We start from the raw sequence: 60,948 nt of genomic DNA on the forward strand, positions 1-60,948 counted from the left end.
CGCAGGACACTCACTCAGCAGTCGTGGTGCACAGGCTTAGCTGCTCTGCAGCGTGTGAGATCTTCCTGGGTCAGGGACTGAACCAGTGTCCCTTGCATTGCAAGGCAGATTCTTAACCACTGGACCATCAGGGAGGCCCTTTAAAAAAAAATAGGCAAGCTTGTGATAAGCTGCTCTCTTGGGGAGGCTGCTTGCCTCTTTTTGTTTATTTGGCTGCTGTGGGTCTTAGTTGTGGCATGCGGGATCTAGTTCCCTGACCAGGGATCAAACCCAGGCCCCCTGCATTGGGAGTGCAGAGACACAACCACTGGATCACAAGGGAAGTTCCTACTCTTCACCCTACTTCTTTCAGTTCAGTTCAGTTCAGTTCAGTCGCTCAGTCGTGTCCGACTCTCCGCGACCCCATGAATCACAGCACGCCAGGCCTCCCTGTCCATCACCAACTCCCGGAGTACACTCAAACTCATGTCCACAGAGTCGGTGATGCCATCCAGCCATCTCATTCTCCGTCGTCCCCTTCTCCTCCCGCCCCCAACCTTTCCCAGCATCAGAGTCTGTTCCAGTGAGTCAACTCGTCTCATGAGGTGGCCAAAGTATTGGAGTTTCAGCTTTAGCATCAGTCCCTCCAATGAACATCCAGGATTGATCTCCTTTAGAATGGACTGGTTGGATCTCCTTGCAGTATAAGGGACTCTCAAGAGTCTTCTCCAACACCACAGTTCAAAAGCATCGATTCTTCGGCGATCAGCTTTCTTCACAGTCCAACTCTCACATCCATACATGACCACGGGAAAAACCATTGCCTTGACTAGACGGACCTTGGTTGGCAAAGTAATGTCTCTGCTTTTTAATATACTATCAAGGTTGGTCATAACTTTCCTTCCAAGGAGCAAGCGTCTTTTAATTTCATGGCTGCAATCAGCATCTGCAGTGATTTTGGAGCCCAAAAAAACAAAGTCTGACACTGTTTCCATTGTTTTTCCATCTATTTCCCATGAAGTGATGGGACCAGATGCCATGATCTTTGTTTTCTGAATGTTGAGCTTCAAGCCAACCTTTTCACTCTCCTCTTTCACTTTCATCAAGAGGCTTTTGAGTTCCTCTTCACTTTCTGCCCTAGCATACACTTTTCCAAAGCATGTATAAGCAACTGATTCAATTTCGAAGTCATCTTTAAGTTTCACAATATCCACTGTTGTTAGTTTTATAGTTATCTGAACAATGTTTCAAAAGCATTTGAAACAACAAAAAGACAGGAATTCTGTAAAGACTGAAATAGCAATGCATCGCTTCTCTCGGCCTTTTGGCTAAGATCAAGTGTAGAAATAGCAATGCAAACTAGCAAATTTAACATCAGTAAAATCTTTTTTTTTTTTCCAGCCTTCAGTCCATCTGAGAAGCCTTATACTCCTGAGTAGCTGCCTACTATTTAAGATACATATTTCTGACCTCATTTTTCCTAAATGAGGCATATGTAGAGAAGTGAAGTTCTTCCATAACCCTCTCACTTGGCTGGGAAATTTGTCACTCACTGGGTATCAGAATGAAAGAGACTCTTTCTTATCTTCCCTTTGGCCAGAAGACCTCTCTTCCTGCAGGATTTTTCAGTTCCCTTCCTTTGAGGGCTGCTGGCCTTTTAACTTCTCTTCATCCAGGCTCCACTTAGGAGTGATTGCTTAATTCACGGAAGTCACCCTTATCACAAAAAATCTCCTGGGATCTGCTGGTTCTGGGCACCAGTAGGCTCCACAGGGTCAAGATACAGGTCTTACCTGTTCTCTGGGGTTTCCTTGTGGCTCAGATCGTAAAGAATCTGCCTGCAATGTGGGAGACCCAGGTTCGATCCCTGGGTTGGGAATATCCCTTGGAGAAAGAAATGGCAATCCACTCCAGTATTCTTGCCTAAAGAATTACATGAACAGAGGAGCCTGGCAGGTTACAGTCCATGGGGTCTCAAAGAGTTGGACATGATTGATTGACTCTTAGGAAAAATGAGGTCAGAAATATATACCTCTTTTAAACAGTAGGCAGTTGCTCTGGAGTATAAGGCTTCCTAGCTGGACTGAAGGCTGGGGAAAATAAAAAAATTATTCTGCTGTTAAATTTGCTAGTTTGCATTGCTATTTCAATCTTTATAGAATTCTTGTCTTTTTGTTGTTTCAAATGCTTTCAAAACATTGTTCAGATAACTATAGAACTAGAAACAGTGGTTAGGAGCGGTTTAGGAGGGATTGCTTAATTCACAGAAAACATCTCCTGGGATCTGCTGGTGTGGGCACCAGTAGGCTCCATACGGTCAAGATAGAGGCCTCTACCTGTTCTCTGGGCTTCACTTGTGCTTCAGATGGTAAAGAATCTGCCTGCAATGCAGAAGACCCAGGTTCAATCCCTGGGTCGGGAAGATGGCTTGGAGAAGGAAATGGCAACCCACTCCAGTACTCTTGCCTGGGAAATCCCATGGACAGAGAAGCCTGGTTGGCTACAATCCATGGGTCACAAAGAGTCGGACACGACTGAAGTGACTCCACACCTGCTCTGTGTGAGGTAACACTTTGGGTGCAGTGCAAACACACACTGAAAGACTCAGCTAGGTTGTAGGGGCAATGAGATGGGAGATGGGCTAACGGCAGTGTACCCAACTTGCTTGGGTGCAGGGGTGGGGAGAGGTCTGGATTGGCCAGGTTTGCCAAAGTTAAGTTTGGTAAGACGGAGATGGAAGGTAGAGGGAAGTTGAGAGGGGTTAGAAAACGCTGGGGGTGTTAACAGAAAGAAGAAAAGATAAGCCGTGTAGACAGCTTCACTCAAGACCAGGCTCCACTGCAAAGCATTCACTCAAATATCATTTAGGTGCCCCTGTGTCAGGTACGGATTTGGTCACCGGTGTTACAGTGATGAAGGTGACAATAGCCCTTAGGTAAGTGTGAGTGAGGCGTGTGAAAGGAACAGAAGTGAGGGCCAGTGTGGCTGAAGCACGGGAACCAAGGAGCAGCAAAGTAGAGGCCATGGCCAGCTGGTCGGCAGGGCCCGAATCTTGCAGAGCCCTGCAGGCCGTGATAAGGGATTTGGGTTTAATTCCGAGCGCAGCAAAATGACGTTTCATTCATTCTGCAACAACCTTAGGAACTAGGCGGCCTTCTCCCAGTTTTACTGACGAGGACGATCAGGGTGGGGTTGGGTAGTTTGTTCACGGTCAGTTGCAGGCGAAAAGGGGCTACAACACCTGCCGGATCTCCCTGCCCCGGGCCCGCCCGAAACGTCCCTGCAAGGCCAAGTAGGAACGGCCCGGCGTGGCCCAGGGTCCGGGCAGGCGCGCGCCTCGGCGACAACGCGCATGCGCCTCAGCCTACGGAAGCCGGGAGGGAGGGGGGCGGGGCCGACGCTGGCGGGCGCGGGGGAAATGGCGGCGACGGCGGCAGCGGCGAACGGGACTGGAGGGAGCAGCGGGATGGAGGTGGATGCTGCAGGTAACGGGCCGTGCGGGGGCGGCTTCTGGAGACCTCCTGGCGGGCCCGTCGAGGCCTTCTTAGAGTCCCGGGAGCAGTCGGGGATGGCGAGTCGGCAGCGAGCTCCCTGGGTTAACTTACGGGAGGGATGGATGGCCCGACTCTGCCGTCTCCCGTTCCCGACTCCCGGGAGGAACGTGGGGCCTGGACTCTCACCCGCTCTTTCCCCTCCTTAGTCGTCCCCAGCGTGATGGCCTCCGGAGTGACTGGCAGCGTTTCAGTCGCTCTTCATCCCCTCGTCATTCTCAACATCTCAGACCATTGGATTCGCATGCGCTCGCAGGAGGGGCGGCCTATGCAGGGTGAGTGTTCGGCGTCATTCTCCAGCCACCTCCCCCCAGATTAGTGGTCCTTTCTCCTTCCTTTGCTGAAGCCAATTCCTTCTCCGCAAATCATCATTTCTCTAGTACTTGGTTCACGTGACCTCAGACCCTCAGGGTGTTATTAGAGGAGTTTGAGGATTCCTTTAAAGTGTTGGTCGCTGTCTTGTCCGACTCTTTGTGACACCATGGACTGTAGCCCGCCAGGCTCCTCTGTCCTTGGAATTCTCCAGGCAAGAATGCTGGAGTGGGTTGCCATTCCCTTCTCCAGGGGAATCTTCCTTACCCAGGGATCGAACCCAGGTCTCCTGCATTGCAGGCGGATTCTTTACCATTTGAGCCACCAGGGAAGTCCTTGAGGATTCCTCAGCCTCATCTCTTATGTGTTCTTTTCTCCTCCAGTGATTGGGGCTCTGATCGGGAAGCAGGAGGGCCGAAATATTGAGGTGATGAACTCCTTTGAACTGCTGTCCCACACCGTGGAAGAGAAGATTATCATTGACAAGGAATATTATTACACCAAGGAGGAGCAGTGTGAGAGGGGAACAGACGTGGGAGAGAAGAGTGGGAGTGGGGAAAAAAAGAATGGGGAAGATGGAGAGGGTTGGGGAAAAAATAAACAGAGAAATAGCACCAGAGTAGAGGAAAAATGGAGAGTAGCTGAAGAGACCTTAGAAATAAAACACATATGGGTTGTTCCCGCAAAGAAAGCAAGGAGTGGGAAAAGACAGAAGAGATTAGTTGTTTTACGCGGAGCCAGGATGGGAAGGGGAGAAGCTGGTAAAAATACATCAGGAGTTTCAAATTAAAGAAGGATGATTTAAAGATAAACTGTGTGTCCTGGCCCCTTTCTCTCTAGTTAAACAGGTGTTCAAGGAGCTGGAGTTTCTGGGTTGGTATACCACAGGGGGGCCGCCTGACCCCTCCGACATTCACGTCCATAAGCAGGTATACACGTTCACGCAGGTACATATTGGGGTGGAGATGAGAGGATGAGGGGAAGGAAGATGGGCCCTGACGTGTGTGCATCCTCCCTTCCAGGTGTGCGAGATCATTGAGAGCCCTCTGTTTCTGAAGTTGAATCCTATGACCAAGCACACAGACGTGAGTACAGTGACCCTGTGCCCACTTTGCCCTGCCTGTCTCTCTGCCCCTGCTTTTACTGTATGACATCTCTTGTTGAATCTCATTTTTGCAGTTTACCATCTGTGAGACTTGAATGATTTAACCCTTAAACTGCAATGTGAAAGGGCCAAGTCCAGTTTTGGTGCTTAGTATAGGTTCAGATGTCTGATGTTAAGAGCTGTTCTCTCATCACTTCTTCACAGCTTCCTGTCAGCGTTTTTGAGTCAGTCATAGATATAATCAATGGAGAGGTAGGTAGTGCCCTACCCTTCACCCACACAGCCTGCCCCTGGGGTTTCCTGCTTTTGACTTTGTGTGCCCGTAGGCCACCATGCTGTTTGCTGAGCTGACCTACACTCTGGCTACAGAGGAAGCTGAACGCATTGGCGTGGACCACGTGGCCCGAATGACAGCAACAGGCAGTGGAGAGAACTCCACTGGTAAGGGTGGCTGCAGGGGCTTCCTTAGAAGTGGGGGGGAAGGTGTGGCCACACACCTTCTCAACCTCGGCCTGACCACCCCTCCAGTGGCTGAACACCTCATCGCACAGCACAGCGCCATCAAGATGCTGCACAGCCGCGTCAAGCTCATCTTGGAGTACGTCAAGGCCTCTGAGGCAGGTAGGACAGGCACCTCCCCGGTTCCTGAAGCACTTTTGCTCTCCCTCCTGGGGAGGGACAGCATCCACATTAATGCAGCTTCTTATGCCTTCAGGAGAGGTCCCCTTTAACCATGAGATCCTGCGCGAGGCCTATGCTCTGTGTCACTGCCTCCCAGTGCTCAGCACAGACAAGTTCAAGACAGACTTTTACGATGTAAGTTTACAGCCCAGGATGGGGAGGCGGGGCTCACGTGGTCTTCTGCGTGCGGACCAGCTCCTGTTCCTGTGCACGCACGTGGCAGGGGACCCAGAGCTCCTGGGGACTGTTTTTTTCTGTGCCCTCCAGCAATGCAATGACGTGGGGCTCATGGCCTACCTTGGCACCATCACCAAGACGTGCAACACCATGAACCAGTTCGTGAACAAGTTCAATGTCCTCTACGACCGGCAAGGCATCGGCAGGCGGATGCGGGGGCTCTTTTTCTGATGTACAGGGGTCAGACAGCCATCAAGGGGAGGGGGGCTACATACACTCCCTTGAGAGAAACCTGTCACTAATAAAGGGGAGCAGCCCCCCAGCACCCCGTCTGGTGGCTCTGTTCTCTCCTGTGGGCGCTGCGGATAGCTGAGGGGGAGGGGCTTGTTACTGCAGCATCCAGCGCTCAGGATGAAATACCTGCCGGATGCTCAGGAGGCAGGAGTACTGGTACTTTGAGACTAACTGGAGGTGGGCGTGAGAGGAGACCAGTGTAGTCCGGTATATCAGTGCTTTGGCAGGCAGAGCAGGAAGGCCCCTCAGATTTATTGAATGGCTGCAATAAGGTAAGCATAAAAGGAAAAGACAAGAATCCAGAAAACTCAAAATCCTGTTCTAACAGAAGCAGCAAATGGACACACACTTTATTAGGAAAAATAATGAGTAAAACAAGTGCAGCTTGGGCAGAAAAGGGGACCTTCCTTTCCCCTTAAGAGCACTGTCAGACCATCGAAGGAAACGGGGTAGGACAATATGCAGAGCAGATCCAGTGTCCGAGCAACTGGACTCACACAAAAGTGATCCGTGTCCGGGCAGTGTTGACCTGCCAGACGTTGAGCTCCTCATACTCGTCCAGGGCCGCCTGGAACTGAGCAGGTGTGAAGCCACGAGAGATGCAGCGCTGCTCTGCCTCAGAAAACCGGACACTTCGGCCCTCTGAGACCAACTCACGGACAGTGGCAAATATCACATCTGCTGGTCTCTGGGTCCTGGACGGACAAGCGTGATGTATGGTCAGGGTTAGAACTTTGAGGCCAGCACCACAGACCCAGGGGTGCAGAAGCCGCAGGATGAGTTTCCTGCTCAGGACCGTCAAGGTGCCTCCGGCCACCCCCTGCTAAGCCACTCACCTAGCTGTCTGCCCTTTGTCACCCAGCAGTGAGTCCTTGGACATCTCCATCAGCCGTATGGCTTCATTCACGTCTTCCTTCTCCACGGTGTCCACCATTCGCAGACGTGCCTAAGGGGAAGGCAGGGAGAGGTGGGCACGGAAGGAGGTGGGTGGAACAAAGTCAGGGAGGGCCCCCCCACCCTGCTCCAGCTTTAAGGCTGGGCACCTGAGTGTTCCTACTCACAAAGGAGTAGTGGCCCCTCCCCGCCCACCAGGCATCCGCAGTGTGGGGCCGGCACTGTCAGACCGAGACAAGTGCAATGCCCGGGGCAGCGTCCAGCAATTGCCCAAGTCTCCGCCTCTCAACACTGGCCAGTCCCGGTGTTCAGCTGTCCTGTGAGGGAGACCAGACCCTTCTGAATTCCACTGGGCTCCCCACCATGAGAGATGGAGCTTGGGGCGCTCAGCCAAGAAGGCAACTGGCAGAGGGGTAGTGTCCCTGGGGCTCGGGAAGTGCTGGCTCAGCAGTAGGTCAGGTGATCACACTACCTGCACGAACAGCACTTTGGAGCCCCCAGGACGATGGTCCAAGGCATAAGGACAGAAATGAAGGTTCCCGACACCGGAGCAAGGTTAACCTGCCCACCCCTCAGCAAGATCTGAGAAGCAGGGAGAAGCCTCTCTCCTGGGGCGCTGGGTATGCCCTGCTGGGGCAGCAAGTACCCACAGTGCGGTAGCACACAGAGGACCACTATCTGCACTGTCAGCACTTTAGCCCCGGCAGGGCCTGAGCAGGAGGGAGGCAGCAGCGTGACAACAGGCGGGCAGGCTGCTCGGCAGAGCCCAAATGGACCATCCTCCAGCACACAGACTGGCACTCACCAGAGCGGTGGACAGTCTCAGGATAGCCAGCAGAGTCCGGGCCGAGGTGTAGGTGGCGTCCTTATTGGCCCAAGCCTCTCGCCTCATCTCCACGTACGCCGCTGTGATGTAGTCGGCCAGAGACTCTGGCACCGCGGGCTGCTTCTCCCGGCACATAGCTATGTACCGCCTGTGGGAAAGCACAAGAGGTGGACAGCGTTTTTGTTCTGCATTAAGAATTGGAAAATGGAGTAAAGAAACTGGAGGGGAGGGCACTTTAAAGTAGGAAACAACAATTATTGGATGATTACGCTTAAATATGCTGCATTTGGAGAAATCCATCAACATTTCAAGTTATCCCCAACTAAAAAAACAAAAATGGCCTTTGCAAGATTGAGACAAATCCATCTGTCTTAAGAGATGGTTTTGTTAGTTCATGAGAACAGCTCAAAAGGAAAAACAACATTAGGAATCCCTGGGAGTCCCTGGACAGACTCCTCGGAGAGAGCAGTGCTGTCAGGTACCCAAGCAGCAAAAGCCAGCTTTGCCAAAATCTGCACCTGGGTTAGTAACCCTGAGACAGGTAGGGGGTGGAGGCGAGTGAAGGCAGTTTCTCTGCCGTGGTCTCCTATGGCCAGCCCAGGGGAACCAAGACTCTCTGTTCTCAGACCCAGGACACCAGGAGGAGGGGGAGCGGTGAAGGCTTTTCAAGAGAAGCACAGAGGCCGAGTTGCCCGGGGGAGTGCGCCAGCCCTGCCGGCACTCCTACCTCATCAGTTTCATGTCCAAAGGCTCAAACTGGGCAGGGGGCTGCCGGCTGTGCTGGTGCACGTAGGTGATGTGCTGGGCCAACCTGGGTGGGGAGGCAACAGGAGTGCTCTACCTTGGTGCCCCCTCAGCGCTCCACCCCACAGACTGGTCAGTCAAGCGTCGTCGGCACTTCAACTCTGACCCCCTCCAAGAACTGTGGAGAACCCCTGCTGTATAAGGGGAAGGTTCTGGCGTTTCCCTAAGAAGACAATAACGGGTTTTCCAGTTTCTCTCCCTACCCGCTACAGGGGGTGTCTCCCCAAGTGCAGAGCTGCGGTCACCTCAGGTCATTGTCTCGGTCAGGCCGGTCCTGGATCAGCCAGAGGAGATCAAATCGGGAAAGCAATGCCGCAGGAAGCTGTATATTTTGTTCCAGACTGCGGCGAGGGTTGTAGCGTCCGTAGGCAGGGTTGGCGGCAGCCAGGATGGAGCAGCGGGCATTGAGCGTCGTGAGAATGCCCGCCTTGGCAATGGAGATGGTTTGCTGCTCCATGACCTCATGGATGGCCGTGCGGTCAGCCTCCGCCATCTTGTCAAACTCGTCAATGCAGCACACTCCCTGGTCCGCCAGCACCAGGGCTCCGCCCTCTAAGGTCAGCTCGCCACTCACTGAGTCTCTTAGCACAGCTGCTGTGAGGCCTACCCCAGAGGAGCCGCGGCCTGTCGTGTACTGGCCTGCAGAGAAGGGTCAAGAAGACAGACACGCACAGGCGTGTTTAGGGAAATGGAGAACAAGGGAGTGACAGCAGGGCAGAGGGAACGGGGCCAGTGAGGCGAGGCCTGTGCTGAACTGCTCTACTGACCCAGCCGGGCCGTCCCGAGGCAGTGGCAAGTCTGGGGGTGATGACACCACACCCATCTCCATTCCCTGACCCTCCCACATGGAAGCCTGGCAGTCCTCCTCCTGTCCTAAGTTTGCCTCTCCCAGGATCTGATACTCACTGCGGGGGGCCAGGCGGTCAATGTAAGACAGGAGCTGAGACTTGGCCACACCAGGGTCCCCCATCAGGCAGATGTTGATGTTGCCTGGAGGAAGGGAAGGAAGCCCCTGAGTGACTGTTCCCTCGATGCAGGTTGTCTGCACACAGAGAAAAGGACTATTGAGGTCTGTCTGCCCTGTTTCTAATCCCACCCTGTGCCCATGAATCAATGCCGGCTTTTATTCTGTGGCCGACGGGACCCTGGTCCAGCATCCTTTCTTCCCGGACGCCTCCACTCACCCCTGATTTTCATGCCTCGAGGAGACTGGTCCACCCCGCCCACCAGCAGGAGCAGCAGTGCCTTCTTCACGTCTTCGTGCCCATAGATCTCTGGGGCAATGGAGGCCGCCAGCTTCTCATAGAAATCCTCCTCTGTGGGAAAGCAAAGACTCAAGAGTGTTTTCCAGGGGAAAGAACTGCTTGGATACTCACATTTATCTTCCCGCCGACCACTCACCTGCGATTTGCCTCAGCTCCTCCCTGCTCAGCTCTCCAGCCCCAGACTCATCCTCCTCACTCTTATTCATCTTCACAATCCGATGAGCTTCCAGGTAAGTTTCCGAGAGTAAACCCTTGGAGGAAAATGCCAGGGCGTGAATGAAATTCTCTACCTGCCCAGCCACACGATTCCCTCTGGAGTTCCTGACAAACCCTTTGGTTCTGTTCTGCCTGGTGTTCTGCTATTGACACTTTTTTCCTGTGGGGCTGGTAAAAGGGAGGGGATAAGGAGGACGGGGACCACCACTTCCTCCTCTTAAACTCCCTTTCTCACCTGGACCATCTGTCGGAACCCAGTGCGCAGGATTGGCAGGAAGATGCCGGTAACGCTGACGTGGTCCCCAGGCTGGGCGATCCTTGTGTTCTCTCCTTCTACCAGCACTGTGATGCTGCGAGGGATGTTTCCCACAGGCACTTGGTCGCTCTAGGGAAGAAAGGCGCTTGAGGCCAGAGGACTAACCTCCCCTCCAGCGCACACCACTCTGCCACTCCCTGGCCTGCTTGGCCCCACACACACTGACAGAGGGAAGCTGAGCTCTCCTTTACCACATCCCAACTCAGTCACAAAGTTCCAGAGAAGCCTACCTCCTACTCCCTGCAACTTCTCTGCATCAGCTCCTCTCTCCGTTCTCCTTTCTTCCCTCTACTTCACAAGTGACTACCAGAGTTGAGTGAACTCCCAACCTCAAACATCCCTGGGCCCTGGACCTCATACCCCAAACTCACATGTTCCTGCATCTTCATCTCCTGGAATTTGATGAATTTGGAGCCACGAGTCTGGAGGTACAGTCGGCCTCCTGAGCGGTTTGTCTGGCACTCCTGGCTCGGGCACATGATCAGAGGCATGAAAGTAGGAGACTGAATCTAGAGGGAAAAGGAAGCACCAAAGGAAGTCATAAGGAAAGGAGCCCCTCAGTCACTGGAATCACGTCTCTCCTTCGACAGAGACCACGAAACGTTTGAGAATGTCTTAAGCCGTGCCAGGTACACGTCGACAGACACAAAGAAAACAGACTGGATGGAAAGACCACGTGGTAGTATAAAGAAACCAAAAAGCGACCATACAGGTGTGTTTTACAGTAAACAGAAAAAACACCAGATGAACATCAGGAGACAAAATTCATCCTCACAGAATTAAGCGTGTTCCCGTTCTCTGCTCCATACATACCGGCTGGTAGGTTTCTGCCCCGCACTGGTCGCAAGTGTAAGTGGCCACGACCATCCTTGGTTTGACTTCAGAGACACGAGTGACAATTCCACGCACTGTTACTAGTTTCCCCACAGAGTCAGCCCGTACCTCCCGGATCACACGAGGCTTGTTACTGCTCGGTCCTTGAAAATACAGCTCACTAAGGGAGAAAGTGGTCATTAGCAAGGGTCTGGGGACCTGAACCCCGCGCCTGTCCCCACCGTGGCCACTCACAATCTGCGCATGAGCTCAGGAGGGTACTGGTTTTGAGGGCTTCGGGCTGCCCCCGGGTCGCGGCTCCGCTGCTCCATCATTAGCCGGTGCTCAATGTAAACATCAAGGACATCTTTATTTACTACCTAAAGGAAAATAAAGAAAAACAGGAAAAGTGAGCAGCAGGATGGTGAAAGGATAGAACGTAAAAGTGTTCGGCAGAAACCACTGACCCCTTTGGGTCAGCTCGGAAGCATCAGCACTCAGGTTTTTCGACACAAACCTAAGTTGTGTGCCCTGCATTTTTCTCACCTCCCTCTCCTTATATTGAGGCAGCAGCTCTTGAATAGCATCAGCAAAGAGCCTGGCATACCGCTTGGTGTTCTCACAAATTGAGTCCACCAGCTCAGGGTCATCCTCAGCAACATCATCTAGGTCTACGTACATGGCCACTTGCTCCCGATGAGCCAGTCGAACCTGGGGTGAGAAAGAGAAAGCAGCAGAACCAAGTTTACCTCACCAGTGTTCACAAGCAAAAACCGGTCACTACGAGCTCAGCACACAGGACCCAGGCTCCACAGGGGAGAAAGGTGTGTATCACTACGTTCGCAATAATTAAGGTGTTTTCAGGGATTGAGGGAGCTGAAACTGAGTCCTGTTGAGTCTCACATCGTTTTCTCCCAGGTGGCACAGTGGCAAAGAATTTGCCTGCCAGTACAGGAAACACAAGAGACATGGGTTTAATCCCTGGGTCAGGAAGATTCCCTGGGGAAGGAAATGGCAACCCGCTCCAGCATTCTTGCCTGGAAAATTCCATGGACAGAGGAGCCTGGTAGGCTACAGTCACGGGGTTGCAAAGAATCAGACTGAGCACAGACACAGCACAGTGATACACAAGTATAGTTATGGTGCTAAATTCATCACTTCCAGAAAAACATACCTGCTAAAATAAGCCAGGCCTTAGAGCTCAAGTCACCACCCCATTCTCTCTACCTAACCATAGACTCACCAACTGGTTCCCATACTTGAACTGCTTCTTGCCAGATTCTTCATCCTGGTAAAACTCTTGTAAGAACTTCTTCACTTTTTCTGTAAGAAAAGAAAATAAAGATGGAATTTTCTTCATATACCTTACTGCAAACCCCTGATAGAGATCTAAAAGCCTTACTTTTATTTAAAGTGAAATCTCCAAACAAATTAAATGAACATTCAAATAGGCCTACGTAATTCTCCCAAACAAAGCAAAACTCCTTCTCGCAAGTCTGTTTTGACCTAAGGAAGAATAAGTGGCCCCTAGCAGTTTAGAGTATTACCCAATAAGCTTCCTCCCAGGGGAATTCCACTCTGCCTTAATTAGAAATCTCAGCACTCATTTCTAAGGGCCTCACATACCCGGCAACACACTGGAGTCTCACGGTTCTCAGCTTTCCTTCTACGTGCTTTATCCCCCCTTTCTTTCGGTCCCTTAAATTGTTGCTCTCCCGGGAATCTCCGCCACCAGGCCCGTCCTCCGCCCCACCCCCTCTCCCGCCACTGCTTCCGCTCTTAGTAAACAAAGAAGCACATGGGCCCAGATGCCGCCGCCGCCTCACAGCCCGGGATTCCTCCGCCCGAGGCGGGAGCCCGTCCGGCGATTGGCCGGCCCGTCGAGGGCCACCCTGCCCCACCCCACCACTTCATCCCTCGGCCGCCGCAGAAACCCCTCCAATTCCAGGCACGCCCCCACCCTCGGTCGCTCTCTCCGATGCCACCGCGCGGAAGGACACTGTTTACACACGACACTCCCTCCAGCAGCTTCGCGCAACTTCCGCCCGCCTCCACTTCCGCTAGGAGGTGGACCTAACGCGGCCCAATCCCCGCGCGCAGCGGCCCGGGACCGCCCGCCCCACCCCACCCCGGGCTTCGGCGCGTCGCGGGGCGCTGGGAGTGCCTAAGCGCGCGGAGAAAAGCGGGACTGGGGGGTGTTGGGTAGATAGACCCCTGAGGGCCTGCTCTCTCCTAGACGCGACCCTTCCCTCTGGAGCCTCCAGCTCGGGTGTCCGCACCGCCCCGCCACGACTCTCTCTCTTTTCCTGGACACGATCACCACCTCTCCCCCGGCCTCGGCGGCCCGTGCGCATCCCAGGCACCGTGCGCCTCTACTCCGCCACCTCCTTATCCTGACTCCAGCCTCGCGCGCCGAGAGCCCGGTTCCCCGGGACTCCAGCCCACACCAACAGGTGTCGCCCAGGAAGCTTCCCGCGCAGAACGCCCCTCCTACACTCGCAGACCCTCACCTTTCTCGAGCACGTAGTCCTTAAGTGCCATTGCCGCCGAGAACCGTACGGCAGCAATTGGCGGGCTCCGAGCTCTCGCTCTCCGGCCAGCAAAAAAACGTCCGCGCGGCGGACTGCGGCCGACCAACCGAAATTGGCGCGAAACGTCGCCCCCCACGTGACCAGCGCCGCCGCTTGCGGGCCAATCGGGGAGGATGCCCTTCGCCCCTCCCGCTTGCCGCGGGCCCCAACCTCGGCCAATCAACGGGCGAACCTGGGCTGAGTGACGGGGAAGAGACGCGGGTGTGTGGAGGGAAGGGCTGGGCGAGGCGGGGCGCGCGCCGGGTTTCCCGCGGTCGGAGGAGAATCGCTCTTAAAGGGCCAGCCTACTCGCGTCCTTTTGTTCCGGGGCCGCAGGGCGGGGCAGGCCCAACGTTTGCTGTCTCCTAGTCTATTCTCCAGAACGGCCATGATTTCCCAATTCTTCATTCTGTCCTCCAAGGGGGACCCGCTCATCTACAAGGACTGTATCCTTGGCCAGCAGGGCGGCGGGAGAAGGGCTGAGTGGGACTAGGGCCCCAGTGCCAGCGAGTGTCGCCAGCTCCTTAGCTTTCCTCCCACTCGGTCAGTCCGCGGAGACAGCGGCGGCCGGGATGTGGCCGAGCTCTTCTACCGGAAGCTGACGGGACTGCCTGGAGACGAGTCTCCGGTTGTCATGGTAACCATTGGCGGGAGTGGGGGTGGGGTGGTGGGTGTGCAGTTGGTGGTCTGGGGTTGGGAGGCGCCTCCTCCCGGGACTGTCTCTAAGAGCTCATGGCGGGGTGGAAGTGGGTTCATGCCTCTAAATAATATTAATGGTGGCTTACTGATCGCTAACCTCACCAGGCACAGCTCTTCACATGTCTCAATCCTCAGCCACTTTGGAGTAGGTACTATTACTAACTTCATTTACACATTCGGAAGCTGGGCCTTGGGGAGGATTTCGTATGTGGTCTAAAGTCACGCTGCTAGTAAGTAGGGAAATCAGGATACCAGCCTCAGTCTCATGGCCAGGAATTCACTGCAGCTCTCTTCCTAACGTTTTTCTCCATGCCTCTGCTTCAGCACCACGATGACCGTCACTTTATTCACATCAGACACAGCGGTCTCTACTTGGTGGCCACTACTTCAGAAAACATTTCTCCCTTCAGCCTCCTGGAGCTGCTCTCCCGGTGAGGAGGGCAGGGCTGGGCACCCGGGTGCAGGGGTCGGGAGTCAGAGAGGAGGAGTTATGCACCCTCTGTCTGGGTTTTTGCAGGCTGGCCACTCTCCTGGGTGATTACTGTGGCTCCCTAGGGGAGGCAACCATCTCTCGCAACGTGGCTTTGGTCTACGAACTTCTGGATGAGGTGCTGGTGAGGTTCCTCCCTGTCCCTGGTTCCCTGAAGATACAGCATTCATTTTCACTCCTTCCCCGACTACCCAAAAAGTGTCTTTTCTCTGCCCTTAGGACTATGGCTACATACAGACCACATCCACAGAGGTGCTGAGGAACTTCATCCAGACAGAGGCTGTAGTCAGCAAACCCTTCAGCCTCTTTGATCTCAGCAGTGTTGGCTTGGTCAGTCCGGGGACAGAGGAGGCCAGGATTGAGGAGGGTTAGTGGGAAGCATCAGCCATGAGGATTGATTGATTTGGGTGCTTTCAGTTTGGGGCCGAGACACAACAGAGCAAAGTGGCCCCCAGCAGTGCAGCCAGCCGGCCTGTCCTGTCCAGCCGCTCTGACCAGGTGAGGGAGGGGCTGTTGGGTTCACTTCCTCTGGTTGAGTCCCCAGAGTCCAAGATCCTGGCATAGCTATCCCCCTTCTCTAGACATCGAGGATCCCTTTTCTTAGCTCTGTGCCCCCATCCTGGGGCCCCAGCCTCCACTGTTCTGTCCTTTCTGCCTGTCCACATTAGAAGACAGACTAACCAATCTCCAACCACCAGACTTCCTCTCTTTCCTTAGAGCCAAAAGAATGAAGTGTTTTTGGACGTGGTCGAGAGATTATCCGTACTGATAGCCTCTAACGTAAGTTTGGGCCCCCAACCCTGCGGCTGAGGATGGTGGCACCTGGGAATCGCTGGGCATTGACCTCCTGCTGCTCTTAGGGCTCGCTGCTCAAGGTGGACGTACAGGGTGAGATTCGGCTCAAGAGCTTTCTGCCCAGCGGCTCAGGTGAGCAGCATGCAGGCTGGACCGGGTTGGAGTGTGGGAATGGCTCCTTGGTGGCGGGTATGGTAATATGGTGGCTTCTTCTGATACTTTTTTGTCTGACAGAGATGCGCATTGGCTTGACTGAGGAGTTTTGTGTGGGGAAGTCTGAACTGAGAGGTGAGGAGAAAGCGGGTCTTTTTCTTCTAGGTAGAGGTCACTGTCCTAGGTTTCACCTGGGAAAGTTAGACAGATCCCCACCCCCTCCCAAAATACAGGTCAGCAAAGGGGTTCTTTCTCTCTTTCCAGGCTATGGGCCAGGAATTCGGGTGGATGAGGTCTCCTTTCACAGTTCGGTGTATCTGGATGAGTTTGAATCTCATCGGATTCTCCGTCTACAGCCCCCTCAGGGTGAGGTCAGGACAGGGCTGGCCTAGCATATGCCATCCACTGAGGGGGAGGGAGGCTGTTCAGGTGTTAGGAGACCAAACTCACCTCCGCTCCTCTCTGGTCTTAGCTGACTGTGATGAGGTACCAACTCTCAGATGACCTCCCTTCCCCACTCCCCTTCCGGCTCTTTCCCTCTGTGCAGTGGGACCGAGGCTCAGGCAGGTGAGACCATTTTCCCGTTCTAGAACTTCTTTGGACCCCAAGCCAATGTATGTATGCACATGTGTGTGTATGTATGTATTTATGTTTGTATGTATATATGTAATTCCCAGGTTGATTTTTGGAGGAATAGTGGTGGTGGTGGTGACATTGGCTCCAGGTTAGAATAGGCACCCTCCCCCACAAGTGGACCCAGCTCCATGCATGTAATGGCTCGTGGAGTTGGGTGGATCTCAGCTCTTCTCTTTCCTTTTTGGGGCAAAAGCCTCAGCCACACATGGGGGCCTGCCAGTGGGATAGGGCCTGAGTAACAGTATTGTACCCTCTCACGCAGGCTCCAGGTTTATCTGAAGTTACGTTGTGACCTGCCCCCAAAGAGGTGAGTGGGGGTAGCCCAGCCTAGTCCAGCTATGAAGAGTAGGAGACAAGGCCCAGATATCTGCTCTTTCTACCCCCAGGTGCGGCTGGCAGCCTCAGAATCCAGGGGAGAGTGTCTGGAGTTTGGGAAGGGGGTGGGGGTACTTGTGCACAAGTCCGGTGGTGACGTTCATGAAGATGGGACGCGGCCTTCCTGGGACTGACTGCTCCCTTCTCCCTTGCAGCCAGGCTCTCAACGTCAGGCTGCATCTTCCCCTGCCTCGAGGGGTGGTCAGGTGAGTGCGTGTGCACTGTGGGCCCGAGGGCAGTCGCACTAGCTTCTCTGGACAACAGATAGTGCTGGGGTGGGAGCTGTGGGGCAGGGGCTGAGCCCAACCCTTTCCTCTCCCGACTCCAGCCTGTCTCAGGAGCTGAGCAGCCCAGAGCAGAAGGCAGAACTGGGGGAGGGAGCCCTTCGCTGGGACCTGCCTCGGGTGCAAGGAGGCTCTCAGCTCTCCGGCCTCTTCCAGGTACCAGCTGCTGATTCTCGAAGGCCCTGCCCCCGCCTCCACCTCCAGCCCTGACCCATGCTTCCTCACGCAGGCGGTCAGTGTGGTCAGCTTCCTGGCCCCTTGGCTCTCTTGCCCTCCCTCCTCTCGGGGCCTTCAGCACCCTCCCTGCCTCTGCCCCTCACAGATGGACGTCCCGGGCCTCCCTGGGCCTCCCGGCCAAGGCCCCTCCGCCTCGGCTCCTCTGGGGCTGGGCCCCGCCAGCCTCTCCTTCGAACTTCCCCGGCACACGTGCTCCGGCCTCCAGGTCCGCTTCCTCAGGCTGGCATCCAGACCCTGTGGCAACGCCAACCCCCACAAGTGGGTGCGACACCTAAGCCACAGCGACGCCTACGTCATTCGGATCTGAGGCTCCCAAACGAGGACACAGGAGGCAGAGGTGGTGGTCAGGGCGTTGGAGAAGGACAGTGTTTTCTCTCCTTGAGCCTGGGGCTGGGGCTGGAAGAGTCCTGAGTCCTTGAGACCAGGGAGCTCGACGAGTTAGACCCTCCTGTGGGACCTGACCCAGGGAGGAGTGAGGTAGATCACAACTTAAAAATCAAACTTTTATTCTGAGCAACTGGCTGTACAGTATCTAAAGAGAAAGTCACGTGGGGGAAGCTGGCTACTACTTCCTTCCACCCAGCACATGTGTGTCTGTGTGTGTGGGAGAGAGAGAATCCAGGGAGAGGGTCAGCATCAGGGCGCAGGTGGAGGGGAGCTGGCCGCGGGGGGTTGTGAGCCATTAGCCTTTGGAGTCCCTGGAGCAGGAGGGGGGCTCTCCCCAGCTTCCGGTTTCCCCCCACAGAGGGTGCTGCCCCCAAGTGGGGAGGGGGCTGAGGCCGGGGTAGGGGCGGGAGAAGGATGGGAGGTGGGGCCTCCTTTGCCCTCCCCAGTGGGCGGCAGAGACACCACGATGTACTTCTGGACACTGCCCGGACCCGAGGGGGCGGTGCTGGGGGGTGTGGTGGCGGCGGTGGAGACCAGCTTGACGATGGGCTGCACACTGGGGACGGTGGTAGTGACGGGAGAGGTCGTGGTGGAGCCGGAGCCCGGGGCCGAGGTGCTGAGGGACAGAACCTGGGCCAGAAAGAAGGCAGTGCTGCTGGCCCGCACCCGCCCCAAAGCCCAGGCCGGGGGACGCCTCCCGTGCTCCAGCCTGGGCCCCATTAGCCCGGGCCCCAGCAGCCCAGTCCCACGTGGGGTACCTGCTGGGTGGATGAGGCACTGGAGGACGAGGACATGACGATGAACTTGGTTGGCGGCGGGGATGGCTGTGGCGGGGCGGCAGCTCGCGCAGACACCAGCGTCTGGACGGGCAATGCAATGGAGCCGGGGACCTTCAGCAAGCCGGGGGTCCGAGGGCCAGGCTGGGGGGCCTGAGAGAGGGTCAGCGTGGGCCGGGGCTGTAGAAAGCAGCAGGAAGAAAACATCACCCATCTGTGTTCACCAGCTCCCCCAAGATGGCTGACTTAGGGGGCCCCGTGTGCTTAGGGGGCCCCATGTTTCACAGAAGTCAGGGTGCGCACCCCAGTGTGTGGTGTCTGTGAGCCCCACTGGGATGGGAACCACCCCCAGAGTTTTTCTTCCTTTCACCCTCCCCTCCCTCTCCACTCGCTCCCCCTTCCTCCCCGACCCTGCACTGACCTGAGTGATGGTCAGGGTGGTCCTGTTGACCTGCTGAGCCTGCAGTGCAGCCTGAGCCCGGGCCTTGACCACATGGGAGCAGAGCAGGGGCCCAAGGGACCCAAATTCTGCCCGATAGGCATCCTGATTGTCAGGCGGCGGGCGCAGCTTTGCCAGGACAGGGGCACAGTGTTTCTACAGAGAGAAGGCAAAGAACCGCCAGGTCGAGGGAGGGCGGGGATGCTGAGAATCCGGACAGGGGAGGGGTGACAAAGGAGGTCATCCATTGTTTCAGTGTGTGCCTGCTGGAGGCCAGGCTGCGCTCGCTGGTTTATCTGCGTAAGGAATGCGGCGGTTTTTCCTTATAGAGAACACAGGCAGCAGCTGGCTGGGTGGACAGCTCGCTGAGCAATTACCCTGATCACATCTAAGGGCCAGCCAGTCCACAGGGCATGTGCCTCACAGGAGCATCAGGGGCAGGTCAGGCGGAGTTCAGACTCCTTACTTCTTGCTCGGTGCCTTACACAGTGCCAGCTATATAACAGTACTGGACTCTGAGGTGTGCTCTGCACATGAGGCGAAGACGGGATAAGTGAACGAAAGACGCCCTATGCTTGCTCAACACTGTCCTGTGTGTGTGTGTGGCGGGGGCAGAGGGGCATCAGTGGGAGGAAGGGGGAGGGCGGGGCTCTGTCACCAGGAGGAGGCTCTGCACATGGTCGGCCCCGATGCGGTCAATGTTGCTCAGCACCGGGCCATCCAGAACCCCGCGGATCCGCTCCCCCTCCTGCTGCAGCCGTGGCAGAATCAACGTCTTAATCACCTATTGGAAAAGGAAGAGAGAAGCCGGGGTCCGGGGGTCACCACACGGTCTCCCAGGTCAGGAGGCTGTTGCCCGCTCTGACCTCCCGATCCCTCCCCTCCCCAGGGCTCCCCTCCCCAGGGCTCCCCTCCCAGGGCTCCCCTCCCAGGGCCTAACATCGTGTCCCAGCTCTGCCAGGCCTGCAATGGAGCCGTATCGCGTAGTCCACGGGGTCTTCTCGTCCACCCAACTCTGTAAGGGGATGGAAAATAAACCCAAATGAAGGGGTGTGAAAAGCTAACTGGTAATGACTCAAGTCTCATACACAAGCTTCCTTATAAGTCATTAAGACACAACAGCTTTTTCCTGACCACCCTCTCCTCCCCAAAGTAGCTGCTATTCTGATCTCTACCGTCAGAGATTAGTTTAATTCTTTGGCAGCACTGTGCAGCATGTGGGATCTTAGTTCCCTGACCAGGGATCGAACCCTCGCCCTTTGCATTGGAAGCACGGAGTCTTAACCACTGGGCCACCAGGGAAATCCTGCAGAGATTAGTTTTTGTATTTGAACTTTAAAGTGGAATCACACAATTAGAAAAAAAGACACTGCGGATCTGGCCCAAGTCTAGTCCACGCCTCTCCGCTGCTGGTTTTCAGCGTCACTTCCCGAAGCCACACTGGCTTGGGCGTGGTGCTCACTGTTCTGGTGACAAGCCAGCCAGTGATGGAAAGGGCTCACCTTGGTGAAGGTCTTGGTAATGCGGGACTGGATGTTGTTCGTGGTTGTGCTGAAGTGCTTGCAGATCTGGGCCACCAGGCGGGCGGCAAAGTCCCGGAGTGCCCAGTGATTGTCCACGTCTGGCCGCAGGCACAGCTGCCTGCTCACGATGCAGGTCATCACGGCCGGGATCAACTCGTGCACCTGAGGGCGAAGCCCCGCGTCAGCTAGCTGTGACAGAGGTCCCCGAGCCTGGACGAGCGGTGGGCCAGCAGGTCCACTCACGTATTTCTCTAGGTACAGAGTAGGGTTGTCCATCAGCGCTTTCACCATGCGCATCAGGTAGATGAGCAGGGCCAGGTTGTTCTGCACCACGTTCACACGCACCTGGGTGGGGAGGGAGCAGGGATGGGGCAGCGGGAACTCTCCAGGAACCTCTGCTGCCCGCCCATCCCTGGGACCCCATTCCACCCTCCCATGGCCTCTCACCCCCTCCGAGATGAAGGTGCTGAAGCGTGGCAGCATTTGGTAGAGGCCTGGGTCTGTAGCGATGCTCTGCAGAGCCTCCTGTGGGGGAAGGGGAGCGAGTGAAGCGGGGCGACCCCCGGGGCCAAGGAGGGGCAAAGGCAGGACGCACAGCGGGGCCTCACCGCTCTCTTGGCCTCACAGGAGCCCACACAGGCCTCGGTGATCTCCTTGTAGTACAGCTGCTGTTCCACTGACAACTCATGGATGCTTCGGGGCTTCAGTCGCAGAGGCGCCCCCTCCAGCAGGGGTGGCGCCTTCTTCTCTTTCCCTGTGTGAGTCGGGAAGCCAGGTGTAGGCAGGAAAGCTCCTGGGGAGGCCTGGGCACCAGGCAAACCTCTAGCCTCACCTCCCCCACCCAGGGAGACAGGCTTCTTGGCTGTTTCTGGGGCTCACTGGCCGGAGCTCACACCCTCTGCCCTGACCTCACCCACCTCACACACATGACCATCTGGCTTTGGTTAAGAGGCCTGGCCCAGCAGTACTGACCTTTGCCATCAGCTGGAGCGGCCCCCTGACCTTTGCCTTTCAAGGGGCCGTCTTCCTCCTGGCCTGGCTTGGCTGACTTCAGGGGTTCTGTGGCCTCAGCCTTCTGCTGCTCCTTGGGAGCTGGTGGGAAAGGAAAGCTGGTGGGAAAGGAAAGGGGAGGAAATGTGGAGGGAGGAGGGAAAGGGGTGGACGCTGGGCATGGAGGTTACCTGGGGGTGGGTTCTCTGGAATCGCGGGCTGGCAGCCTTCAATGCTCAACCAGTGAGCTGCGAGGAAGAAAGGTGTCCAGGTGAACCACCAGGCGGGGACATCAGGAAGTCACTCCACACGAAGGGATGTGTTTTCGTGTTCCCCACTAGGGGTCTCACATGGAGGGCTCCTTCACCAGTGCCCTTCACACCCACACAAGGCCCTTTCCCTCCTCCCTGCCCCATTCTCCCCTCCCCCGACCTTTGAGGCAGACGTCCAGGGGCACCCGGGGCAGAGGGGTATTGATGATATCACTCAGGTCAACCTCCTTCTCCTCGTAGAAGTAAAGCTCCCGGCCGCCACCAGAGGCAAAACGGAAAGGAATGAATTCCTGAGCGTGGAAGCCATACAGTGGCTACAACAGGAGGGAGAGAGACGCTGGATGAGAAGGGAGCCCAAGCTGGCTGGGCTGAGGTCAATGCAGCGACTGGGAGGTCTCGGCACCCTGCCCCTCCGTCCTGTGCGTCCCCATCACCTCGACGTTCTTTAGCTTCAGTGCGTAGTCAATGTCACTGGTGGTGAGTTTCTGCCGCTTCCCCATGTGCATGAACTTCAAAGCATCCTGGGTTGGGGGGTGGGAGGACAGACGTCAGCCAGAGACCCTGGGGAAGAAGGCAGCCTGGGCAGCAGTCTCTCTGCAGTGCGGGAAGACCAGGGTACCTGCGCAATCTCCTTGATGCGGTAGCTGACCTCATCCGTCAGCAGCTGGCAGGTCTCCTCCTGAATCTGAGCGATGCCCATGGACTCGGCCACCACCTTCATGGACTCCGAGGGCAGCACGGTGTTGCTCAGCTTCAGCTTCTTCTCCTCAGCCATTCTGGAGCCCCTCCTCCCCTCCCTGGAAGGATGATGCCCCAGGGCAGAGATGGAGACCCTGGCGGGGGTTGAGAGGAAACCTGAGTGAGACCTGAAGAGGGGCTGTCCAGCCAGGAGAGGCCACCACAAGGGAAGAACAGTGGAGCATGAGGAGGGGTGGAGCTGGGGGATGTCTTCTGTCCATCCTCACAGGAGCAGCACTTACTGAACAGGAGGTAGGACTCAGACCCAACTGGACGCAATTTATTGAGCTCTGGTTCTGTGCCAGGCACCGTACAAGTCAGGTATAGCAGAACAATCTCAGTTCTCAGTTTCAATCCCAGCCCCAGCACTACCTAGCAGTGTTGTCTAGGCAAGCTACTTAAATGCTCCTGGCTTTGGGTTTCTTCTCTGTAAAATGTGCAGTGTCTTTTTTTTCCTCAGGTGGTTGACATGCCTACCTTCATGTCTCTTGTCCTTTCTTGCATCATTATTTATGCTTGAAAAATACAAAATATTGGTTAAATACAACTTGCCCTGTCTGAGCCTATGTGCCCCTACCATTGAATGTGATGAAAAAACACACAGCCATCTTGACCAATCTGCACTTTGAATTCATGGCCACAAACTTCAGATGGGCTCTTGATGCCGCTCGGATGGTCACAGAGCTCAGTGCATTCAGGTTCCGTCTCGCCAGTCATCTCTTCTCCCTGATTTCTGGCCACAGAAGAGACTTCCCGGGTTCCCATCACTGTGTCCACCCGCTGAGCATCACTGGCACCCACGTGCTCTGCCTTCCTGTTACTGTAGAGGTTCTCGTCACGCCCCTCCCCAACTCCTCTCCTTCTCTTGAACCCACCCCGGTCAGGATTTTGACTCCTGATCCTGGTTTTCCTCCTACTTCACTGGCCCCTCTTTACATTGCCTTTGCTGGTTCTTCCTCTGCTCATCTGCCTGACGCTGGAATGCCCTGCGTTTGGTCCTCGTGTAGCTATGAGCTATACATATTCCCTTGGTTACCTCAACCGTTCTTACAGCTTTCAGTATTGCATACAGGCTAAGGATGGTAAATTTATATCCCCCACCCAGGGCTTTCTTCCCAACTCCAGACTTGTATATTTAACTGGCTACTTAAAATTTCTTCTAAACTCAACTCCTGACATCCCCCTCCCCACCTGCTCCAGCCTCAGCTTTCCTCATCTTCATAGCAATGCCATTAATCCAGATGCTCACTCATCACGTGAGCCCTCACCGCAAACCCATCAGGTGATCCAACTTGATCCCTCTGCTCCCACTGCGTGGCCAGCTCACCATTACCCATCCCCCCCATCCCCCCCACCCCGGGGAACCTTAAGAGCCTCCTGAGGAGGTCTTCCTGTTTCCATCCTTGCTCCCTACATCTATTCCCAACATAGCAGCCAGAATGATTCTGTCAAAATATAAATCAGATTGGGTCATTTCTCCGCTCAAAACCCTCTACTGGCTCCCAGTGTGCCACAGCGTAAATACAAAATCCTTATTTCGGTCGACGAGGTCCTTCACGATTTGCTCTCTCCCCATCAAGTCTCTGACCTTTCCTTTCTTCTTCTACTATGATCCAGCCCCATGGTCCTCCTTGCTGTTCCAAGATGCCAGGCACGTTCTTGCTTTGTGGTATTTGTTCCCTCTGCCTGGAATGCTCTTCCCTAGATGTCCCCAGGCTGCCTATTCCCATTACCCTGTTTAATACTGAACCCCACCCCCACTCTGCTTTTTTTTTTTTTAAATTCCCATGGAACCTAATGTCTGCTGATACATACTGTATTACTTTTTATGCTTCTCACTACATCGCCCCTTCCCTTCTCTGTGTGGACAGAGAACTTTGTTATGTTCACCGACGTATGCAGAGTCCCCAGACAGATATTCCACAAATACCTGCTGAATATACGAGTGAGTTGTAAGGCTTAGAGATCAGGAACTCACTAAGGACTCGGTACCATTATTATCGAACAAGACATAGCCCCAAGCTTGGAATCTACTTTGTGGCCAAAAGGAAAGTGGCTCACTTGAAGCTGGCATTAGGAAGTCGAATGTCAAAAGTGTTTAGGACCGACTGCAAGATGGTGAGGGGCGGGTGTGGGCCTGATGGAGGAGCGGGAAGAGGGGTGGGAAAAACAATTTCGTTCTTCTCAACCCATCCCAGGTCTCCTCCCCCACTTTCATAAATCTTATCTGCAGAGGACACATTTATTCAACACATACTCTGGACCTGGAGCCGAGTAAAGAGGAGGCGGTCGTGTCCCAGTTCCCTGGCGAGCTCCTACTAATCCTTCAATAGCCCGCGGTACCCTCTGCCGGTGTAAAGGCTCACAAAACACGCCACGGCCTCAGGAAACCTCAGGTCAGTGGAAGCGGCAAGGAGGCGTCACAGGAGACTAACTTGACCTAGATCCGTGTAGCATTCCCCAGCAGGGAAGCGGGTCGAAGGTTCTCCAGGCAATGGGTACAGCGAGAAAGAAAGCGTAGAGAGCCCACCTCATCCCCCAACGTCCCTCCAGTGCAAACACACAGAGTCCCCACGCACACGTACACTCAACCAACCGTCCTCCTCTGGGTCCCCACACGGGCCCTTCAAAGACTCTAGTCCCGGGTAGCACTCAGACCCGCCCCCGCCAGCCGAACGCCCAGCGCAGGAAAAGCCTCTCACCGCCGCCAAAGCGCCGCTCACCCGGCGCTGGGCGCCATGTTGGCCCCGCCCCCTCCGGGAGCAGGTCCTGGCAGAGCCCGAGAGTGGGCCCTTTGCCCTTCCCCGAGCCGGAGTGAGCTCCCTAGTCTCAGAGCTGAAATGATATAAAAATGGTGTCTCTCTGCCCGCGTCTAAAGAGCGCACTCTCTTGCTGTAATTACTTCAGTTTATTCTTTCACTATCCGGCGGCCAGGACCTTCGGGAGGCGCCACAAAACTAGGTGGGGAAGCCCCAAGCGCCGCGAGGCCCCGCCCTCTTTCGAGGCGGCACTGCGCGTGCGCCTCCCAGGCCAGGCTGGATTAAAGTTGCTGCCGACCGCCTGGAGATTTAAAGGGCCCGCTGCCTGCTCGAAGTTGGTTTGAAAGCGAGGGGTGGTTAGCTGTGGACGGCACTTGGTCATGGGACCTGTGCGGTTGGGAACGTTGCTTTTCATTCTGACTGTGTACGGTGCTTGGGCTGGGACGCCGAAGGAGGAGGAAGATGACACAGAACGCTTGCCCAGCAAATGCGAAGGTATCCAAAGGGAGTAGCCCCTATTCGCATCCTTCTGCCCTACCTACTTCGTCTGGGCCAGACCAAATGGAACGTGATGGGTGGGTCATTCGACCTCCTTGAGGACCTGAGGGAGGTTCTGATGGAGCCTGGTGGAATTCGAATGGGGCCAACAGAGGGAACGCATATCGCTACCCCCAAACTATGGCACTCCAATTCCCATGAGACATCCAGAAGGTGGGGCTTGCTTTTTCTTGCTGGTTTGGGCCCCAGTGGCTTGTGGGAATTGTAGTTCAGAGACTATCGGCCCAATCGCCCACTCTAATCAGCATCTTCTCTGTGTGTGTGCGCGTGTGTTTCCCCAAAACGACCATAGCTAAATCTGAAGAGCCTGCAGGAGTGGGCTGTCAGGCTCATTACCTTGTAGACAGCCTCTGCTCCACCCCAGCAGAGACGCTCCCAAATTATAGGCCCTACGCCCTCCTGCGGGGGTTTGAGAGTGAATAAATCAGGCGTTGAAGCTCGTAAAAGAGAGAGGTGGCCAAACAACTGGGAGAGGTTCCCCATAACTGTGAGGCTTTACAGAGGGTGTGCACTGTGTGGATTTTTCAACAAGCAGCATCTTCTGTAGCTGCATCTGTGGGACCAGCTGGGAGGGGGCACTTCAGAGCTGAGCCATCGAGCGCCCTGGTTCCCTAGTTTGTTGCCTTCCTGGCTTTAATTTCTTCCTGGATTCTATTCCCCTTTGCCTTACTCCACCCTGCCTTTCAGTATCAGTGTTCTTCATGACATGGTCCTAACAGTTCCTTTCCTTTCATTTGTGTTCTCACTCTTAACCCGCTACACCTGTCAGTCTTTCTAAACCCAGACTCAGCTGAGTCCCTCCTTGCTTTAACACCTCTTCAGGCCTCCTGCTGTGATTAGACTCAACGTTTTTGGCACATCAGTCAAGTCTCTTTCTTTCTTATAAGCCTCCATCTTTTTACATTTCCATACCCTACCTCCCATTCCCAAAGTGCCCATGCTTCAGCCACATTGAACTTCTCAGTGGTCACTGAACCTGCCTGGTCCTCTTGCTCCTCTGTGCCATTGCACTTTGTTTTTGTCCTTTGCCTGGAATGATCCTCACTCTTCTGTACTTGGTTCTTCAACATCCAGTTTACATGTCACCACCTTTGGAAGCTTCTTTCCTTATCTGTCACCTCTCACTGCATTGCAGGGAAGGAGAGTACCTATGTCTCCCTGGTCCTAGCATCGTGCCATAGGCATGTGTGAGACACTTTTGTTACTTGCTCCTCTGGTGAGTTTGCTTGGCACTTCTGTATAGGCCAGTCCTTTTCTTGGGATCCACTGGTACTGGAAAGACAGTGGTGGGAGAGACACAATGCTCATCCTTGAGGAAATCACAGGCTAGTTGGATTTCCTAGTGAGATTAAGTCTCTTGGTTTTTATCACCGTCCCCTCCCCCCCGCCCCGCCCCAGTGTAGGGTCCATTACGAAATATTGTCATCATCTTTTTATCTGTCCCCAGTGACACTGGCAGTGTCCTGTGGATAGGGATCACAGGTCTGTTGCTCTCTGTATTGCTACTGTGTATCCAGAAGGAGCTCCATAAATAACTGCAGGAAACAGCAAATACTTATGTAGCGCTCACCCCCTTCCAGGCACTATTCTAGGGGCTTTACATAGATTGGTTTAATCCTCACCACAGCCCTGTGATGGAGGCACTTCATTTTAGAGGTGAAGAAACAAAGACCCAGCAGGATTGTCACCCAGCTACTAAGTGGCTGAGTCAGGACTCCAGCCTCACCAGTCTGGCCCCAGGGCCTGCACCCATAACCACTGTGGCTCTGCTGCCATCTCTAGAATGAGTTGCTGGTATGTTTGTTTATTTTTCACATCCCCTTGGACATCTAGTATGTAAACTCCTGAGCCTGGAACTACAGGAAGAGCTGAGTCGTACTGGCCGATCTCGAGAGGTGCTGGAGCTGGGGCAGGTGCTGGACACAGGCAAGAGGAAGAGACACATCCCTTACAGCGTTTCGTGAGTCCTTCTTGATGTTCCTCCACCTTCCAGTCCTCTGAGGAGCCCTGGGAGCACCCACAGCATCCAGGGAGTCTCTGTTTCCCCTCTTCCCACAGAGAGACAAGGCTGGAAGAGGCCTTGGAGAATTTATGTGAGCGGATCCTGGATTACAGTGTTCATGCTGAGCGCAAGGGCTCATTGAGATATGCCAAGGTCAGACTCTTCTCTAGGGCAGGATCCCACCTTTCAGAAACTACAACCTGTCTCCCCTGAGGTCCTCATGAAGTCTGCCCATCTTCTCCCAGCTCTGGAGTGTCCCCTCCCCATGGTAGACTTGCCTGATCCCTGTGGCACTCACCAGAGTCTCCGGTAGATGACAAAGTGGATCTGGCAAAAAGGGGAGGAGGCGGAGCAGGGGACTGGACTGAGCTCAAATTCCCATCTTTCAGGGGCAGAGTCAGACCATGGCAACACTGAAAGGCCTGGTGCAGAAGGGGGTGAAGGTAGATCTGGGGATCCCTCTGGAGCTGTGGGACGAGCCCAGCGTGGAGGTCACATTCCTCAAGAAGCAGGTAGGATTGGATACTGCATTGCCCAGGGAGATGAGAAGGGAACGTGAGGGGAGCTCGATCCTAGGGAGGTCCATCTTTGAGCAAAGCAGGGACTCTGCCATTGCCTGACATGGGCCCAGGAGCATATCAAGAAGTAATAACGGAGACTAAGAATATATACTGCCATTTATTGAGTACCTACTGTGTACCTGGTTTGGGGCCACATACTTTCCAGCTGCTGCCTCATTTTACTCTCACAACAACCTGATGTGGTAGATGCTATTACTACTTCCCATTCTACAGGCAAGGAACTGAGACTCAGAATTTAGTAACTTACTTGGCAGGATGCTGTTGCTCCTAAGTTGCTTCAGTCGTGTCCGACTCTGTGCGACCCCATAGATGGCAGCCCACCAGGCTCCCCCGTCCCTGGGATTCTCCAGGCAAGAACACTGGAGTGGGTTGCCATGTCCTTCTCCAATGCATGAAAGTGAAAAGTGAAAGTGAGGTCGCTCAGTCGTGTCCGACTCTTCGAGACCCCATGGACTGCAGCCCACCAGGCTCCTCTGTCCATGGGATTTTCCAGGCAAGAGTACTGGAGTGGGTTGCCATTGCCTTCTCCCAGGATAGGTGCCAATAAATGTCTGTTGAATCAAAGAGAACCACAAATCTAATAACCCGAGTTTAACTGCCTGGCTCCCTGCCTCTCCAAAGTGGGGAGACAGGGAATGAAGAGCAGGGAGGAGGGTCTGCACAGAACAGCAGAGCAGATACCCTTCTGACCCTTCCACTTGACCAGTGTGAGACCATGCTGGAGGAGTTTGAAGACGTCGTGGGAGATTGGTACTTCCATCATCAGGAGCATCCCCTACAGCATTTTCTCTGTGAAGGTCATGTGCTTCCAGCTTCTGAAACTGGTAAGGGTGGAAGCTGGCCCCTTTCTTGCCAGGCTACAACCTCTCTGTCCCCCCAGGACTAATATCTAAATTATTTTCTATTACTCAACCTAGCGTGTCTACAGGAAACTTGGACTGGAAAGGAGAAGGTCACAGATGGGCAAGAGAAGACTGAAGAGGAGGAGCAAGATGAGGAGGAGGAGGAGGAGGAGATGACTAACACACCGGTCCACTCCCAGCATGACCCAGAGGATCTTTGACCCTTGCCTTTGAGCCCCCAGGAGGGACAGGGGTCATGGAGAACCCTCTGCAGTCTGAGCTCTCCTTGCCCCACAGCTTTAAGAGGATGTGTATGTGTGAGTGACCCCACCCTACAGCTTGTAGCTCTTCTCTCCCATCTGGTCTCAGGCAGGATCCTGGTGGTGTAGCATGGCCTGGCTATGGAGAGAAAGGTGGAAGCAGTAGATAGAAGCCCGGCCCCAGCAGATCGGTCCGCTAAATGCCATTCAGCCCCTTCTCAGGTGTGTGTGGTGACAGTATTATTTGAATATCTCCACTATTCCCCACTGGACCCAGAGGTCAGCTGGGCATAGGAGCAGTGGACCTTGGCAGTCACTTTGCCCCCCGAAGGTCTGTTTTTAAGACTGTTAAAACAGAGAAGCCAGAATGGACATTCTGAACAACCTATACCCACTGCTAGCATCTAGGAGGCTACATGTCAACAATCTGTGAACGGGAAGAGGACACTGGATGCGGGCAAGGCAATACTGATAAGTTAGATGAAGTTAGATGGGGTAGACACTTCGGTCTACTTCGTAGTAATTTCACCGAGACGACCATGTAACATCAAAGGTGCCAAATTTTCTATAACGCTAGTAAACTTTTTTTTTAATATCAGTTAGACCCCCAATTTCAAACAACTGCCGTGTACGCATCATAGCTGCCCGATAAACAGCAGCGTCCGGTGAGGAGGGTCTTCTGCCGCCAGCCTTTAGAAGTTAATGATGCTTTGTAATTTTGCAGCCTAGGAGGTTAGCAGGGATCGGCGGGCTGAGACCGGTTTCAGGCTGGCGTCTGTGTAGCCCCGGTCTGCGCATGCCTGAAAACGCGCCGGAATAAAAATCCGCGCGCGGCGCCGCGCCTGCCGCCATATTTGGGTTACGGGAGCTCGCAGAAGACAAACTCCCTCTCGCTTTTCCAGCGTCACTTCTTCCCTCGAAGTGAGGCAAGTCCTAAGAGAGGCGCTAAAACTAGGTCCAAAGTGGAAAGCGGCTCAGGTTAGAGAGAAGGAAATAACTACGCCACCCCCGGGGTTGCAGCTGAGAACCTCACACGCGAGCGGGGCGCTGGCCGAAGACGCTGAGGGACTGGCGGATTCGCGCCGAAGTTCAGTTGGGCGATGCCAACTTAAGCGTGTGAGGGGGGTAGGAACTGAGATTTGGAAGGTACCATTCGGCGGAGGCCGAGCGAATGTGGGAACCTGAAGGGAGCGGACAGTCGCCCACAGCCCCACTTCTCAGCTGACCCCTCTCAGGCCATGAGCAGTCTAGTGCGCACCGAGCCGCTGACCGGGGAGACCCCTCTGCTGGTGCCCGGCGACCCCTACTCCGTGGTGGTTCTGCTGCAAGGCTACGCGGAGCCCGAGGGGGTCGGCGACGCCGTGCGAGCCGACGGCTCCGTGACCCTTGTCCTGCCCCAGGCCTGGGGCCCGCCCTCCAGCCACCGAGAGCCCCTGCCTTACGAGGCGAAGGCCGCCCTAGAGGCGGCGGCCCGGGGCCCCATCCTTGTGGACACCGCGGGCCCTTGGGCTCGCGAGGCGCTCCTGGGGGCCCTGGCGGGGCAGGGCGTGGCTCCCGGAGACGTGACTCTGGTGGTGGGGACCCACGGACACTCGGACCACATCGGGAACCTGGGGCTGTTTCCCGGGGCGGCCCTGCTGGTCTCCCACGACTTCTGCCTCCCCGGGGGCCGTTACCTCCCCCACGGATTGGGTGAGGAGCGGCCTTTGCGGTTGGGGCCGGGACTCGAGGTGTGGGCCACACCCGGCCACGGTGGCCAGCGGGACGTGAGCGTGCTGGTGGCTGGCACGGCCCTGGGAACCGTCATGATAGTGGGAGATGTGTTTGAACGTGATGGGGACGAGGGCTCGTGGCAGGCGCTGAGCGAAGACCCAGTGGCCCAGAAGCACAGCCGAAAGCGGGTCCTGGGCACTGCCGACGTGGTCGTGCCTGGTCACGGAGCCCCCTTTAGGGTGATAAGGGAAGCCTCGGCGCCAGAGACAGAGCCGGCCAGATCTCGTGACGGAGAGGAGCCCACAGTGCACGGATAAAACCCAGTCTTGACTGGATCCTTTTCAGTGATCCCATCTCCCACCCACCAGCCGAGGAACTGAACGTCCAAGAGACAAGATGACGAGTCAAAGTAGTCATGGGTAGTCTCTTTCAGCTCTTTAGGAGGCCAGTTTTTCAGCGAGGACAGAGTGCTTTTGCCACAGCTATCACCAGTATCATTGTTTCTCTGACCGAACTAGGACCACGGACTCCTCAGCTCTGTGTCATCTCTCAGCCGTCATTAGTGAAATAGAATGTTCTTGGGAGTCTTCCAAAATAAAAGTAGAAACTGCATTGAAAACCATACTGCCCTTCAAATGTATTCCAATTAAAAGATTTTTTTAAAGGAAAGAAAATCATACTGCCCTAATGTAAATGTGAGTGCCTCAGGTGGCGCAATGGTAAAGAATCCGCCTGCCAGTGCAGGGGATGCAGGAGACTTGGATTGGATCCCTGGGTCAGGAAGATCCCCTGGAGTAGGAAATGGCAGCCCACTCCAGTATTCTTGCCTGGAAAATTACGTGGACAGCAGACTGTCAGGCTATAGTCCATGGGTCTCAACAAGTTGGACACAACTGAACATGCACGCATAATGTAAAAGTGAAGCATCCATAGTGATTATTATGCAGATATAATCCAACAACTGCAACAAGGGGACACTTTGGCAATACATTGCCTGTTTCTCAGAGGAGGCAGTTTGCTGTGAGAAGGTGCAGGGCAGAGAGAGATCATTGGAGTCATATGACTAAGTTGTCATTAATTTGTTTAATGAATGCTTGTTAACACCTGCAATATCTCAAGCATGGCTCGAGCTCTCGGGCATACAGCAGTGAGCAATCAGATAAACTGAAGGAGACAGGTAAACAATAATAGTAGGAAGCCAAATAATTCCAGGTTCTGGTTAGTGATATAAACAAATGGCAGGGTGAGAAGGGGATAGAGTGCTGGGGTGGGAGAATGGTCAGGAAAAGCCTCTGGGAGGTGGTGCCTGATGAGAGAACTGAATGAGAAAAAGCCGGCCATGTGGGAGCCATGTAGAAGCGGGGCATTCCAGGCACAGATATAAAGCCCCCAGGCAAGCTTGACTTACTTGAGCAGTAAGAAGACCTTGGGGTTGTGTTACAGAGCATGGGGGTAGAGCAGTAAAAAATGAGGCTGCAGAGTTTGGCAGCACCATCTTGCAGGGCCTTGGTGACCATGGTGAGAGGTTTTGATTTGGTACCGAGATTGAAAGCTTTGGCTTTATACTGACACAAGACCAGGTTGTTGACCTAGTCTCATTTATGTTTTAAAATAATCACTCTTATTCTGAGTGGAGAAGGGGTTGGAGTGGGGCAACAACTAGGTTGAAAGACATTGTGGTTGAACTTGATGGTACCTGCCCTTATTCCAGAAGTCCTGTTGTGGCTGTGGTCCTCCTCATAACTGTGTCCCAGTACCAGGGCCCTCTGTCCACACAGCCCCAGCATGGGCAGAAGTGTTTAGATTGGGGAGAGGAAGGAAAGTCCACCTCATTGTGGACGATGAACCTCCCCGGGTGGATGCTGTTGGGGAAGGCCAGGCTGGAGGTCATTTCTCAGGTGTCTGCAAAGGCAGCTCAGAAGAACCAGTTCACCTGGAGGGCATTCCAGTCCCTGTCGTACATGGACTTGTATTTTGTGTTGGCCAGTTTGATGACCACCAGAGCGTGGGGCTCCTGGGCCAGCAGTGTAGCCACAGCAGCTCGAATCCCCAATTTCATGGGCCACCAGTTGTCATGAGGCTGCTGGTATGTGGAGGGAACGCAGGGGCCAGCTGTGCACACTAGTGCAGCACTATACCCTGAGTGGTGTCCATGGCCATTGGAGGACCCATCTGATGCATGGTATGTAATTCCACTAGCTTCAGGGCTGCATGGGAGGATGAGAAAGGAGGGGACGGGTTTGTTTTTTTTTTTCAGAGCTGTGTGCTCTGAAGTTTTACAGGTAAAAGTTCCAGTCTCGAATTATTTTCTGGAGCATAGGTATCCTGCCCTTGACTCAGGGCTGGTCATCCAGAACAACATCACTTTGGCCACGTCGATTGTCTCCAGGATGGCCGGGTCACCAACTAAGTCTTAGTATACTATCTTACTGGTTTTTCTGGATCTAGAGGGGAAAAGTCTCGTTCTTTCCTGCAAGACTGACATGGGAGGATGAGTCGTCTTGCCTCCTTGTTGGAGGAGCCCACTGCTGCTGGGGCCACCAAAGAGGGATTGAAAATGAAGCTGAACGGTAGGGGGCAGAAGTGGATTGAAAATGAAGCTGAACGGTAGGGGGCAGAAGTGGGCAGTGAAGAGAAACAGACTAGATGACCAGTGAGAGCAATGGAAGCCAGATCTGCTGCTTAACTCATCAGTCACCTGGGCTAATCAACTCCTTTCCTGCCTAAGCTGTCCTGTGTTTTCAGTTGTTTACAAGACGAGTCTTGAATGGATACAAACACTGACAGAAATGAACCCCTAGAGACAGGCAGTGAGGACGGTGTGGGGAGGGGGCTGACGGTAAAGGGAAAAAGTGCTAAAGATATTAGGGGGTTGGGCCCAGAGTGACTGTTCTTTTCAAACTTTTTTTGTGAAAACAGGAAAACTTGACCTATATGATTAACTGCCTCTGCTCACAAATCAGTGGCAGACATTGGCTGCAGAATAATCCAAACTTTCTTGCCTGGTTCTCTCCAAGAACAACTCTCTGCTCCACTTTGGCTGACTGCCTGCTGCCTTCCAGACACCCACATCCACCTCTCCTACAGGCCTTTGAGTCTCTTCCCACCCACCCCTCCCAATCCTCTTGCTCTTCTACACTAATCTCAAACACCCAGGCTCAGCTTTCTCATCTCCTACAGAAAATCTCCCCTGAATTTGCCAACCTTATTTTAAACTCTAGCAATGCTTTCTCTGTATTGTTCACTTAACATTAGGTAATACCTGGTGTTGGTCACTATTTCTGGAAATGTCCTGTCCTTGTTGTGTCCCTTGGGAGCAGAAGATGCAAGGCCACATGAGGTCTAGGCTGAGAAATTGTACAAGATCACTTGCATCACATTCTGTTGACCAAAGCATGTCATAAGGCCAGCCCAAATTCAGCATGAGGAAATAGCCTGTCCATCTTGATAGAAGCAGCTGTAAGGAATTTGGCCATTTTTTCTGTTGCAACGTATCACAATAGGTTAGTTGGTGATAGCAAGTTCCCCTTCTTTTGAGGGTGTGTGTGTGTGGTTATTCTAGTTCTATTTTTATTTTTTAAAAAGTTTTAAAATTGAATTCTAGTTTATAATGTATTAGTTTCAGGTATAGAACATAATCATTCAATATTTTTATAAATTGTACTCCATTTAAGGTTATTAAAATGGCTGTATTCGTCTGTGCTATGCAGTATATCCTTGTTGCTTATTTATATTTAGTAGTTTGGTTCTCTTAATCCCATACCCCTATTTTTCCCTTCCCCATTCACCTCCCTCACTGATAACCACTACTTTGGTCTCTATATCTGTGAGTCTGTTTCTGTGGGTTTTTTTTTCCCCACCTTTGGCTGTGTCATGTGGCTTGTAAGATCTTAATTCCCCAGCCAGGGATCAAACCTGGGCTCCAACAATGAAATTGCCGTCTTAATCACTGGATCGCCAGAGAATTCTTGTGTTTTGTTATATACATTCTTATCATTAATAAAGGCAATCCTTTATGCCTTCTCCCAGGACTGATGCTGAAGCTGAAACTCCAATACTTTGGCCACCTGATGTGAGGGACTGACTCATTTGAAAAGACTCTGATGCTGGGAAAGATTGAAGGTGGGAGGAGAAGGGGATGACAGAGGATGAGATGGTTGGATAGCATCACCGACTCAATAGACATGAGTTTGAGTAAACTCCGGGAGTTGGTGATGGACAGGGAGGCCTGGCGTGCTGCGGTTCATGGGGTCACAAAGAGTTGGACACGACTGAGCAACTGAACTGAACTGATTGTGCAAAGCAGCTGTCAGTCACACTACATCATTCTCTCCTCACTTCCAGAAGGGGACAGCACTTGCTTCACAGAGAACGCAAAGACCATTGTCCCTGCTGTCTCTGCTTCAAGCCACCTTATCAGAAAACTGCATCTGTACCCAGGCTCACCTCCAGAAGAGGGGTGATCCCTCCCTACCCCACCAAACCCTTTATATCCTTGCTGATTCCTCTTCATCAGTTTCTGTTTATTGCCCTGCTCAGACTGGCTCCTACTCTGAGCACACCACTGAAAGGGCTCCGGACAGTGCTGCTTATGAACACAATTACCAAATCCAGAGTTCACTTAGTGCTTGTTTTACTTGACCATGACATTCCTTCTTGAAACTTGCATGCGCCCTTGGCTTCCTGGACCCCATGGTGTTCTCCACTTACCTCACTGCCCACTCTTTGTCGATCTCCTTCGTGGGCTCCTCTTTCTCCTCATGTACCTAAATAGTCTAGAAAAGGTTTTTCTTGGTTAAAAATTAAATAATTACAAGACTATCTCAAGAGTTAACAGAGAACAATAATGCAACAAACACCTGTCTTCACCACCCAATTTAAGAAAAATGGATTATAATTACTCTAAAGTCTTTATCTCTAATCCTGTCCCTTTCCTGGCCCCTCAGAGGAAACCACTACCTTGGAATGGGTGTTTATCATTTATATGATATTTTTTGTAATCTTACCATATATATTTGCATTAACACACAGGGGTTGTTTTTTTCATGTTTTTAAACTTTATATAAAATGAAATCATATTGAAATACTCTTCTACACTTGCTTTTTTCACTCATTATCCTGAGAATTATTATTTATTGTGGATAGCTATAATTCATTCATTTTCACATGTGTAGTGTTCAATTTTGTGAATTACCATATAGAGTTAGGAAAACTGGATATCCACGTGTGAAAAAATTAGACCCCTATACCAGCAGTCCCCAACCATTTTTGGCACCAGAGACCAGTTTCGTGGAAGACAATTTTTCTGTGGCCAGTGGTGGTGCGGAGTGGGGGATGGTTTGGGGATGATTCAAGTGCATTTTACAGCTATTATTATTACATCGCTTCTACCTCAGGTCATCAGGCATTAGATCCCAGAGGCTGAGGACTCCTGCCTTATTCCATACACAAAAGTTAACTTGGAACAGATTGCAGACTTAAATGTAAGATCTGAAACAATAGACTCATAGAAGAAAACAGGGAAAACTCCTTTGACGTTGGTCTTGGCTGTGATTTTCTGGGTATTTCACCAAAATCCAAGGCAAGAAAAGCAAAAACAAATGGGACTACCTCAAGCTAAAAGCTTCTTCACAGCAAAGGAAACAAAATGAAAAGGTAACCTACAGAATGGGAGAAAATATTTATAAACTATATACCTGATAAATCAATTAATATCTAAAATATATTAGGAATCCATATGACTCAATGACAAAGAAACACCTCAATTTAAATATTGGCAAAGGACATGAATAGATGTTTTCCCAGAGAAGACATGCAAATGGCCAACAGGAATATGAAAATGTGCTTAATATCCCTAATCATCAGGGAAACGCAAATCAGGACCACAATGATACATCACTTCATACCTGTTAGGATGGCCATAATCAAAATGATAAGAGATGACAGGTGATGGTGAGATTGTGGAGAAAAGAGCATCTGTGTGTACTGATAGTGGGAAAAGGTGACTATGAGAGGGGATGAATGTGTTAATTAGCTTAATTGTAATCATTTCACAGTGTATACCTATATTAAACCACTGTGTGGTGCACCTTAAAAAAACACTGTACAACCTAAATATTTACAATTTTTGTCAGTTATACCTCAGTAAAGCTGAGGGGGAAGAATTTTAAAAACAGTTTAATGTTAGAATGACAAATTCAAGTCAAAGCTGCTAACAAGAGCAAAAAATGAAGAAACTGAAAAGCAGCCAAAAGTAAACGGGAAAGTGGGCTGGAAGGCCGCAAAAAAATGTGAAGAACAGATAATAGATCTAAGTCATAAGCATGTGTGGCTCTGATTTTAGTTACCCCTATTACTAGCAGCACCTTATGGTTGAGTTAAATATGACTCAAATAAGATCCCTTGCTCATTAATCTGGTATTGGATTTCCTATTAGTTTAGTGTTGAATTCAGAGGTTACCAAATTAGTGTAGAAGAATCTCACCCAATCATGGGTTTCTCCAAAGAAAATTCTTGCTTTTGCCAAAATTTAGGCTAATAACATCCTGCTGCTGCTGCTAAGTCGCTTCAGTCGTGTCCGACCCTGTGTGACCCCATAGACGGCAGCCCACCGGGTTCCCCCGTCCCTGGGATTCTCCAGGCAAGAATGCTGGAGTGGGTTGCCATTTCCTCCTCCAATGCATGAAAGTGAAAAGTGAAAGTGAAGTCACTCAGTCGTGCTGGACTCTTGGCGACCCCGTGGACTGCAGCCCACCAGGCTCCTCCATCCATGGGATTTTCCAAGCAAGAGTACTGGAGCGGGTTGCCATTGCCTTCTCCTAAAGCATGTTAAATTAACACAGCTTGAGATTTTTCAGCCCACTCTGGTTTTGTGAGTTTTGGCTGCACATCTTCCTGAGGGCTGACTTGAGGGTGTAAATTATCCAGAGTTTTTTCTATTCACTCTGGATTATGGTCCAAGACAGTCAAATTCTTTAAATCCTCTTCTTGAGTGTGGGGTGGTGGTCTCCAGTTCACACAGTACGAGGATGTAGAACTTTGAGACTCTGGCTTTATGCCAAGTGGACAATTGCCTGTTTGATTCACCCCACTGTCAAAGGCCTTGGGGGTTTGTTGCCTGCTTTTACTTTTCTGAACACCAAATCTCAGATTCCTTGAGCTTGGCAAATGCTCTCAAAGGGAAAGCAGTCTTCAGTGTATCACTCTCTGAGTTTCTAGTTTCATTTAGTTTTGCGCTCTGAGAATTCCTTTAATAATAATCAGTGCATTTAAAGATATTAAATTTTTTGTCTTAAAATTTGGGCTTATTGAGGTATAATTTACATACAATCAAATTTACTCTTTAGTATCATAACTGTGCATTTTGATAGACATGTAGTTACATAACCACAAATGCACTCAAGATATAAAACATTTACATGACCCCCAGAACTTGCCTCATGACCCTTTGTACTCCCCTCCCCCTGATAATCATTGCTGTATCTCTGTTTAAAATAGCTTTCTTATTTTTTAAAAAATATTTATTTGGCTGCGCCAGGTCTTAGTTGTGGCACTCGGGATCTTCGATCTCTGGTTTTGACATGCGGAATCTTAGTTGCGGCATGTGGAATCTAGTTTCCTGACCAGGGGTTGAACCTGGGCCTCTTGCGTTGGGAGCATGGAGTCTTAGCCACTGGACCCCCAAGGAAGTCACTTAAATGCATTCTCATTTAGAATTTTAATATATCTTCAGTAAACTAATCTTTACTGTTACACAGTAAACCCATGATTCCTAGAAATTTCCTTTTTCTTAAAGTCTGTTTTTCTTCCTTATATTTCTGTAGTTAAGCCAGATTTTTTTGGTTACCTGACATATTTGTTTTGCCTGACATATTTTTTCTTTCTTTCACTCCAGCCTTTCCGTATTCTTATGCTTCATGTGGGTCTCTTGTAAACCAAACATTATTGTGTTAGTTTCAGGTGTATAGCAAAGTGATCAGTTATATGTATATCTGTCTATTCTTTTTATCTTTCCTTATAAGTTATTATAAAATATTGAGTATAGTTTCCTGTGCTATACAGGAAGTCCTTGATGGTCATCTATTTTATACATAGTAGTGTGTATATGTTAATCCCAAATTCCTAATTTACCCCTCCCCCTCATAATATTTTAAAGCAAATTCCAGACATCAGGTTTTATTGAGAAGCATAGATTTTATCTGGAAGCATTTGTTATTTTGAAGAAAATTCCAAACATTTTATTACTTTATCTGGACACGTTTCAATATACGTATACTGCATGTACTTACATATATACCACACTTCGTGTGTTTAGAGTACTATGCATTTGTAGTGTATACTTCAGTACACACTAAGAATATCTTAAAAAAAAAACAGTGCTATTTATCAGACTTTAAAATTTTACCAGTCCTTTCTTTTTGGGGGGCCACACTTTGCGGCTTGGGGGATCTGAGTTCCTCAATCCATGTCCCCTGGGATGAAAGCTCAGAATTCTAACCACTGGACCACAAAAGAATTCCCTTACTGATCTTTTATTTTCAATATATGTTTATTTATTTGGCTGTGATGGGTCTTAGTTGCAGCACCCAGGATCTTTAATCTTCATTGCTGGATGTGGGCTGTTTAGTTGTGGCATGTGAAGTCTCAGTTGCTTCATGGGAGATCTAGTTCCTTAATCAGGGATCAAACCCAGGCCCCCAGCATTGGGAGAATCTTAGCCACTGGACCACCAGGGAAGTCCTCCCTTACTGATCTTTTTAAAGAAATCTTCATATCATCAAATATTACTCTTTAATAAAATTTCTATGATATTTTTTAAAAGAACAGTTTTTGGTTGACAATAATGTTGAGAGAGAGAGACGGTGATTTCCCATATACCCGCTGCACCCACACAGGCATAGCCTTGCCCTTTAACAATGTTGCTCACCAGGATGGTACATTTTTTACCAAACCCGTATTGACCATCATAACCATCCAAAGACTATGGTTTACCCTGAGGTTCAATCTTGGTGTTGTACATTCTTTGAATTTGGACAAATGTATAAGGATACACATCCATCATTATAACACCATATAGAATATTTGAACTGCCCTAAAAATCCTCTGTGCTCTGTCTATTCATCTCTGCCCACCACCCCTGCCCCCAGAAGCCTGTGATCTTTTTATTATCTCCATAGTTTGTGCCCTTCCCAGAATGTCATAAAGTTGGAATCAATAGTATACAGCTGCCTCAGATTGGCTTCCTTCACTTCACAATATATCTTTAAGGTTCTCTCATGTTTTTTCATGGCTTGATAACTTTTTTAAACTGTGGAATCATATTCCATGGTCTGGATGTACCACAGATTATTTATCCATTTACTTTCTGAAAGACTTCTTGTTTACTTCCCAAGCTTTGGCAGTTATGAATAAAGCGACTATAAATATCAGTGTGCAGGATTTTGTGTCATCTTAGGTTTTCAACTCCTTTGAATAAATACCAAGGAGTGCAATAACTGGATCTTATGATAAGAGTATATTTAGATTTGTAAGACCCACCAAACTATCTTCCCAAGTGGCTGTATATTTTTATTCCCACCAGCAATGTGAGAAAAAGTTCCTGTTGCTTCACATCCCTGCCAGCATTTGGTGCTGTCAGTGTTTGGAATTTTGACCATTCTAATAGATGTGTTCAGTTCACTTCAGTTCAGTTCAGTTGCTCAGTCGTGTCCAACTCTTTGCGACCCCATGAATCACAGCACGCCAGGCCTCCCTGTCCATCACCAACTCCTGCAGTTTATTCAAACTCATGTCCATTAAGTCAGTGATGCCATCCAACCATCTCGTCCTCTGTCGTACCCTTCTCCTCCTGCCCCCAATCCCTCCCAGCATCAGAGTCTTTTCCAGTGAATCAACCCTTTGCATGAGGTCGCCAAAGTATTGGAGTTTCAGCTTCAGCATTATTTCTTCCAATGAACACCCAGGACTGATCTCCTCTAGAATGGACTGGTTGGATCTCCTTGCAGTCCAAGGGACTCTCAAGAGTCTTCTCCAACACCACAGTTCAAAAGCATCAATTCTTTGGCGTTCAGTTTTCTTCACAGTCCAACTCTCACATCCATACATGACCACTGGAAAAACCATAGCCTGTGTAGTGGTGTCAAATGTTGTTTGAATTTGCATTTCCCTGGTAACATATGACACGGAACATCATTTCATATACTTATTTGCCATCTATATATCTTCTTTGGTGAGGTATTTGGCCCATTTTAAAAACTGGATTGCTTTTGCGTGGCATGTGGGATGTTAGTTCCCTGATCAGGGATTGAATCTACACCCTCTCCAGTGGAAGCACGGAGTCTTAAGCACTGGACCACGAGGAAAATCTGGATTGTTTTCTTATTGCTGAATTATGAGTTCTTCATATACTTTGGATAAAAGTTGCTTTATCAGGATATGTCTTTTGCAAATATTTACCCGAGTCTGACTTATTTTCTGTTAATAATTTCCTTGTCATTGTGTTGTGCAGAGCAGAAGTTTTTAATTTTTTAAAAATACTTTTTTTGATTTATTTTTTACTGTGCTGAGTTTTTGTTGCTGTGCAGGCATTTTCTGTAGTTGCAGCAAGCAGGGGCTACTCTCTACTTGCAGAGCATGGGCTTCTCATTAGGTGGCTTCTCTTGTGCAGAGCATGGGCTCTAGAGTGTGTGGGTTTCAGTAGTTGTGGCAGTAGTAGTAGTGGTAGTTGAGCTCAGTAGTTTCAACTCCTGGGCTCTAGAACACAGGCTCACTGGTTGTGCACGGGCTTTGTTGCTCTGAGGCCTGTAGGATCTTCCCAGACCAGGGATCGAACCTGTGTCTCCTGCACTGGCAGGCAGGTTCTTTACCACTGAACCACTCAGAAGTTTTTAATTTTAATGAACTCCAACTTATCAATTATTTCTTTCATGGATCATGTCTTTGACAGTGTTTAAAAAGGATCCACCATACTTGAAGTGGGCTTCCCTGGTAGCTCAGACAGTAAAGAGAGACCTGGATTTGGTCCCTGGGTCAGGAAGATCCCCTGGAGAAGGGAATGGCTACCCACCTCATTATTTCTGCCTGGAGAATTCCAAGGACAGAGGAGCCTGGCGGGCTACAGTCCATGGGGTTGCAAAGAGTCAGACATGACTGAATGACTAACTCTTTCACTTTTCATACCCAAACTAGTCATATTTTTTCCTAGTTATCTTCTAGGAATTTTACATTTAGGTATAATCCATTCTGAGTTAATTTTTGTGGAAAGTGTAAGATCTGTGTCTAGAGTCTTTTTCTTTTCCTGAGACTGTCCAGTTGTTCCAGCGCTATTTGTTGAAGAAACTATCTTTGCTCCATTGTATTTCTTTTGCTCCTTTGTCAAAGATCAGACTATATTTATGGGGATCTATTTCTGGGTTCTCCATTCTGTTCCACTGATCTATTTGTCAGTTCTCTCGCCAATGCCACACTATCTTCATGAGTATATATCTTAAAGATGGGTAGGGTCAGTCCTCCAGCTTTGTTCTTCTCCTCTGAATAATTGTTGGTTATTCTGGGTCTTTTGCCTCTCCATATAAGCTTTATTTTTTTTAAATTTTTAATTGGAGGATAATTGCTTTACAATGTTGGTTTCTACCATCCAACATGAATCAGCCATAAGTGTACATATATCCCCTCCCTCTGGAACCTCCCTCCTACCCCCCACCCCATCCCATCGCTCTAGGTTGTCACAGAGCACTGGATTGAGATCCCTGTGATATAGCAACTTCCCGCTAGTTACCTGATTTATAGATGGTAATGTGTATGTTTCAATACTACTCTCTCAATTTGTCCCACCCTCTTTTTCCCTCACTATGTCCACAAGTCTGTTCTCTGTGTCCCATAAACTTTAGAATAAGTTTGTCACTGTCTATAAAATAACTTTCTTGAATTTTGATTGGTTGCATTGAATCTGTAGAACAAGCTGGAAAGAAATGACATATTGGCAACATTGATTCTTCCTGTCCATGAACATGAAATATTTCTCCATTTATTTATTTCTTTGACTTCATCAGAGTTTTGTAATTTTTCTCATAAAGCTCTTGTATATATGCTATTCGATTTATACCTAAGTATTTCATTTTGGGTGTTGCTATTATCAGTGGTAATGTTTTTGTTTTTTTTCTAAATTCTGTTTTTTCATTGTTAGTATATAAGAAAGCAATTGAATTTATGTTAAATGTATAATTTGTAACCTTGCTACAGTCATTTATTTTTATTTTTTTTTTAATTTTTTTTTTTACATCCAATAATCTCACAACATTATATATGTGCGTTTATTTGTATAAAGATATAAAATTAATTTAAAAATGTCAAGTCCACACTCCTTGGCTGAACATACTTAAAATAATATTCCACAAATTATCTCTGTATTTTTTTTTAATTATTTTATTTTATTTTATTTTATTTTTTTTTTTGTGACTTTCTCAAAATTTATTTATTTATTTTTTTTTTATAATTTTTTTTTTCTTTACAGTTAAAAGTATTTTTATTAAAAAAGCACAAATGCAAAGAAATGAACAGAGGAAAATTTATGCGTCGAACCTAGACTGGTCACTTATGATAATATACATGCTACAATTCCATTCTCCCCAATCATTCCACCTTCACCCTCTCCCACAGAGTCCCAAAGACTGTTCTAAATGCCTATGTCTCTTTTGCAGTCTCTTATACAGGGTTCAGGTTACCATTTTTCTAAATTCCATATATATGCGTTAATATACAGTATTGATGTTCTTCTTTCTGGCTTACTTCACTCTGTATAATTGGCTCCAATTTCATCCACCTCATTAAAACTGATTCAAATGCATTCTTTTTGATGGCTGAGAAATACTCCATTGTGTATATGTACCAAAGCTTTCTTATCCATTCATCTGCAGATGGACATCTAGGTTGCTTCCATGTCCTGGCTATTATAAACAGTGCTGCAATGAACATTGGAGTACATGTGTCTCTTTCATTTCTGGTTTCCTCGGTGTGTATGCCCAGGAGTGCGATCGCTGGATCATTTATTAGTTCTAGGATTTTTTTTGTTTTGTCAAGTCTTTCAGATTTTCTACATAGATAATCATGTCATCTGCAAGCAAAGACAGTTTTATGTCATCCTTCCCAATCTGAAAACTTTTATTTCCTTCTCTTCCCGTATTGCATTATCAAGGACTTCTATTTCATGGTGTGGAAACAGAGTGGTGAGAGGGGACATCCTTGCCTTGTACCTGATCTTGGTGGGAAAGATTCAAGTTTCTCTCCATTAAGTATGATGTTGTTATTGTTTTGTTTCTGAGTCATGTCCAACTCTTTTGTGATTGCATGGACTGTAACCCACCAGGTTTCTCTGTCCATGGGATGTCCCAGGCAAGAATACTGGAGTGGGTTGTTATTTCCTTCTCCAGGAGATTTTCCTGACCCAGGGATCAAACTCACATCTCCTGTGAATTCTTTACTGCTGAACCATCAGGGAAGCCCAAGTATAATGTTAGGTGTTGGTTTTTTGGTAAATATTCTTTATCACATCGAGAAAGTTCCATTCTATTTCTAGTTTACTTAGAGGCTTTTTTTTTTTTTAATCATGAATGGTTGTGGGATTTGGTCAGATGCATGTCTGTTCATGAGGCCTGTAGTTTTCTTGTAACGTCTTTGTCTATTTTGGTATTTAGTAAATGCTGGTCTCATAGAACGAATTAGGGAATATTTTCTCTGCTTCTATCCTCTGAAAAAGATTGTAGAAAATTGACATAATTCCTTACTTAAATGTTTGGTAAGAATTTACCAGTGAACCCATCTGGACTTAGTGTTTTCTGTTTTAGAAGGTAACTAATTGTCAAGTCAATTTCTTTAATAGATATAGGCCTATTAAGATTGTCTATTTTTTTCTTATTGGAGTTTTGGCAGATTGTGTATTTCAAGGAATTGGTCCATTTCATCTAGGTTAACAAATTTGTGGAGACAGAGTTTCCTTTATTATCCTTTTAATGTCTATGTGATCTGTAGTGATATCCCCACTTTTACTTCTAATGTTAGTAATTTTTAGTAATTTCATTTTTTCTTAATTTTTTTCTTAGTAGTCTGCCTAGAGTATTGTCAATTTTATTGATCTTTTGGTTTTGTTTATTTTCTCTATTGATTTTCTATTTTTGATTTCATTCATTTCTGCTCTAATACTTATCATTCTTTTCTTCTGTTTACTTTGAATTAAATTACCCTGCTTTTTCTAGTTTCCTAAGATTGAATCTTAGAAAATTCAGTTCAGTCAAATTTCCTGATTCCTAGTGAATCTTAGATTATGGATTTTATATCTTTCTTCTTTTCTAATAAACATATTCAGTGCCATGAATTTCCTTCTAAGCACTACTTTTGCTCCATTTGATAATTTTGACAAGTTGTCCTTTCACTTTTATTTAATTAAAAATATTTTAAAATTATCTTGAGATTTCTTCTTTGATCTATATGAATTTAGAAGTATGCTCTTTAATCTACATGTATTTTGGATTGTCCAGTTATCTTTCCATTACTGAAACTTCTAGATTAATTCCATTGCAGTCTGAGAGCAGACACTGCATGATTTCTATCCTTTTAAATTTGTTTGGATGTATTTTGCGACCCAGAATGTGGTCTGTCTTGGTGAATGTTCTATGTGACCATGGGGAAAAATGTGTATTCTAATTTGTTGGATGAAGTAGTCTATTGATGGGATTGCTCATTGGCTGTGAGGTTACTTGGATAAAGTTAGAGTTGTGCAGCTTACATATTAATAAACCAGGCTACTAGTTAATGTGCTTTGGTTCATCTCTAACCACTTGCTCAGTTTTGGCTTTTTTCTCTCCTTCTCCATGTCACTGGGGCACAGGGTAGCTTCTGGTGGGAGACCTGTCAGTATAGGGATCTGGGAAGGCGATGACACCTGAGTCCCGGGAGAAGGACATCGAGAGGGCAGGTCTGGGTTCACAACCTGCCTCAGCCACTTACTAGCAACATGGCCTTGGGAAAAGCGCTGTGACCTTTCTGGTTCTTATCCTCTCTCAGCTGGTGCATCCAGTGCCATATAGAGTGGCTGATGATGCTGAACTGAGGCCATGCATGTAAAGCACGAACACGACACGTGCCAGTTATTATCCAAAGGGAAGTAGGAGGGTTAGATTAGGGGGACAGACCTTGGGGTCCAGACTGATTACCAGTGTTTGGGGATTTATTTGTCTCTGGCCTGGGGCAGTCACTGAACAGAAGTACTAGGGGAGGGATCTGGTGTGAGCTATCTATGATGGCTCATTTTATCAACTTCTGGAAGGACAGAAGTTGAAGGTGACATCAGCTTTCTCCTTAGGTGTGCTCAGGCACATTGTGCAGGTCCTTTTATTTTTACTGTGAAACACTGGGAAGTTGAGGGAATTGGGGTGATGGCTGTGTGGCTCTCAGGTCCTTGGTGACTTTCAGCACCTGCCGGCCTCTGAGCTGTCTGTGTGGGGCCCGGTGATCATGAGGAACTGAGATCCCTGTGTGCAGCTGACTCGAAGGAGGTCCTCACTCAGTCCCACTGCTTAGGTCTTTAAGACAGAGTACAGGGTCTCTTCCTGGGGTTCCCAGTGGGGAGCGGGGAGAGGAGGCTGAGTTGGTGACGTCACACTGGAGAGGGTGAGGGAGGCATGGAGGACTCCAGTGTCATCCTGGGGGAGAAAGAAATGGGAGGGGGTGAGACAGCAGAGGGGAAGGGGTCCCATCTCAGAGCTATGATCCCACAGCTGATGCCCCACTGACACTACAGTCCCTCTGTCCGTCCACCCCACCTCCTCCAAACTTCCCTCTCATCCTTTCAGGCCCTAACCGGAGCTGCTTATTTTATTGTGCTCTGCTTTTATGTTGTCTTAGAAAAAAACTCAAGATGTACTGGAGTCAGCTGACCAGGCAGCCAGGGTAGAGAAGTTGGCAGGGGCTCCAGCAGTGAGGTCATCTCTGGGTCAGGACCAGGGTCTCAGGGGAGGTGGGTGAGGCAGGGGAGACAGGAGGATGCTGAGGGCACCTGGGTGGGGAGGGGGCGTGGGGAGAAGGAAGACCCAGGTGAGAGCGGGGATGATGGCGGCAGGACTTACCTTTATTCCCAGTGTTCTCGTAATTCTCTTCCGCATTTTGGGAGGACTCCCTGAGTGGGAACAGGAGGGCAGAGATGTGTCAGAGTCTGGGCAGGAAGGAAAGAGCTACCACCTGCCTCAGGCTGCTCCTCTCACGGGGGGCTCTGTGACCTGCCTGGTCACACTCAGAGATGAAGACAGAGGTTTGAGGCTCTCAGAAGGAGGCTGTCTGGACGGGGTTGAGGGGCATTTGCGGTGTAACCCCGTCCCTGAGAGCTGACTGGGGTGGACTCTTGCAGAGAAGCGGCTTTATTGAGGGCGCAGGGAGGAGAAGCAGGAGGGGGCGCCTGTCCTCTCTGCGGCAGCGCCTGGGTCCAAACTAGAGCGTGAGAACCAGGGAGCGTCTCTCGGGTCCCCTGGGCGGTGCTCAGGCCTTGGTCCCCGAGGAGACGCCATCCAGGGAGGGGTCCCGGGAGGACGCTGTCAAGAGTCAGGAAGGCGAGGAAGGAGGGCCGGGCTGTGAGAAGGAAAAGCCTGGACGTGGCAGAGGATGAGAAAGGAAAGCGGCGGGCGGTGAGGAGGGTGAGAGTCAGGACAGGAAGAGGAGCCGGGGCCAGACGAGAGGGGGCCAGGCTGGGGGCTGCGGGAGCCGCTCTGAGGAGAGGCAGGGCGGAGCAGCCGGAGGCCCCGAGCCACAGGGCAAAGGGCAGACTGGACCAGGAGCAAGAAGGGGCAGAGCGTGGAGAAGGCGGGCATGTTCTGGAAGGACGGCTCAGGGGGAGACAGACCAGGATGAACAGAGGGAAAGGCTGAGACCTGGGGATGGAAGGAGGAAGGGTGGGTGCCAGGAACAGACAAAGGGAGATGTTCCGAGAGAGAGTCAGAGAGAGTGCTGGGCTGCTGCTCTGACTGATTAAGGATCAGAGCCTCAGGAAGAGCCTGGCCTGTGGGGACTTGGGAGGATGTGGCTGGAGGCCCGGGAGGAGAGGCCCGTGAAAGGCTCCCTGGTGACTTCCTCCTCTCTCGGGAGGAAACTTCATGCTCAAAATAGTGTCACCCCACAGCACCCCCATACTGGAGGACAAGCGCTCACCTGGCTGGGGTCCTGGCTTCAGTCTGCACACCTGTAGAAGGACCAACAGTGAGTCACTGTGCCATCCACAGAGGCCTGTCTCCTCCCCGCCTCTCTGCCCCATCCCATCGGAAACCTCCCTGGGAAGGGCTCGGGACTCAGAGCCACCACCCTGCAGGCACCCTGAGGCTGCCCGCACCTGTCCTGCCTTGTCTTCACCATCAGTCAGGAGAGCAGCTCTTCCCTACCCTCTGTGCCCCATCACCCTCTGAACAGGTTGGACTTATCCAACTCCAGTGACCTCAGTTCTATTCAGTCACATCCTGGACTGAGAACTCTGACATAGCAAACACTGGTATCATTTTTATGTTTCAAAATTCCTTTCTTCTGGCTCTCTTCGGTCACCATCCCTCTGTACCTGTGCGTGAGCTCACTGAACTCTTGTCCTGATGATCCACTGTCTCGGGTTACCCAAGCCCCCTGCTGAGCCCTCTCCTCTCCACCTGCGCCCTCTCACGGGCTCCCTGACCCCCTGGGTCCCCCTGTGCTTCTGCCACACTTGCTGACACGTCTCCAATTGTGGATGCTCCCTGAGGCAAGGGATACTATTTGTTGCCGCATATCCACTCACTTCTTGTTCAGTTACAGAAATTTGATTTTATCTGGAGTGGCTGTGTGCCCCCTCCAACAGAGAGATGTAGGATCTGTAACTAAATCTAACCCATAAGGGACTTGCTGAGTAGTCCAGTGGTTAAGAATCTGCCTTCCAAAGCAAGGGACACAGGTTCAGTCTCTGGGTGGTGGGGGTGGGGTGGGCATGTGTAACTAAATTCCACAAGCCGCACGTGGCAACTAAGCCCAACTGCTAGAAGGAGAAAGCCTGAGGGTCACAACGAAGAACCACCTCCCCCCACCTCCTAATAATACAACAGCAACCATCATTTAAGTAAAAGCATTTTTTTTAAATCTCACCAATAAGACATAAGGGGTCGTTGTGAGTAGGACTTCACGAAGGCTGTTTAAAAGGAGGACAGACAGGTAGGGAATAGTCTTTTTATTCTTTCATTCTGATTGGATTCAGAAATAATGGGTGGAATTCTAGCAGCCATAATGAACTATGAGGTGGCCTTCGGGAGAGAAACCAAAATGCAGGACAGTGAACAAAAAGGTAGAAGCCTCAGTGCTATGGATGGCTGCTTCTGCTCTCTGGCTCCACATTCTTTTATATGAGGGGAAAAAAGTAAACCCTGTGTTATTTAACTTAACCATTCCTTCTAGATTTCGGTGCTAACAGTTTTACACAAATTCTACCCAGTAATTCCTAAATGTTTCTAAACCTGCATGTGCAATGATGTTTTTACCTATTTGTGGTTTCTCATCTGAGTTGATCCTCAAATACCATTTTACATTTCCACAGTGACTATGTCACATTTTCTCTTCATCTCTGACCCTCAGCCTCACTCTCAGGAGACAATCACTGTGGTTTTTGCTCTGCAAAATTAAAAAGCCAATTTGTATGGAGTACGTCAAGGCTGTATATTGTCACCCTGTTTATTTAACTTATATGCAGAGTTGCTGCTGCTGCTGCTGCTGCTGCTAAGTCACATCAGTCGTGTCCAACTCTGTGTGACCCCATAGATGGCAGCCCACCAGGCTCCTCTGTCCCTGGGATTCTCCAGGCAAGAACACTGGAGTGGGTTGCCATTTCCTTCTCCAATGTATGAAAAGTGAAAGTGAAGTCACTCAGTCATGTCCGACTCTTAGAGACCCTATGGACTGTAGCCTACCAGGCTCCTCCATCCATGGGACTTCCCAGGCAAGAGTACTGGAGTGGGGTACCATTGCCTTCTCCTATATGCAGAGTACATCATGAGAAATGCTGGGCTGGAAGAAGCACAAGCTGGAATCAAGATTGCTGGGAGAAATATCAATAACCTCAGATATGCAGATGACACTACCCTTATGGCAGAAAGTGAAGAGGAACTCAAAAGCCTCTTGATGAAAGTGAAAGAGGAGAGTGAAAAGTTGGCTTAAAGCTCAACATTCAGAAAACTAAGATCATGGCATCCGGTCCCATCACTTGATGGCAAATAGATGGGGAAACAGTGGAAACAGTGGCTGACTTTATTTTGGGGGGCTCCAAAATCACTGCAGATGGTGACTGCAGCCATGAAATTAAAAGACGCTTACTCCTTGGAAGGAAAGTTATAACCAACCTAGACAGGATATTAAAAAGCAGAGACATTACTTTGTCAACAAAGGTCCGTCTAGTCAAGGCTATGGTTTTTCCAGTAGTCATGTATGGATGTGAGAGTTGGATTATAAAGAAAGCTGAGCACCGAAGAATTGATGCTTTTGAACAGTGGTGTTGGAGAAGACTCTTGAGAGTCCCGTGACCTGCAAGGAGATCCAACCAGTCCATCCTAAAGGAGATCAGTCCTGGGTGTTCATTAGTAGGACTGATGTTGAAGCTGAAACTCCAATACTTTGGCCACCTGATGTGAAGAGCTGACTCATTTGAAAAGACCCTGATGCTGGAAAAGATTGAGGGCAGGAGGAGAAGGGGACGACAGAGAATGAGATGGTTGGATGGCATCACTGACTCAATGGACATGGGTTTGGATAGACTCTGGCAGTTGGTGATGGACAAGGAGGCCTGGTATGCTGTGGTTCATAGGGTCGCAAAGAGTCGGACACGACCGAGTGACTGAACTGAACTGAATTTATAAATATTTTTATTTATGGCTTTGGATGTTTTGTCATACTTATGCCAGTCATCTTCAACCTATGGTTGTAAACTAGTTTCACCTGTTTTCTACTAGCACTAGGGTTATTTTTTCCTCATTTATATATTGAATTTTGGTGCAAATTATGAGACAAGAAGCTAATATTATTCTTTCTCAGCTGTGACTCCATTATTCCAGAACTACTCATTCTTCCCCCTTGATTAGAAATGCTTCCTTTTAACCTACTAAATTCCTGCATATATTTGGATCTGTTTTTATCTTGCTTGTATCTGATTTTTCACTTTTTTTCCATTTGTTTACCTACATAATCCAGAATTACATAATTTTAATTGTTGTAGCTTAATTATAAGTGCTCATGCTCATGTAGTGCTTACTCTGCAGCAGGATCTATTCTAAATGCCTTTTATTTGTCATGACAACACCAGGGAAGTGTATTTTCTTTCCCATTTTACCGATCAGTAAGTTCAGGCTCAGAGCAGTAGTATTAGTGTGCCAGAGTTTACCCAGCCAGATTGTGACAGGATCTGGCTGCAGGGATGCGCAATTCTGTGCTTTTCAAGCTCTGAGTTTTACAATCTGACAGGGCTCATTGCTCACTGCGAATTTTAAAAATTATTTATGTATTTATTTTGCCACATCTTGTTTCAACATGCGGGATCTTTGTAGTCTCATGCGCGATCTTCCTTGTGATGCACCAGTAATTTTGGTGTGCAAGCTTAGTTGCTCTATGGCATATGGGATCTTAGTTCTCCCACCAGGGATCAAACATGCATCCCCGACATTGCAAGGCAGATTCTTAACCACTGGACCACTAGGGAAGTTCCCACATTGCAAATTTTTTTAAAAATATTTCAAATCAGTTTTGGAGTTTGTTGTGGCATAAATAATTAATGCCTCTTGCCCTTTGGTCTCTTTCAGCTGTAAAAGCATACATCCAAATTTCTGATGGGCATCTCTACTCAGATGCCACACAAACATAAACTATCCCAAACTCAAGAATCATTCTTCTCTCCCAGTCATGATCCTTGACCTCCTCTGCTCCCTAACTTACTTGGTGGTCTCACCATGGCCTCATTTGCCCAAGTTGAAAACATGAGACTTATTCCCACTCCTTCACCCTCACACCAGAGCAATCACCAAGTCATACTGTTTTTCTCTCAAACTTTTCCAGGATCTGGCCTCTCCCTCCGTGCATACAGACCCGGTGGGTCCCAAACTTGATAACATACAAATGTCACCCGAGGAGGTCTAAAAATGCAGATTCCCAAGCCCAGACCTCAGGTCCAGCAGGAACTTGAATTTTTAACTGACCACCGCTGGTCATTCTGGTGCAGTGGGTTCTGAGAAACACCAAGCTGGGAATCTTGGGGAGAGGTTAGAGGTCCCGGACCACTTACCTTTGCTTCTCTTCCACCCAAGGTACACAGTCAATCCCACGATTGGGATCTTGAGCAGCACAACACTGGCCAGTGCCAACCCATCTTTAGGTTCCATGGTCAGGGACCACAACTTGGAACTCTTTTTGCCCTCTGAGCCCCCGAGGCCAGCTGTGATGGTGGTGGTGGTAGGACCCCAGGTAGTTGTCTTGGTGTCTGAAAAATATGCAAATTCTTCACTAAAGGGCTGGAGGTAGCTGGGTGAAGCTGTCACATCTTGTTCCCTAGCTTGAGGAAAGTAGGGGGTGGGGAGCAGGTCTCTGAAGCTCTCCCACAGGGAGCAGAGTAACAAGAGGTGATGATGGAAGCTCTGAATCCGCTTCACTTCTTTAAAATCCTGACTCTACCACTGATTAGTGTTATGACCTCAGAACCTCATTTTACCACCTACCTATAGGTGAACTAAATCCCAGGATAAAAAATTTTTTATTGTGGTAAAAGACACATAACATGAAAATTACTATTTTAACCATATTTAACTGTATAGTTCAGTGGCATTAAGTACATTCACACTATTGTACAAGTCTCACCACCATCCATCTCCTGAATTTTTCACCTTCATATACTGAAGTTCTGTCCTCGCATTCCCCTTCCCCCCAGCCCCTGCCCCCAGCAGTCTGCTTTCTGACTCTCTGAATATGACTATTCTAGGGACCTCCTGTAAGTGGAATCAAACCATATTTGTCTGTACCTCAGACTTTATTTTTTTGGGCTCCAAAATCACTGCGGATGCTGATTGCAGCCATGAAATTAAAAGACGCTTACTCCTTGGAAGGAAAGTTATGACCAGCCTAGATAGCATATTAAAAAGCAGAGACATTACTTTGCCAACAAAGGTCCGTCTAGTCAAGGCTATGGTTTTTCCCGTGGTCATGTATGGATGTGAGAGTTGGACTGTGAAGAAAACTGATCGCCAAAGAATTGATGCTTTTGAACTGTGGTGCTGGAGAAGACTCTTGAGAGTCCCTTGGACTGCAAGGAGATCCAACCAGTCCATTCTAGAGGAGATCAATCCTGGGTGTTCATTGGAAGGACTTATGCTAAAGCTGAAACTCCAATACTTTGGCCACCTCATGCGACGAGTTGACTCACTGGAAAAGACTCTGATGCTGGGAGCGATTGTGGGTGGGAGGAGACGGGGACGACAGAGAATGAGGTGGCTGGATGGCATCACCGACTTGATGGACATGAGTTTGAGTGAACTCCGGGAGTTGGTGATGGACAGGGAGGCCTGGCGTGCTGTGGTTCATGGGGTCGCTAAGAGTCAGACACGACTGAGCGACTGAACTGAACTGAATGTATATTGGAATGCATTTCTAAGGGTAACTTAATTTCTAAGTCCTACAAGTAGACTGTACCTCTTTTAACAGACAATTTAAAAATTACTTAATACCCCACTAAAGGGAAGAAAATCCCAAATTCCAGTGAAGTCTTCTGGTTAGTGTGGACCAAATTCATGTCCACTCTTATCAGAAATTAATAATAAAAGTGTAAATACCATCCCTCAACTAAGATTTTTCAAATTTAAAAATTACTTAACTTTACTAACATATCAGATAAAAGTGATAGGAATGCACATTAAAAACCCTACAAAACTAAAGCTTCTATAAACTTTCATTATTTAAAATGTGAAGATGTTTTAAATGAATGATTAACATCCGAGAAACGAGTAACGAAAACAGCGAGGAGGCAGTTCTAAGGAAACTCGCAGTTTGAAAGTAATGAAAACCTAGATTGGACATATTTAAGGAAATAGAACAGCAGAAGGAATAAAAATGCAGGAGGCAGTTAGAGAAAAACAAACCAGAAAGCAGACAAGACTCTTGCAAACCTATCAGTGTCAAAGAGTATTGAAATCATACATGCATTCAGAAAATCATTGAGAAATCTACCAAGCTCTGTGAAATGGCTGATTTTCTGAGACAAACAAAAATTGAAAAGAATTTAATAATTGAAAACTTTAATGGGCAGACAAAGAAGAAATTGAGGACAGTTTTAAAGAACTACATTTTGCAGAGATTTCAGCTCAGAAGTTGTAATGGCTAAATTCTTGTGAAAATTCAAGGAGTGGATAATTCCCAGACAGAAGATTCCAGAACATAGAAATAAAGAAAATGATGCAATTCTAATTCCAAAACTTCCAGATGTATAAGCTGGGTTTTGAGGAGGCAGATCATGGAGAAAGCAAGGGAGTTCCAGAAAAACAGCTTCTTTAGGTTCATTGACTACACTAAAGCCTTTGACTGTGTGGATCACAACTAACTGTGGAAAATTCTTAAAGAGATGGGAGTTCCAGACCACCTTACTTGTCTCTCAGAAACCTGTGTGCGGGTCAAGAAGCAATAGTTAGAACCTGATATGGTGAAGAAGGAATTCATAGGGCCTGTTCTCCATCTTAGGCCTGTTCATACTGATCATACTCGGCCACCTCTCCAATGGACTCTGAATTCTGTGCTTAGTGCCCATGGAAACTACAATAGAAGGATAAGACCCCCTCTGGACAGGGGAATCTTGAAGATCACATCCAGGTCACTCATCGCCTAGGAGAAAACATACTCTAATCACCCCTGCCTCCAGACAGATCATAAATTCTTTCTGTATCTATCGGGAGTGTAACCAGGCTTATTGATTATTAACTGTTTGAACACCTAACACATGAATGATGGGATTATTGTGATTGTATTTACCCTTCCTTTGTTTATGTAAGTCTAAAGGAATTTGGGGTGGTGGGTTCGGATACATACACATGGGGTATAAAAGATTTTCACAAATGCTGGTCGGGGTCCTTGGCTAAGAGGAGACTCTGCCTTGGGCCCACCGGTGTAATAAACTGCACTCCACTATCTGCATTGTCCTTCTGAGTGACTTTGTTTCACAGAACGTGTGGCTACAACAATGGAACAAATTGACTGGTCCAAAATTGGAAAGGAGCACGACAAGGCTATGCAGTGTTACCCTCTTTATTTAACTTATATGCAGAGTACATCATACGAAATGCCAGGCTGGATGAAGCACAAGCTGGAATTAAGATTGCTGGGAGAAATATCAACAACCTCAGATATGCAGATGCTATCACTCTAATGGCATTAAGTGCAGAGGAATTAAAGAGCCTCTTAATGAGGACAAATGAAAGACAAGAATAAAAAGCTGGCTTGAAACTCAATATTAAAAAATCTAAGATCATGGTATCTGGTCCTATCACTTCATGGCAAACAAAAAGAGAAAAAATGAAAGCAGTGATAGATTTTATTTTCTTGGGCTCCAAAATCACTGTGGATGGTGACTACAGACATGAAATAAAGTTTCCTTCCTTGCTCCTTGGAAGGATAGCTATGACAAACCTAGACAGCATATTAAAAAGCAGAGATGTCGCTTTCCTGACAAAGGTCCGTATAGTCAAAGCTATGATTTTTCCGGTAGTCATGTACCGGAGAACATGTCTAGATGTGAGAGCTAGATCATAAAGTAGGCTGAGCAGCAAACAACTGATGCTTTTGAACTGTGGTGTTGGAGAAGACTCTTGAGAATCCCTTGGACAGCAAGGAGATCAAACCAGTCAATCCCAAGGGAAATCAACCCTAAATATTCATTGGAAGGACTGATGATGAAGCTGAAACTCCAATACTTTGGCCACCTGATGCAAAGAACTGACTCATTGGAAAAAAAACCTGATGCTGGGAAAGACTGAAGGCTGAAGGAGATAGGGGTGGCAGAGGATAAAATGGCTAGATAGCATGAGTGATTCAATGGACATGAATCTGAGCAAACTTTGATAGATAGTGGAGGATGGGGGATTCTGGCTTGCTACAGTCCATGAGGCTGAAAAAGGTCAGATTCGACTTAGTTACTGAACAGCAACAAAAACATAGTTCAGTTCAGTTCAGTCGCTCAGTCGTGTCCGACTCTTTGCGATCCCATGGACTGCAGCACGCCAGGCCACCCTGTCCATCACCAACTCCCGGAGCTTGCTCAAACTCATGTCCATTGAGTCGGTGATGCCATCCAACCATCTCATCCTCTGTCATCCCTTTCTCCTCCTGCTTTCAATCTTTCCCAGCAGGGATATTAGGGGTTCACATTTACGACCCTTTTTTAAATTATATGCAGAGTACATCATGAGGAACACTGGGCTGGAAGAAGCACAAGCTGGAGTCAAGATTGCTGGGAGAAATATCAATAACCTCAGATATGCAGATGACACCACCCTTATGGCAGAAAGTGAAGAGGAACTCAAAAGCCTCTTGATGAAAGTGAAAGAGGAGAGTGAAAAGGTTGGCTTGAAGCTCAACATTCAGAAAACAAAGATCATGGCATCTGGTCCCATCACTTCATGGGAAATAGATGGAAAAACAGTGGAAACAGTGTCAGACTTTATTTTTTTGGGCTCCAAAATCACTGCAGATGCTGATTGCAGCCATGAAATTAAAAGACACTTACTCCTTGGAAGGAAAGTTATGACCAACCTAGATAGCATATTAAAAAGCAGAGACATTACTTTGCCAAGAAAGGTCCGTCTAGTCAAGGCTATGGTTTTTCCCGTGGTCGTGTATGGATGTGAGAGTTGGACTGTGAAGAAAGCTGATCGCCAAAGAATTGATGCTTTTGAACTGTGGTGTTGGGAGAAGACTCTTGAGAGTCCCTTGTACTGCAAGGAGATCCAACCAGTCCATTCTAAAGGAGATCAATCCTGGATGTTCATTGGAAGGACTGATGCTAAAGCTGAAACTGCAATACTTTGGCCACCTCATGCAACCAGTTGACTCACTGGAAAAGACTCTGATGCTGGGAAAGGTTGGGGGCAGGAGGAGAAGGGGATGACAGAGAATGAGATGGCTGGATGGCATCACCGACTCTGTGGACATGAGTTTGAGTGAACTCCGGGAGTTGGTGATGGACAGGGAGGCCTGGCGTGCTGTGATTCATGGGGTCGCGGAGAGTCAGACACGACTGAGCGACTGAACTGAACTGAACTGAACTGAACTGAAGGGGATTTATAGCATGAATTGCTTTCCTCCTGGTTGTCCCCATTGCTGGCTTAGGGTTTAACTCCTGTGAACTCCTGAGTGAGTTACATACATCTATTTCCAGCTTCCCCAATTTTGTATTTGTCCTCCTAGATCACAAATTTTTTGTTGTTGCTGATTTTTGTCTTAAAAACTCACTTCGCTGTCATTCATTAGATTTTGAGAGGGAGTGGAGATAAACATGTGCATATAACTCTCCATCTTGGCCAAAACTTACGCTTTTCTTTTACAACTTAAATTATAAAAAGTAAACATTCAAAAGATAATGTTGCACACTAGTAATAAAAACAAAGAATGGAGAGGGAATTAGAAAAGGAAGAAGAGGGATCTAAGGGGGCCAAAAACCTCTCAGAAAAGGTCATTTAAGGAAATATGGAGGAGACACAGGAAATATTAATCCAAGGCTGTCTCGGTGAATTCAGATTCTGAGTCACTATCTGTTTGCTTTGAAATCAGCATAGTGGTCAAGAAGGGGCAGTTGTTTTCCAAGGGAGGAGTCAGAGAGAGTGCCTTTCCCAGCCGAGAGCCATCATCCCTCATGGACAGTTTAGAATTGCCAGCACAAGTGATTATAAAAAGCAAACTATCTTAGTCAGTCACTAGTTTTCTAAAAAGTTACAGACAACAACCCCCTTACTGCCTGTGACTGTCAGAGAGGACCCTCCCCCACTGCTCTGGTGACAAATAAATTGAGGTTAAATAAATTGAGGTTCAAGTTCCGGTGGCCCATTGAGTGACAGGGGGAGATCTGTGAATGCAACATGTCCATCGTTAGGTTAAAAATACTCAAGACAAGGAGATGACAGGTCAGTAGGTGAGGTTGAGAAGCTCATGGTTTAGAGAAGAGGTTCTGGGGTTAAACTGGGGTCAAACCCCACCTGCACCAGGAGTGACTGGGCAAGTGTTTGCTGTCCGAGGAAGGCAACAGGACCAACTGTTACATAGGGTCGTGGGGAAAGTCAGCTGCGGCGATCTGCCAAGATGTCCCGCCGGGATGCAGGTCACAGTCAGGGGAGCTGCTGGGACTGCTTGCTGCCTTGTCATGACCAGGACAGAGGGGCAAGGTCAGGGTGGACACGGGGACAGCGTGACTAGAACCACATGTGGGGGTGGTGGGGAGAGAGGGAAGGAGGTAAAGGGGGTGGAAGGAGATGGAAAGCGAGCCAAGAGATGAAACGAGGGAAGGATGGTTGAACTGATGTTCTGGGGTTCAGAGCAGAGAAGGAAGGGGAGATGGGGAAACAGGTGATGGGGACACGGGGCCCCTCGGCATCTGCTGTGTGTGCGGGCTGAGCTCACGGCTGTGGGTGAACAGACGGACACAGGACAAAGGGGAGGAGCCGCACCCCGAGGATGTCCAGTCACCTGGCGGATGTGGGGCGAGGGCAGGGGCCAGGTGGAGCCCAGCTTGGAGCAGGAAGGGAGGACAGCTGGGAGCACAGGGGGTGCGGGGCCTGGGGTGGGGGAGGGGCTGGATCTGGAGGGCAGAGAAGGGGTGGGCAAGGGAGGTGGTCCAGAGCTGGGGAAGATAAAGGTGAAAAGGGTAAACTTGGCAGAGGCCTGGGGGGCAGTAGGAGGGGAAGGGAGAGGAGTTTGCGAAAAGTCAGGAGGAGGGGGCCTGGATCAGGCCTGCATTACAAGGTACCAACAGCCTCCAAGAGCCTCAGACAGGACAGCTGGACTCACCGGGGGTGATGGTGAGTTTGGTGCCCTCGATGGACTGCCACCACTTCTTGCCATGTCTCAGCGTGTCCAACTCCACCCGGCAGAAGTACACAGACTGGTCCTGCCTCCGCAGGTTTGAGATCCGGAGGGAGCCGTTCTTCTCACGCTCTGTCCAGTTCAGGAAGAGCCGGTTCTTGAAATTCTTATGGATGAACATAGGGGTTGTGTTGTAGATGAACTCCCCGTGGAATTGTTTCCATCTCCAGAGTATTCTCACATTGGGAACCGTGGTTAATTCCCAGGAGTAAGAGAAGGAGAAGGGGATGAGGATGGAGCCACCCTCGGGGGCTGAGAGTTCCCTTGGTTGCTTCATTTCAAAGTCAGGCTTTGGATTTCCTTGTGCCCAACAACCTAGATGAGGGAAGGAGAGACTCTGAAGTCACCAGGAGAGACACAGAAGGTGACCCCAGACCATCGGGCACCCTCACCTGCAGGGGATGTGTGACGGGGGTAGGACTGGCCCTCTGGCCTGCGTGATCCCCTCTCCAGGCTTGGGGCAGGCAGGAGGGTGAAGGGTTGGGAGACCCAGCACTGTGGGACCTGCCCTTTGTTTGTTGGGGGTGGGAGGCCTGGCCGGCTACCCCAGGGGACCCTTCTACACACACCCAGCCACAGCCCCTCCCCGGGGTCCCTGGCAGAGCAGGACACTCCCAGCCACTCACCAGCCTGCAGAGACGCCAGCAGCAGGGGCAGCAGCAGGGGCAGCCCCATGGCCTTGCCCTCCTCCCTGGTGAGAGGACAGGCAGAGCCCTCAAGGCCAGAGGGGAGGCCTGTGGGGGGCCCTGGGGGAGTCTCAGCACCAGGAGTGAGGGCCAGGCTCCTTCAGAGGACGGAGGAGGGTGGGGGCCTTCCCCAAATCCGCCCACCCCGACAGTGACAGGCACTTCCTTTATCAACCTGGCTTCTTCTTTTCCTTTATTGCAAAAGGGCCTCCCTGTGGTCAGTGCAGAGGGAGCCATGATCTGGGGCTCCCCACCCCGTCTTCATGCTGAGCGGTGTAAAAATGGGTTAACATAAAAACGGCCATCTTAGAGGCCAAAAAAACCATTTTTACTGAGTACGTGACTTAAAAAAAAAAGAACTAAATAAAACCTGGAAGACAAGTTAATCTTAAACACCAAGAATGTGGGCAGCTTCGACACTAAAAATTAGGTAAACAGGTCTAATAAACTTATCTCCTTAAGACCCCAAAAAAGAAATAGGCACAGCTGTGTGTGTGTGTAAAAAAAATTCCTGTGAGTTAAGTAATTTAAAAATATCATGATTTAAAAATGCTATATAACCCCTTGGTTCTGAGTGCTCGGGGTCCTTGTTAAAACCCGCTGCATCGGGCAGACACTTAGACCCCAGCTACACAGAGTCGGACACGACTGAAGTGACTTAGCAGCAGCAGCAGCAGCAGCTAAAAATAAACCTCGCTGTGTGTCTTGCAGTATCGTGAGTGTCCTCTGTTCCTTTGAGAAAAGGGCGACTCCGGACCCTAACAGCGGCTGGTCCGGACCCGCTCCCGCTGGGCCTCCTCCCAGCTCAGCTCC

The 60,948-nt window shown here is 49.8% G+C and overlaps 7 protein-coding genes across 12 annotated transcripts; 4 read left to right on the forward strand and 3 right to left on the reverse strand.

The window, feature by feature from the left end:
• The first annotated feature begins 3,364 nt into the window (after positions 1–3,364).
• Positions 3,365–6,130, forward strand: COPS6 (COP9 signalosome subunit 6). The gene is made up of 10 exons (XM_055410218.2): positions 3,365–3,464; positions 3,680–3,805; positions 4,226–4,357; positions 4,683–4,771; positions 4,865–4,927; positions 5,152–5,199; positions 5,274–5,388; positions 5,476–5,568; positions 5,663–5,763; positions 5,896–6,130. The coding sequence occupies exons 1-10, from the start codon at positions 3,398–3,400 to the stop codon at positions 6,034–6,036; spliced, it is 975 nt and encodes a 324-aa protein (XP_055266193.1). The 5' UTR covers positions 3,365–3,397; the 3' UTR covers positions 6,037–6,130.
• A 283-nt stretch (positions 6,131–6,413) lies between these two features.
• MCM7 (minichromosome maintenance complex component 7) lies at positions 6,414–13,900 on the reverse strand. 3 transcript variants are annotated; one of them, XM_055410212.2, is made up of 15 exons: positions 13,744–13,900; positions 12,477–12,556; positions 11,780–11,944; positions 11,489–11,613; positions 11,234–11,414; positions 10,792–10,929; positions 10,340–10,489; positions 10,025–10,139; positions 9,808–9,939; positions 9,530–9,613; positions 8,869–9,262; positions 8,547–8,630; positions 7,799–7,967; positions 6,936–7,045; positions 6,414–6,794 (listed from the first exon to the last, which is right to left on the reverse strand). In XM_055410212.2, exons 1-15 carry the CDS (start codon positions 13,772–13,774, stop codon positions 6,593–6,595), a joined length of 2,160 nt encoding a protein of 719 aa, XP_055266187.1. In that variant the 5' UTR covers positions 13,775–13,900; the 3' UTR covers positions 6,414–6,592. The 3 variants fall into 3 exon arrangements, with proteins under 3 accessions (XP_055266187.1, XP_055266189.1, XP_055266188.1); XM_055410214.2 differs by lacking the exon at positions 13,744–13,900 and adding an exon at positions 13,194–13,236; XM_055410213.2 differs by lacking the exon at positions 13,744–13,900 and adding an exon at positions 12,860–13,010.
• A 189-nt stretch (positions 13,901–14,089) lies between these two features.
• AP4M1 (adaptor related protein complex 4 subunit mu 1) lies at positions 14,090–17,979 on the forward strand. Of its 3 annotated transcripts, none has more exons than XM_055410215.2 (15): positions 14,090–14,249; positions 14,352–14,440; positions 14,827–14,933; positions 15,020–15,116; positions 15,212–15,322; positions 15,410–15,490; positions 15,710–15,772; positions 15,853–15,919; positions 16,022–16,075; positions 16,205–16,311; positions 16,413–16,507; positions 16,839–16,883; positions 17,107–17,157; positions 17,280–17,391; positions 17,558–17,979. In XM_055410215.2, exons 1-15 carry the CDS (start codon positions 14,192–14,194, stop codon positions 17,777–17,779), a joined length of 1,359 nt encoding a protein of 452 aa, XP_055266190.2. In that variant the 5' UTR covers positions 14,090–14,191; the 3' UTR covers positions 17,780–17,979. The 3 variants fall into 3 exon arrangements, with proteins under 3 accessions (XP_055266190.2, XP_055266192.2, XP_088689395.1); XM_055410217.2 differs by having other exon boundaries at positions 15,020–15,110; XM_088833269.1 differs by adding an exon at positions 14,608–14,732 and having other exon boundaries at positions 14,121–14,440.
• TAF6 (TATA-box binding protein associated factor 6) lies at positions 17,962–25,348 on the reverse strand. Of its 2 annotated transcripts, none has more exons than XM_055410211.2 (15): positions 25,183–25,348; positions 22,479–22,692; positions 22,294–22,380; positions 22,020–22,173; positions 21,779–21,835; positions 21,570–21,689; positions 21,206–21,351; positions 21,045–21,122; positions 20,841–20,942; positions 20,577–20,759; positions 20,015–20,089; positions 19,733–19,858; positions 19,057–19,230; positions 18,618–18,815; positions 17,962–18,489 (listed from the first exon to the last, which is right to left on the reverse strand). In XM_055410211.2, exons 2-15 carry the CDS (start codon positions 22,632–22,634, stop codon positions 18,109–18,111), a joined length of 2,037 nt encoding a protein of 678 aa, XP_055266186.1. In that variant the 5' UTR covers positions 22,635–22,692; positions 25,183–25,348; the 3' UTR covers positions 17,962–18,108. The 2 variants fall into 2 exon arrangements, with proteins under 2 accessions (XP_055266186.1, XP_055266182.1); XM_055410207.2 differs by having other exon boundaries at positions 25,300–25,318.
• Positions 25,349–25,619: 271 nt separating this feature from the next.
• Positions 25,620–29,561, forward strand: CNPY4 (canopy FGF signaling regulator 4). The gene is made up of 6 exons (XM_055410204.2): positions 25,620–25,851; positions 27,748–27,874; positions 27,973–28,069; positions 28,306–28,428; positions 29,204–29,321; positions 29,415–29,561. Exons 1-6 carry the CDS (start codon positions 25,737–25,739, stop codon positions 29,558–29,560), a joined length of 726 nt encoding a protein of 241 aa, XP_055266179.2. The 5' UTR covers positions 25,620–25,736; the 3' UTR covers position 29,561.
• A 1,268-nt stretch (positions 29,562–30,829) lies between these two features.
• On the forward strand, positions 30,830–31,934 carry MBLAC1 (metallo-beta-lactamase domain containing 1). The gene has a single exon (XM_055410203.2). The coding sequence runs from the start codon at positions 30,838–30,840 to the stop codon at positions 31,627–31,629; it is 792 nt and encodes a 263-aa protein (XP_055266178.2). The 5' UTR covers positions 30,830–30,837; the 3' UTR covers positions 31,630–31,934.
• Positions 31,935–46,668: 14,734 nt separating this feature from the next.
• On the reverse strand, positions 46,669–60,299 carry LOC129545152 (paired immunoglobulin-like type 2 receptor beta). Its single transcript, XM_088833038.1, has 7 exons — positions 60,076–60,299; positions 59,375–59,764; positions 52,626–52,820; positions 48,503–48,533; positions 48,029–48,120; positions 47,431–47,480; positions 46,669–47,007 (listed from the first exon to the last, which is right to left on the reverse strand). Exons 1-7 carry the CDS (start codon positions 60,122–60,124, stop codon positions 46,882–46,884), a joined length of 933 nt encoding a protein of 310 aa, XP_088689164.1. The 5' UTR covers positions 60,125–60,299; the 3' UTR covers positions 46,669–46,881.
• Between the last annotated feature and the right edge of the window lie 649 nt (positions 60,300–60,948).

The sequence above is a fragment of the Moschus berezovskii genome, chromosome 27 (assembly GCF_049115385.1).
Source record: "Moschus berezovskii isolate FMDL1 chromosome 27, NW_MosBer_1.0, whole genome shotgun sequence".
Classification (NCBI taxonomy): Eukaryota; Metazoa; Chordata; class Mammalia; order Artiodactyla; family Moschidae; genus Moschus; species Moschus berezovskii.

Bases quoted from the DNA above. Each gene is read 5' to 3' on its own strand.
- COPS6 (XM_055410218.2), top strand. From the start codon at position 3,398: ATGGCGGCGACGGCGGCAGCGGCGAACGGGACTGGAGGGAGCAGCGGG. The intron at 4,928-5,151 runs GTGAGTACAGTG...ACTTCTTCACAG, and splicing joins CTATGACCAAGCACACAGAC to CTTCCTGTCAGCGTTTTTGA. The intron at 5,200-5,273 runs GTAGGTAGTGCC...GTGTGCCCGTAG, and splicing joins TAGATATAATCAATGGAGAG to GCCACCATGCTGTTTGCTGA.
- AP4M1 (XM_055410215.2), top strand. From the start codon at position 14,192: ATGATTTCCCAATTCTTCATTCTGTCCTCCAAGGGGGACCCGCTCATC. The intron at 15,323-15,409 runs GTCAGTCCGGGG...GGGTGCTTTCAG, and splicing joins ATCTCAGCAGTGTTGGCTTG to TTTGGGGCCGAGACACAACA. The intron at 17,158-17,279 runs GTGAGTGCGTGT...TCCCGACTCCAG, and splicing joins CTGCCTCGAGGGGTGGTCAG to CCTGTCTCAGGAGCTGAGCA.
- TAF6 (XM_055410211.2), bottom strand. From the start codon at position 22,634: ATGGCTGAGGAGAAGAAGCTGAAGCTGAGCAACACCGTGCTGCCCTCG. The intron at 19,859-20,014 runs GTTAGGCCCTGG...CTTTTCCAATAG, and splicing joins TGGCAGAGCTGGGACACGAT to GTGATTAAGACGTTGATTCT. The intron at 18,816-19,056 runs GTCAGTGCAGGG...TGCTTTCTACAG, and splicing joins CCACCCTGACCATCACTCAG to CCCCGGCCCACGCTGACCCT.
- MBLAC1 (XM_055410203.2), top strand. From the start codon at position 30,838: ATGAGCAGTCTAGTGCGCACCGAGCCGCTGACCGGGGAGACCCCTCTG.
- LOC129545152 (XM_088833038.1), bottom strand. From the start codon at position 60,124: ATGGGGCTGCCCCTGCTGCTGCCCCTGCTGCTGGCGTCTCTGCAGGCT. The intron at 48,121-48,502 runs GTGAGCGCTTGT...CTCCTGGTCCAG, and splicing joins GAAGCCAGGACCCCAGCCAG to TCTGCCCTTTGCCCTGTGGC. The intron at 47,481-48,028 runs GTCTGGCCCCGG...GTTCCCACTCAG, and splicing joins CCCCAGCCTGGCCCCCTCTC to GGAGTCCTCCCAAAATGCGG.
- CNPY4 (XM_055410204.2), top strand. From the start codon at position 25,737: ATGGGACCTGTGCGGTTGGGAACGTTGCTTTTCATTCTGACTGTGTAC. The intron at 25,852-27,747 runs GTATCCAAAGGG...TTGGACATCTAG, and splicing joins CTTGCCCAGCAAATGCGAAG to TATGTAAACTCCTGAGCCTG. The intron at 29,322-29,414 runs GTAAGGGTGGAA...TACTCAACCTAG, and splicing joins GCTTCCAGCTTCTGAAACTG to CGTGTCTACAGGAAACTTGG.
- MCM7 (XM_055410212.2), bottom strand. From the start codon at position 13,774: ATGGCACTTAAGGACTACGTGCTCGAGAAAG. The intron at 10,930-11,233 runs GTATGTATGGAG...TTTTCCCTCTAG, and splicing joins GGGCAGAAACCTACCAGCCG to ATTCAGTCTCCTACTTTCAT. The intron at 7,968-8,546 runs GTAGGAGTGCCG...GCTTTCCCACAG, and splicing joins TTGGACATGAAACTGATGAG to GCGGTACATAGCTATGTGCC.